Below are 72,089 nucleotides of genomic sequence, written 5' to 3'. Positions count from 1 at the left end.
GGTGTCTGATTAAATCACACAGACATTCGCATTGTCACCCACACCTCTACTGGATGATGTCCAAAGTTTAGGGCTGTAAGGCACGTGTGAAAACAGCTTCAAGTAGCTCATTAAATCCCCTTAACTCGATTTCTCACTGAGCTAAGTATTAAAAAAAACAGTCTCTGCAGCTTAACAGACATGGACCTGTTAAGCTGCAAACGCCTTACATTGCTTACTCATTCAACAAAAAAAGAGTGACACAAGCCACAGGAGTCCTTTTGCTTGCTTTCTATCAAATACAAGGCCAGCTCTGGTTTGACTTCACATCTCCTGAGAAAAAAATATGAATAAAGACTCTTTGGTGTACGTAGGAGTGATGTTCCTGTTTTTTTTAAGTGATGTTCTTCATTACTGAGTGTTGCTTGTTGACTCTCAGTACAACTGGAAGTCAACTGATTAAAAATTGATATCTAAAATAAAGAAACAGTATTTCATATAGCATTAAGAAATCCTAGGAAGACCCTGGGTAATACAGTTTAGTATCATTTGCTTTATTCTGTACTACCAACCGCAGACCTGTGGGGAATCTGGTGCAAACAGCACACACAGACTAGGGAGCGCTGTAAAGTTAAAATTAGTTTTCTAAACAATTTAGTAATATTAATTTAAGCTTTGAGGACCTGTAGATTAATAGAGGGGAAATCAAAATTTGGGTTTTGCTGCACACGGGCTCAGCTTTTAGCTATAGTCTTTCTAGTAGATCCATAGCACATGAAAAGCACCATTTACTGGCATAATAAGATATAACCTCAGTACAGGTATGTAAACGGTTTAATTCACAATTTGAAAGAAAAAAATTGGTGTTTTTTTTCCATAAAACTAAATATGCAACATTTTTAAGCCTAACATCTCTTGTTAGCATAGATTCAAATTGACCATGCCACAAATCTAAGACCCCATTAGAAGATATTGTTTAGTTTCTTTCAGCCGACTGTGTTTCTCCTCCATTTGTTGCCTGTGCAAGCCTCTAAGTACGTCCCTGCCTGTGTGCAGTTTGTTTATTAGTATGCCGGTTGTGCCTGGATTCAAATCCATATGGGAGCTGCCATTTCTGATCGTAGACATTTCACGCAGATATAGAGCAACGTTTCAACCTCTCCGGGTCCCTTGACAACAAACCACGGACAATCTTCATCCATCTTCCTTCCGTCTCAAACCAATCAAATTTGTGTGCCATGGGAGAGCAAAGAAGTCCCATGTACATTTCAACAAAATATCTCAGCCAATCTGCATTGCAAAACTTGGAGGAATGTGACATTTAGAATGAAAAATTGATTTTGCAAACAAGCCGTTCAGGAATAAATTGCTTTTAATCAAGATGTTGGCTTGACATTCCTGCAGTGCCGCTATCACATTTTAATATTTTTATTAATACATGGCATTGGAAATAATTAATTTTGTATTGTCCACAGAGACAGCCTCATTAAGTATTTCACTATTAGTATTCTATTGGCTCTGTTATGGTTTTTCAACTTTTTGTCAACTTTGGAACAATTTTATGATATCCTAAAATCTTAAAAGAGCCTCTGTCAACTTTAAATTGTATTTAATCAACAACGTCTTCCTTTTTTAGTTTTCTTTTGGTTCAGGTTTGAAACATTCTCTGAGTCACAGCAAAGTCGGCCTGACTGCATTTCAGATGCATTGTTTGATAGCCTGAAGCTTTGCTTTCTCAGTTGTTCTTGGAGAATTATGTGCAATATGTAGCAAACTGTAATGAACAGGTGATTTTTGTGCATTTGCTATAAATAGCCGGGACAAACATTTTTAATTGCAAGGCAATTGCACAAGTTACCTCACAAGAAGCAACTTGCCTCCAAAAATTGTGGTCTCATGTAAACCGACTACAGTCACTCTCCGAAAAAGTAGTCAAGGGTTGCAAATAACTGCTGCCTAATTTATAAACACAGACAAATTGCCAACATGTTACACTCAGAGTCAGTGCGATGATGACTCCAAGTCGTCTGTGATGTATTTGCAATAGGGGTCTCTACTGAACTGGTTGCCAGCTGTTTATATTCCTGCATAAAAGCAGGGTTGCTTAGCACCCATGTCATTCTGCTATAAATTGCCAGCCTGCAGCAATTACTTTGAATGTGGGCTTTGAGTGTGAGTGGTTAATGTGATTGCATGTAGACAACAACAGATTTGTCATTTTCACAGGTTTATCACAGTTAATCGCTGAATTATCACAAACTGATTGCATGCCAACTCGAGACTGATAGCAGACTGATTCAGTCTTATTGCCGTTTTGTCACCATCTTGACGAAGTTGCTTTGAAGATGGCAACTTACTCCAAGCAGTAGCAGAACTGGTCCCCATGTTCAAAGGAACACTTGTAATAATTTATCTCTTGCCACAGTCTCCAACCACTGTATTGTATTTTTTAATTTCCAAGATATTTTTCTTGCTAATTCTGAAAAACACAAGAACTGTTTTTTTTTGTAAAATGAATGCATTTTCCTTCGGTGTTTACCGTTAATCTAGAATGTTTGGTTATTATTGTATGTTTGTCTTGTGCTGTATAGTATAATCGTACCTTCTTGAAATCACACAGAGACAGCTTCGTGTCTACCAGGGAAGGCAAGTTTATTTGTATAGCACAATTCAACAACAAGGTGATTCAAAGTGCTTTACAGAGACATTAGAAACAAAAACAAATAAAAAGCATGATTTAAAATCGATTAAACAAACCTATATTTGAACTTTTTTAACAGTCTATTTAGACTGCTGCTTTGTTTCACTGTGGATCTGAATCAATGCACTCAGCAGACTTGCAGAGGAGGTACTTTGTTTTGTGATGCTTAAAAGTTTCCCAACTGACCTTAAAAAGCGTTTCAATACAGTAAACATTCATAGTTTTCAGACTGAATGTCTTTTGCATCCATTATTGTAGCAACCCGTGTTGCCACAATTCTCGGGCTTATAAACCTTGAGACCTTCACTCGAATTTAAAAGTTCTAGGAGTTCATATTTTTTAAAAACATTTCTTTCATCTGTGGTATCTCAGAGGTTCATACAGATCAATAAATTACATTTCTTCTTTTCCCTAACCTTTGCATGTATGCTGGTTGATGCCAAACCACATCTCACTCTTGGGTTTTATTATTTTTACATCTTACCTCCCGCTTTCAGGCTCGAAATAAATACAGACATTTTTTAATGCAATAACATGGTGTTCCTAAGTTTCCTTTGGTAGACATAGTTATGATTTTTATTTAGGATTAAATAACACTGATTACAGGGGCAATCGAACAACACAAAACTACATCTCTGTCATTCAGTTTTACCCACAAACCATCGCCCATCATGTCCTTTGGCTTTCTGGAAGTGAACACACACTAACACATGTGCGCACACACCACATGTGCCCCCTTACAGAGATGGATGGCATGCATTGCTGCCTCTCTTCTAGGCTAGCATCCAGGTGCATAACAGCTGTGGAAGCCATGGAGAGTGTGCTGGGAAAGGAGAGTTGGGGACTCAGTAGACCAGGGATGGGTGGATGGAAGTGGGGCCAGGGGATGTAAAGGGTGCTTATGGCTTCTTCCTGTCCATTGCAACAGAACTACTAATCTTCACTGTTGCTGTGGTGGTGAGCTCAATTTCATCACACCCTCTTGGTCACAGCTGCTTCTCCCTCCGAGCGTAAACTTTGCTCTGTTCTCTCTACTGTCTCCGCTGACGGACAAGAGTTGAAAGGAGAAAGCAGCATGGTGATTCGCACAAAAGAAAGACAACAAAAAAGAAGCGGTAAAGCTCAAAAGAAATGTGTTGCATAAGCAGTGCTTCATTTAGGCTTCAGAGAGATACATCGCAGGCACTCAAAGGCACGGTGGCTTACTGTTCAATCGGACCAACTGTCAGTCACTTTCACAACGCGGTAAAAGGCTCAGAAGTATGCAACCAATGTTTAACCACAAATTCTCAAGTCTCAAGCCTCAGAAAAAGGTTGATCGCACTTGTTCTAGCAGCAGGCACCTTTCACATAAATATACTGCCATCACCTTTAAATCACAGTAATGGATACGGCTCCCTACTGCTGTTCGCAATTAAGAAAAAGAAAGTTTAAATACGCTGAATAATGTCAAGAGTTGATGTAACTTGAATAATGTCAAGTTTCTTCAGCTTGAGGTCGCAGACAGCCACGATTGATTAGTTATTATGACATTTGTTGATTATTTTCTAGCCACTTAAAAAAAAATAGTGTTAACCATTTTTATTAATTTGAGGCATTTTAACAAATCTATATATATATATTTTTTTATCTCTTAGGAACAAAATTCTTTAAATGCCATGTCGATGTCGCTGGGAAAAACAATGTAAGCTATCTTATGGTTTATAATACATTTGATAGATTCAGCCGTTGGACAATTAAAAAAAACATCACAAGCAGTGATGAAACTAATAATTAGTAGGGCTACTCTTGTCATTGTCTGTGTATTTTCTTAGATATGCAGGAAACTCTGTCAAGGTCAGGACTCCACACAGAACAATTAATCACTGAGCCAACCTGGAGGATAAAACACGGTTTTCTAGCGCTCCATATGTTGCAGGGTTTATACAAGGCTTCACACTGTGTATATAGGTGAAGTCTGTGGAATTTTTGAATGGGGATGGATTCACTGAGCAGGAAACAGTGGGGTTCGAGATGACTGATGGGCTGTGATGTCCCACTGAGTGTCGCGGTGAACTTTCTGGATGTGATTTGGCTCAGTGGGCTTAGATTATAACCAAATGGGCTGAAGACAAGATACAACATAGCAGAAATGCTCCAGAGGTACCACAAGATTTGTTTTAACTTCCAGATGTGATTTTTTATTTATTTTTTTGCTGGTTCATGAAACAGTGAAATAAAGGGCATGCGCCCAAGACTACCCGAACTGAAAAAAACAACTTTAGATATCAGTATACATGTCTGATGCTGACACATCCACTAAGACCACACAAAGAAGCCTTTCCACACACACTTGGAACTGCATCATGTGTATGTGTGGGTACTGTATCCCAGCATGCTATCCATCATGCGGTAAAGCCACAGTAGGCAGTATACTGTGTGTTTGGCCTCGACTCCTCGTTCAGCCCTCATTAGCCATCAATCACCTCCTCTCTACTGGCTGCCTGCATGGGAAGAGACCTCCTGACTTCACATCCTAGCAAGATCTTCAGTTTGGCACTTAAAACACCCGCCCACACACACACAGCCACACGTGCAAACAGTAAAAACACATACTCGCTCATTCTCAAGAAGACAATGTCAAAGAGTTTCAGAGAAATGTTTGCTTACTGAGAGCAGGTGGAAGGTCTGCATGTTCCTAAAGTTAAATAGCTTGTTTGTCCTGTTTATCTTTTGGAAATGTCACGGAAAGTCCATGGATACTATAAAATCTGCAAAAGGTTAAGATCTTTCCTTTTAAAAATTATTTCAAGCTGATTTTGAACATGAAGCCAGTTTGACTACCAAGACCTCCTTTGACTGCCGCTTTATTTACAAAGCACCCCTATGGCTTCTACTTCCCACAGGAGGTGGAGCTTGTGTGGCTTGTTTGGGCTAAGCCCAGCTAGGTACAATGGGCAGGCTGCCATTTGCTCACCGTTAACCATGTCCTCCATAATCCAGGATCCAGCGTGGGTTTGATGTCCCTGTTCCCAGTGAATTTGCTTGGTTTCTAGAATTTTTCTTCTTTTGAAAATTGTAGTTTGTGGGAAACCTTTGGAATAAAAACCCTAATAATTAAATGATAAGGTTTTTCTTTTTGGTCTGAGGAGCAGTGAGCTCAAGATTGCTCTTGGGTTGGTTTTCAGCCAAGTGTGAAGTTTCGGGAATAAGAATTAGCAAACAAGTTCAAAGCTTTGACAAAGGGTGGCTTGCCCGCTGGATTAGAGATAAGTTAATGCTTCAATTAGAAAAGCTAGGTTGTTCTTGTTCACATGTGGAGGAAGAGTGAAGAAGAGATCTAGAGCATCTGGGTTTATTCTTGGAGATCAGGTAAAGAGCTTGGTTATTTGGATGGATCTCAAACTTGAGCCAAGGAAGAGCTCATTAAATTGGTTCAGGTATCTGACAGGGATGCTTGGTGGACACCAAATAGGTGATTCTCAGGGCATGTGGAGAATTTAGAACGGGAATCTTGGGTATCTTATTATCACCAGAGCCAGGTGAGATGTGAGGCCATCTCCTGTGTAGTCTGTTGTACAGGAATGTATGTCCAAATTTCATTTTTTACATATCTTAGATTCTCTATATTCCTTAGAAAAAACTTGTTTTTTTTAACTGACCAGAACTTTGTTTTCAGCATTTGTATAACTGAAAATGGGCTAAAAGCAGTTACTGTATGTTCACTGTATGATCTGTTCAAGCTGCCTACCTGTGCACTGAATCAGCATGTGTGCATGAACTGAATGTGCATCTACATCTGTGTGAAACAACTGTGTTTGTTTGAACCAGAACAACCACATGGTGGATTACAGGATGCTGTCACGGTTAAGGGTGAGATTGCAGGAGGTGGGATGGAGTGTAAAGAAATGAAAAGGAAAGAGTTTTTTTTTTCCATTGACTACTTGTGTTGAGTTTTCACTGTTCCCCGGGGACATAAGAGGCTTTGTGTATTTTTTCTACTTCACCTGCTGGGCAGTGTATGGAGGCCATTACTTAACATTGATAGCTGCAATAGCTTTTGTCCTCCACAGCTGAATACACTGTAGCGTTGAGGAGATGTAAGGCTGTGCGTTCCCTGCGCACAGCAAGATACAGAGTGTCTGTGGAACTGGTGTTTGATTTTGTCTTTTACTGCAAGGACTTTCTCCGTCCCATTCTGCTGGATCACCTAAACATAATGCAGGCTTTGCTTAACCAAAGTGGTTTGCAGCTCACAGTGCTCAACACAATACTCACAGGTTTGGAGTTATTTGCTTTCACTGAGTCATAAATCATTTTGAACTTTGCGATTTGGGCATTATTACCAAACCCTGCTGATAAAAGGAGAGCATTTCAGCGTCATATCCTTTACCCTTTAGACTTCCCCGCGCTTCCTCGTCCTCTCTCTGCGTCTCTGATTCCTCAACTCCTATCTCTTCCACCAGCTCTGCTCATCTATCTCTGGCCCCTGTCTCTTTTGCGATTTTTCTTTCCCTCTCCGCTGTTTTGCCTTGTGTGTGTGTTTGAGAGCGAGCGAGCGGCAGACAGACACAGAGAGAGACAGACAGAGAGAGGCCTGACACATGGGCCCAGTTCCTTAATAATGTCATTCGTTGTGAATGCTATTAGCAGATTACCCTTGGCCCAGGGCAGCCTAGCCATGTGCAGGAACTAGATAACCTTGTGTTCGGTAATTTAATATCAACACTTCCCCTCTTTTCTTACCACACTTTACAACACACAAATACCCTGCTTGTCCCCTCCGGTCCTATTTCTTGAGCAGAGAGGGAGGGAGGGAGGTGTGTGTGTGTCGGGGGAGGGGAGGGGGGAGATGGGGATTACACGATAGTGACTTCTTGAAGATTCCTTTCCTCCACTGAGAAGTGTGTCAAATCGCCCCTTGTGAGAAAATACATAAACAGGCTTATAGTGAAAATTCCATCAGATCTAATGCAGTGAATTTAGCTCAGTACAACATCAAAGGAGCCGCCCATTTTTTTTAAAGGCCTCAGATGGGGGTAATGTCACCCCCCCCCCCCCCCTCTTAATTTTTCTTCCTCCTGGTCTATCATAGATGTAATATTTACCACATATCAGGCCAATGTGAAAAGCACAGAGGAAATTTCCTGTCGCACAGTTTGATTTTGTGAGGAGTGGGTGAGTTCAGGGACGTACAGGAGGGGAGAGATCTACCACTTAAAGGAACGAGCCGTTCCAGAATCAAATCCCACGCTCCATCCCCCACGAGCTGATTCACAATCCTGCATTAGCGGCTATATCACACTTCGTCCTGCTGCTAGTCTTTCTTCCTCCGCCCGTGAGCCAAGCAGGGGCGAGAGGGCCAGGCGGCACAGCCCTATCACTCACCGGCACTCTCTCACACCAGCATTACCACGCCTTTATCTCATCTCCTGCAGCCCGCCACGGCCGGTCGCCTCCCGGTCCTCCAGGCTACTTTACTAATAACCTACTCCTTATCAGTCACTGTGCACCTCTGCCTGTGATCAAAGAGCCAATTAATGGAGCGGGGAAAGGTGAAGCATTCAAATAATGGAGACAGCTGTTTTTCTCTGTTTGAGAAAATCCATTTTGTATTGTTATCGGCTCCAAGCAGCTCCCCCCCCCAACTAGCGCTTAATTCAAGTTGCTGACTGCTTCTGCCTGGCTTGATAAGAGAGAGTGAGAAAAGACAGGGAAAGAGCCAGAGGAAGATGAGGGTGGGTGGTGGGTGGAAGAAGAAAAGAGCTCTGGTCACAATGAACTTTGTGTAGAAGAATGTGGCAGGAATATCACAGCAGTCCAACTCATCCCTGAGCTTTATCAACTCCAAAGTGGTTGAACACAGAGATAAGGATAGGGGACGAGGTCGTAAAAAAGGAAGAGCTTCCAGAGCTGACGAGCTGCTTTGTGGCTTCACTGTCATTTGTTTTGAATGGGACCTGATTCCAGCTCTTTGACATCCGGCAGTATCGTGCCGTGCGAAAACCCGAGGTTAGCTCAGGGTTAATTGCACTGGTGTTAGAGCAGCACATAACAAAATCTCCACCAAAGGCTCATACGGTAACTTTTTTGTTGTAATGTATATCCTTCTACTTTAGTTTTAACACTTCACTGAGCCCTGTCACTATGTTTGGTGACATTTTAATGCATAGCAGAGGGGACTGTTACACCAGCTGTTTGATTAGTCTTTCAAGAAGATGAGATGCTCTGTCTCCCACACTGGATAATCACTGCAGCTCGTTTCTTACACTGTATTAATAAGCACATAGATATACAGGTCACATATTAATGGGATGATAATCAATGCTTACAAGGCCACAAATTGGCTCCAGCTGGTTTTGATTACTGTTTGTCCTCTTTTAAACATCACAGCGAGCCCCAACACTTGGCCACCCGAGGCTGTGTGGCGCCCTGAAAATTAATCATTTCGTTTTCTTACCTACTTGTGCTCATTTGTCACTTGCAGCAGCTGCTCTTTGTTCTTCCAAGAGTCTGATGCAGGCGGAGATAATATGTTTAGTTTAGAGTCAGTAGAATTTTTACCACATGTCTTACTGTCTAAGGGCAGAGTTACTTATTGCACCTGTTTCTGACCAGTTCACATCAGCACCTCAGTCCTCCCATCCATTTTCTTAACTGCTTATTCAACGGGAGTAGCAAGGGAGCTGGAGCCTACGCTAGCAGACGCCAGTCCATCACAGGGCCGACACGGACAGCCCAGCAACCACTCATGTTCACATCCACACCTATGAGTCATCAGTTACCAGCTCCAATAAATCAAACTTGTTGCTTAAAAACACAAAATTGTTGAAGCTTTTTGTGTTTCATACTTGTTAAACAAAGCACAATATGATTTCTCACATCAGTCAGAGTCTGTCATTTAAGATAGGGCTAGAATTACTGCCTTGACTTTATTCTGTTTTGTGTCTTTTTAGACTTTATTCTAAAAATAAAAATACGTTTGTGGTTAAAGTGAGAATCCAAAGGTTTGCTTTTAACATTTTATTGCTTTTCTTGCTCTGGAGCTGAATTGGGAGGAACCCGTGCTGAAAGATATAACACACATTTCTGTTGGCAACAGTGTTAATAAATGAGAGAGGAAGAGTGGAGAAAAAGCAAAATCAGTACCCAGTTATGTTTACACATAACATTTGCCTTCATTAAAGCAAGAATGTTATATTTAAACTAGTGCATGTAGACTGATTTAAAGATTTATTACATTGCAAATGCTTAAGATGTTATTTTTTTTAGCCTGCAGCTTCTAATAACAAAACCTTTGGCTTTACATACTTATGAAACTAAATTATTGACTGCAGTTTCTACTTTTGCTTTTTGGCTAAGGCCAAGCAAACCAGGAGAACGATCTTACCAGGATGCCCTGAATCTGCAGGTCAGAATCTTCAGTGTCAGACCAACTGTAAATAAGGTCACAGCCCTATGTGGTGCTTTATAAAATAAATCACTGTGATGTCCTACAAAGTTCACTTTTTGAATATTAAAAGTTTTTCATTTGTATGATTTTTTTCCCATCATAATTGGCCTATAAATCTTTCAGTTATGGCCACATGAAATCACACTAACCGGCAATGGTCGCTGAAATAAGTTCCATCTTTTCTAGGAGAACCATGATCTTTTTTCAGGCCATTTTCCTTAGTTTACAAAAAAAAAAAAGATTCTGTTGGACCACAATTTATAAGAAATGTCTGATTTGCTGTATTTCTCTGTGTAGCATGTTTAGGCTGCGTGATGTCTTTTATTTTGAAAATTGGATAGGTTCTACTTTGCCCGACTTCCTGTTCTCCTCATTTGCACTGTGCAAATTGAGGTTGCGTGTGTAAAAATGAACACTGAAGCTATTTTAAGTGACCATTGACCTTATTTTGGATGCCTCAGAAATGCACTTGAGAGTATGTGGTGGCATTGTCTTGAGTGGGTGCAATCAGCAAAGGGCGCCGTTAAGTTGTGACTGTGGCGTCTAGTAAATAAAATGAACCAACGTGTGAAATATTATAATTGCAAGCTACCAAATAAAATATCATAACAAAAAATATTTACAGACTTATATCATGTCACAATTAAGTAGGAACAAGCTGTTGTTTTCTATGTACATTTTAAAGACACAGTAAAAGAAATGTGCCCCTTATTAACCACCGAAAAACCATCTGTGTGGAGAAATGAAGAAGTCACTTTTGGGGTTTCGCTACAGAGAACTTAGAAATAACTATTTTTCCACTTTGCACTCCTGGGATTTCCACTTTAAAAACGACAGCTGAACAAATTAAAAGTTAACAAAATAGCAAAATAGGTTTTAAACTGCAATTAATTGCTTATATTTTAATACAAGCCCTGACACTCAAATCTGTTCATGTTTCAGCTTGTCAGGCACTCAAAGATGCAAAACACGCAATAAACTAAGAAAACTCAAGACACAAGACGTGACTTGGGCAGACTGAATGGGTGAAGTACTGACAGAAGATATACACTGGCAGGTGTATTACTTCTAGACCTCCACTCCACATTTTAGCATCATGTAAAGCACACCTTGAGCTAAAGTTGGCTGTGTATGAACTTTAGACGCAATGTTATAATAGGACAGGAACGGCTGCCTTATAGTTCTAATATGACTCAAGATATGCTGAATATGACCTAACGGTATCCTTCTCATCCTTCTCATCCTTCTCATCTGTTGCAGCAGTGCAGCAGTGTCTTCCCGTAGAGCCAGTCGCCCTCCTAAAGACCCCAGCGTACTCGTGCACCGCTCGTATCATCACACAGCCATGTCCAAGCTTTTTTTTCACTAGTCTAATCTTTTCAGACGGGTGCAACATCTCCCTCTGTATAATCGGTGAATCTTTGAACTTCTGTACTCCGACATGATCCTACACTTCTGTCTTCAACCCTGCTGTGGCTAAAAACCCAGCTGGGTTACAAAATCAAGAAGTGCACGACCTGTGGAAACAGCAGTGGACAGGAATTTAATTTGTTGTATGGTGCTGTTTGTCAGGCACTACACAACAGGAACAATGGATCTAAATGTCTGCTTCTTTCAAATGTCAAAGGTCTACTTCTTACTCCAAGATAAGGTCATCATTATGGAGACCAGCTGTTTTAACAACAACAAAAAATGCTTGTTAAAGCTGGCTTTAAGGAGATGTCCACACAGGAAACGATTTTCTCTTTGTGATGCTGACAATCAGTCACTAATGGATACTCCAGGCTCTGATCGTCTAGGTAACCCTCTGATGGAGTTATCACCTTGCAATGTGTCAAGCAGTGGCATCCTTCACGCTCACTGGCAGCTGCTTCAGAGAAAAGTTTAACTTCGCACCGGCAGCTGTGATTTCACCCGTTAAAGTCGCCTAATGTCGTTGACTTTTTGTCTGTGGCCGCCACGCCACTGAAAATATTGCTTCCTGCGTGGACGCCCCTTTAGGCTTGCCGCTGTAATGAAATAACACAACTCTGAATTCTCTGGGCAGGAATTAACATATTTATTACACCGTAAAGAACAACAATACCAGAATTATACTGCAAAGTTTCACAGACTGACAGACCATAGTTTACAGCCCAAAAAAAGAAAAGAATTAAAATTAAGAAACAAAAAAAAGAAATAAAATCAACAAGAAACCACAGTTCTGACATAGTAGACTGGAAAGCTCTCTAGAGGACACTGACAGTAAGCGATGGAAAGACCGCTTAGCGTCAGCCTACCACTAACCTGTGGTTTTCATGTCTTAATTAAGTATTGCACAACAACTTCAAATTATTTGAGCTCTGTTTTTTTTTCACAATAAATTTTCTCAAGAGAACGGAAAAACCCTCCCACCCCTGAAGTTCAACTCCTTCCCCCCCAAATTAATGCTACGGCCTTGCTGTTTGCTGTCGGCCCCTCCATTTCCCTATTGTTTCATGTTAAGTAGGAAATTTAAATAACGTTTCCCCCCATTGTGAAAAACAGGCATGCCTAAACTCATAGCCTCAAATTTTTTTTTCTTTTCCAAGATTGACCTTTTGTATATTCCCCCAGCTGACAAATCGACAAGCACTTCCGCATGTCTTAACAACAGAGAAAAAAACAATATAAAAAGAGGAGAAAAGGCGGTGGGGAAACAGGGAAGAAAAAAGAGCAAGAGAAACATTTCTTATCTGTGACCTTAGCTTGTGCCGTCGAGATGGGAATCGACAACACTTTTCTTTAAAATTAGCACAATTTTCTCAAATCTGTTCAAACAATTCAAACTCTTGATGTACTCTAGAAATGCCACAGGCATAAAGGAACATAACAAAAGTTTTTTTTTCTGTTTTTTTTTCTCATTTCTATTTAGGTTTCATTTATTTATGAGGTCTGCATTGTTACCAAGTAGTGATATGGTTTTGCAGCTGTATGAGCTTCGACTTTGGGTTTTATATTTTCCTGTTCTCTTGTGCCCATTTGGTTTCGACTAGACCAGTATCAGCGCCGTGACTGATGCTCTTATCGTGCTGTAAGAGGTAGAGTGAGACTTGTTTGCCACCGAGGAATTTGTAGCAAAACACACATAGAGGAGGGAAGAAAGAAAGAAAAAAAATAACAATAACGCTTCTCAAAGCATCATTGAATGATCGTGTTTCCTAACTTTTTTTTCTCTTTTTTTTCTTTTTAAACCCAGATTTTGCCCTGAAAATTATGAACACATACATTATTTGTTGTATACCTTTAAATACACTAGTGTTAAAACAGCTTGGCTGTTTCTTCACAGCTTCTGAGAAGTCGCTAGTAGGGTGTCAGACACCTTTTTGGATTGTTTAACCCTTTAAAGTCAAGAATGCAAGTGTATGTTGTAGTTAGACAAGGAGGGAGAGATGAGGAAGTACAGAGGGAGCAAACTGCCCCGAAACCTTTGTGGGCCTCCACTTGTTCCTTGAGGTCAGAATTTGTAACGCGCTTCTGTGTAGCACCAAGGTGTTTGGGGTGAGTGTCGGGGTAAGTGCTCTCGTACTGCGATTGAGAGGTTTGTCTGATTTACGCTAAAGGTTTTCGACAAAATTGCGATGGATTAACCCAAATGATATAAATAAATAAATACAGTACAATGGCGTTGGTGTGAAAGCCCAGTCTCACATTTACCTCTGCGAATCAAAAACTTAACTGCTTAAAGCTGAAATGGGCACTGAATCTGACAGTTGTGTAATGAAAAAATGTGTAAAAAAAAGGAAAGAAATCTCGAGAATCGCTTCAAAAATGGTTTCAGAAGTTGCGTTTGTGTCACATTAGCTATTATTGCTGCAGTTAAAGTGTATCTCCGCTCTGCACGCTCATCGGGGTCAATTCACACCTTCTTATTCCACATGTGAGACGAGTGCTCGTGGTTTCCAGAATACGGTAAAGATAAATGAATCCTTTTTCTTTTTGTTCATGGAAATATGAACAAAAGCTGGAGAAACGAATGCCCGAATGTCTGAGTGGACAAACCTCTTTTCAAAAATCGTTTAAATCAGGATTTTGGTCCTTGGTGTCAGTCTTTGGCTGTTTTTGGTGTTTTTATGTTTAACTCTTGTGTTAATACTGCGTGTTACCTGGTGCTTTGCAGTGTTAAAGCTGTCAATCGGAGTCTACACCTCTGCATTTGGAAAGTTAGTTTGTTAGAATATTTTTTTTTTGTATTGTTTTTTAAAAATTATTATTATAATTTTTTTGGTTGTTTTTTCAGTTTTTTCTAAAAAATAACAAATATTTAACAAACGTTCAGTAATGTGCATGCACTGTTGTAACTATTTAAACAACAACAACGAAAAAAAAAAAAGACGTTATGGCTGCTCTTCTTAGCACGCAGAGTAAAAAAAAACAAAACTGAAAAAAAGAGAAAAAGAAAAACGGAATGGGTTTGGTGGTTTACGTTTTTCCATCTCCTCCCATCCAGAGAAAGTGAGAATAGAAGATGCTAATACTACATACAAAATGACTTGATGAGTTATGGCTCTATACCGACAACACAAGTATGCTGAAAAGAAGCATGCCGAGATAACCTCTGTGACAGTGCAAATACATTTATGTATGTCCCTTTTACAAAACATTTAGGTTAGCATTCCGCGCAACATGCTAGTTCTCAGAAAAGATCTGGGTCGGACTCAAGTAGCAGCTCTGAGATATAGCTTGTGTCTTTTCTTGAGGACGTAGGGAAGGAAAACTTATAGAACTACAAGGAATCTACCACTTATACACAGAATAGAAAAGAAGCAGCTTGGGGAAGAAAAAAAAGAAAAGATAACACTTCTTTTTTTTTTTTTTATCTCTTTTTGCACCAGCTAGAGAGAAAGAGTTATGAAGGACTTAGAGTTGTGACTGGTTGAAGTACTATGCATTGTCACAATTGTCCAACACATATACAATAAATAACCATTGGTGACACCACAGGACAGAAGTCTTAAACACCATGACATCTACAGAAAACGAGTAAGAATGTGAAGAAAGATGAAAAATGTTGTCAGAGTCGAGATAGGAGGGGAGGTTGTCTGGGGCGAGTCTATGTTTCCCGAGCCTGCTGTCGAGGTCATTTGACAGTCTTGCCAGTGGGTTGATGACTTCACTTCCTGTTTGAGAGCGTCTGTGACCCACCGAGCGATCGAGTTGTATTTGGTCCGTCCTCCAAGTGTGCAGTGGGCAAGGTTTTTGTATCTTATCCAAGAATTCTTCCTTTTACATCAGAGAAATGGATTTGTATTTCCCAGACCACTGACCTGGATATTATTACAAGTGAGAGGGAAATAACATCGGTTGAACAGCTGGAAATCTGCTGCACATCTGCCCGTTTCGTGGCGGTCTGTGGGCCGGAGATTCAGTCCATCCCCTCTCCCCTCTCCAGGCAGCGAACATGCTTATTCATCCTTCTGTGTGTCTTTCAGGATTTTTAAATCTAATATCTCTCTTATCCCAAAGTTTTCTCTGAGACAGTTACATTCCCCGTGATATGCTGTTTGATAAATGTCTGAGGTTGACTAGTCTCGTGTACAGGAAGGAAATAACCACTGACTCCAGGATGAAAAATAAAAACGTTTGAAAAGGGCAGGTCAGATATACTTGTCTTGAGTTCACGGCTATCTCTGATCAGTCTCTTCATATTTACAGGGGAAAATAAGATAAGCTACAATGACGACAACTTTAACAACAACAGGTACAAGGACAAACAGTCAACAAGAATAGCAAGTGTAACAGTAAAAGAATGTCAACTTTTAAATTCATTCATTCAAAACAAAGAATATCTTTGTGTTTCTTTAAAGTCATGGCAAGTCAATATGACCTGATTATGGACTTCCTCCTTCTATGACTACGCTGCAAGATAGCCAGAAGTATTGCCGTCTCATTCTAGTATCTAAGCATCTTTGCAGGGCAATGTAGACAGCCACGGTAGTTGTCGGGTTGTGGGCTGGCTGTTACATCTGGGAAGCCTTTGCCTCCTACCTCTGTGTGAGTTTCTTAGCGTGGTGTGCCATCAAGGGCAGAGGAGGACGGGGTGCTAGGGGTGGATGAGCGAGGGGTGGCAGCAGGGGGGGTAGCAGCCGGACTCCCGGTCCCGCTGCTTGGGGTGCAAGCGGAGGAGCTGATGGGAGCGGGGGTCTCTGAACCCGGAACCCCTCCCTGCTGCTGGCTGGCCTGCTGCTGCTGCTGAGCCTGCAGGGTCTGACCGCACACATGGTGATGCTTCTCCCAGTCTTTATGCTGGCAGAAGGAGCCGCAGTAGCGTGCCGTGTTGCAGCCGCTGCATGTCTCACTGGCCTTGCGTCCGCAGTTCCAGCAGCTCTGACGGACAGAAAGAGACAAAGTCAAATAACCCCAAAAAGTAGCAGTCAGACAAAAACCAATTTGTAATGGTTTAATGCTCTTTTCACATGAAAATCTAATCACACATTGTGACCAAAAGTAAAGAAAATTCCACATTAAACTGGGAACTAGCAAATACAACGTGAAGATTAGCAGCAGAAAGTGGTACACCACACAGGATACCATGAAACAAGCCTCTACTTCTATGCTTGGCACTTAAGCCTGACCCAAACCACAGACAGATAAAAAAAAATCTCTTGTTACACTTAGGGCCACTTATATATCTTGGAAACCGCAAGGAGAGCATGTCAGGGCGCCTGCATAGCCAGAGGAAAGAGGAGAACAAAGTTATAAACAACCTCTGAAAGTTCTCCTCTGGGGCGCTTCTCTGTTACAAACATCGCTCCTGCAATTAATGTCAGATGAACGGCAGAGTTCCCTCTCAGTTAAATGATTAAACTTTCAGGTCTCTAATGGAGATTACCAAATGCTTTTACTTATTTCCTCTCAGCTCAAATGGTAACACCCTTCCAAGCACTGTAAAGTAGCTACTCGGGGGTAATAGGTGCTTCATTATCCTTGCCTTACTTCATTTTGCTCTTCCATATGCACTAACACATAAGGGGTGGATAATCAGGTTTTACAAAAATGTGCACTATGTAATATTTTTTCTAAAATAGTAATAAAAAAACCAGAGCATCTGTATAATCCACCACAGCTTGCATCAAAAGCCAGACACAAAAAGCTGATAATGACACTGATGATGAAAGACTGAGAATGTGTACATTCGCTTCTACCTCGCTGGAATCCTCCTGCTGGTTGATAATGGAGAGCGCCTCTTCGGCTGCCTGGCGCTTGGCTTCGGCCACTGTTCGCTCCATCTTGGCCCGCTCGCTGCTGATCATTTCGTGAGCCTTGCGCTCGGCCTCTGACACGGCTTTCTGCAGCTCTGACATGGCCTGCCGCTTCACCTCATTCACAGCCTCTTCTGGAAAGAGTGTGGAGACAGAGGAAGTCAAGCCTCCCGTACCTGCAATGTAGCGCGTGCATTTTTCACTGGACTGTATTTTCAGTATGAGTACACCATCGTTTTTTAAACAGGAATAACATACTCGCTGCTGCTGATTCCAAATTGCTATATGCCATTCTAAACAACCCTTTAGCATATTCACGGTCTCATTGTGCTTGTTTGTGTCTCTATCAGGTTTTCGTTCTGCTCTCCAGTCGTTCATCCCGTCTACTTCAGGAGAGAGCAGTGCTGAGTCTGAAGTTGCGTGGATGAGCAGTTTTCATATTCTGGCTAGAAGCTTTTTTTTTCCTGTTATGCTTTCAGTCAGATGCTCAGCTTCTGAGGCAGCAAGACAGGCAACTGCAAGAGACCCATAAGGGCTGACTCCACAGCAATATCTCAAAATGTGGCAACAGCAGAGACTGCAACTCACTCCCACTTTAACAACCAATGGGAGTCTGCAAAACATCTCAGTAGAAAACCTCTCTTGCGCTCTCTCCTAGCTAAAGCGCGTTCAATGAGCTGCAGGCTGAGCTCGTCTTGATGTGTGTTTAAGTCCGCAGCGCGTGCTAAACTCAACTGCACACAAATGTTTTCGCTACTCAGCTCTCCTGCTGTCTGTATTTATTTATGGGAGAATCAAACCAAGCAACAAATTACAACAACAAAAAAAAAAATTTCTCCTGCTACAGATGAATTCAATTACTCCATCAGTCCAAACATGCATGTTTTAAATGCACACTATATCTAAACTTGCTTCACTGTTTTAACACATCTAGAAGATGCAAACTAGAAAACAAAATCTGCAATGGATTATTTCACACGGCAAAGAAAACTACTTTAACTATTCATGTTTATTTTATATTTCAAGGCCAACTTTCAGCTTAGAATATTTAACATTATTATTTTATCATTTATTTAATATCTGACGAGATTTACGAGCACATCAAGTCTAAATGTTGTAGGCTGACAGGATAACGGGGACACTCGTCAGCTGATTTAATGAAACTATTACGATTTAGTTCAAACACTGATTAATTTCTTTTTAAGAACCTTTTAAATGTCTAAATAGGCATATTTACATCAGTGTGTGACATATTAATGTAAAGTTCAATGTTCCTGGAAGATCTTGATCTTATATATTATAATTTGGAAAAGAATATCCCGAGGATATTCTCACGAGAACACGAGTTGATTAATCGCAGGTAATCACTCACAAAACGTGCTTTTCAGCCGGAGCAATATGTTATTTTATCCTTGTTTTGAGGAATGAATAACCTTCCGCGTGGGTGTTAAGCGGTGGAATTCCTACAGAACGTCAAAGCAAAAGGAGGGCTTTTTTGTTTGCTCCCATCAAGCCTGTAACTTGACTAATTGTGTATGCAAATCAGGCAATTTATATTTAAATTATGCATTTCCATTGTGATCCCAGAGGCCCATGTGGTGAGGGGAAGTGGGAAACCGGTAGGACACCGTGCAAGGTGCTTGAATATTTATCACCAACTGTAAACATTTTGCCCATTTCAAACAGATGTATTCGCCGCTGCACTCCATTGTGTTAAAAATCCTATTTTGCAATCCTCCCCGGGTCACATTTAAATCAGTCTCTCCTAAACCAGAATATGAATGAAATGGATAACAGAAAATACTGAGGATAAGGCAAATAGAGTGAAAAGTAAGAGGCCCCTTTTATCCGACAGACAAAAGATAAAATACAGCTTTATGCCTGACAAATATGCTTCGCTTTCTTAGTACATATTACACCGGCGTTAAAAATGTAAAATCTGTTTTCGATATCAGACCGACTGCATGCTTTTATAAAGACAGAAACATTTTCTCTCCACTGTGATTGAGGCGAATTTTTAAACCAGGGTGCTTTTGTCTTTAACCTACTATGCTGCTTGAAGTCATGGAAATTGCCCCGGTGCCTTGTGATATATGCCTTGTGCATGGAATTGTGATTACACACCAAATGCCTTAGATGGAAGATCGATCAAAGCTGGTGAGGGGAAAGAGAGTACTGGAGAGGAGGCAGAGTCCCGATGGTGATACTCAATTCAATTTAAATGCATATTACTTGTTCTGAGTATCTCACACATCATGCTTGGTCAAGCAAGGGGACAATTTCTTTTCTCCAGGGGGTTTAAAAGGCAGATATACTGTATCACTGGTGGAGAATACAAAACCTCAAAGAGTGAACCCTCAGGTTTTCAGAGTGATAACAGTGACACAATGCTGTTTGTATAAGCTATAAAAAATGAATGCAAGTGCTGATTTTACTCGGGTTATTAAAACATTAAGGAGTTTCTAAACTGTTAAGTAGAATAGCTGCAGTGTCTCTCATTAAGGGGATAAAAAAACTGCCAAAAGCAAATTGAAACCAAATCTTGCCACTTTTGACAGGAGACCACTGGGCCAGCTGTAAAAGCTCCTTATGTCCCTTATTTGACTGCAATAAAATCCTTGTAAGGCCTGACATCATATTGTGAGTGTGCAGTGCGTAGTGATGAAACTTCCTACAGAATCAGATATAGATAACCTGACTTTAATGCTAGCAAGGTTTTGTGTTGCAGACAATAGACTACACTGGGATGAAAAGGGGAGAGAGCAGGTTTAAAGGAGCCTTTCTCGTTCATCTACCTAAACATGGCCTCGAGTCCATAAAGGATAAAGCCTTCAGACAGATTAGGGGAAAAATAGAGGAACTGTGTTTACGTGCACTGATCAGAGACATGGGAGTGCTGCTCACCAGCTTTTTTCCAGATCTCTTCAGGGACGTAGCCAGAGACAGGCCGGTGCAGGAGCTCCCGGTGAATTTCTGGAAAGACACAAACATACAGACGTGGTAACCAGAGATCCATCAATGGCATAGTACACAAAACTGTGAAATATGTAACATTTTGGCTTTTTTTTATGTTCCAAAGGACTTTTTGAGACCAGTGCAATGAAACTGACTTATTATCAGCCAGTGTACACATATTTAATGTAAAAATAGGGGGCCTAGATTTGAACTCTGGGGGACTCCACACTCAATATTATTAATTCATAAAATACAACAAAGATCTTACAGCTAATAATAATTAATTTTGGACTCATTTCAGATTTGAGCTTCTTTAATAGTGGTTTAAAAACTTCCGAGCCTTAAGCCTCGGCTATATTCCATTGCAGACAGGGACATCTGGAGACCCAACAGTCACTTCTGTTTTACTTCTTTGAAGTCTCCTGGCTGGGCACATGCCTAGTTGGCACATTGTCATATAAATTCTCCACAGATAAGTCTGTGTGGTCACAAAAACCCTGCACAAACCCTCTCAGAAGGTTGCAGAGTATAATCCTTGCTTTAAGAGACCTAACAGACTGCAAGGTAATGCACATCAGCTGACACCTTTAGAGTCTGTATTTAATATAGATACCTTTAAAGAACAATTAAAGTTGCACAGATTACACCGAAAAACTGAAAATCAGTAGTCTTAAAAGATGAACAACAAGCTTAAAACCGGCAGACATGCATATTAATTATAATTTAACAATAATACTTCTAGCATGTAAGTGGATCCATACCTGAAGTTGTGTTTTCTTGTGCTGCAGGGCTCTGCTGCCTTGACTGCCCACTAACAGCGCCTTTCTTCTGCTCCTCGGCATCGCTGTATCGTCGGATCCAGTAGTTGAGCTCTTCACGGTCAGCCTCCTGGCACCGCCGCAGTACCGTCAGTGAGCGCCTTGTTTTTTCCACCATGTCCATGATACAGTTGAGCAGCTGGAGGTGACAGGGAGCAGACACAGCGCTGAGTTTACACATAGACAGGATGAATGGGCTGATTTGAATTCAAAGAAGGTGTCTTTGTCAAGGGTAGGGTTCGTCACATACATGTAATTTCAAACATCATTTTGACTGAGCTCATAAAGAAACTTAAAAGCATCCAAACTTTAAGAAAGACTCGCCACAAGATCTGCTAGATAACAATTTCATACGAACTGATACTCAGAAAACTTACAAAGACAAAACTGTAGAGTATAGTAATAAAATTGTTATTACTTTTCTTACATGGTCAAGGTGCTTCCACTCCTCAGCCCATTCTCTGTCTGTCAGCCTGTGGTCAATCACTTCCTCCTGCCTGGTGCCTGCATGCATACCTGCAAGGATGAAAGATAGACAAATAGATGGACAGATAAACAAACAGCAACTCAGCATGACACAATCAATTACTCCATCAAGCCCTTGCTCCCCTTTTCATTTGAATTCAGTTTGGCACTCTTTCTCTATTCATTTCTTTTCCCTGCTCCCACACTCCCCCTTTTCTCTGCTATCTCCATATCGCTCTCCCACCCCGAGGGCAGGACTCAGATGACTGAGCTTCTCCTCCAGTAAACATCCATCACAAGGTGAGACATGCTAAATGTGTCTCCTATTTTTAAAATAGAGCCCAAGTCATTATCACAGCTTCATCAAGGCCAGCTTTATGCAAAAAGAAAAAAGGATCTAATATGATGATCTCACATCTAAATGTGCGTCTGCGGAGTGTTAATGTATCTCACTTTTTATGACGTCTGTGGCTTCTGAGTCTCACTGATTATAATGATAATCTGATTGATTATTTTAATAGTTATTCATCTCAGTGGACTATAAAGATATGAGAAACCGGTGAAATGTATGTAAAGTGATCTTGTGCTCTGAGATATACAGTCGTGTACACAAATGTAATCCTCAGTATCCTCACCAATGGGCCTTGCTCTCTCCCGGATCTCTCGGTGATTAGACGCTGGGTGTCTGTAGGTGTCGCGGTAGTGATGGGCAATGGCCATGTCGTCTAGCCTGTAGTGCTGTGGAGGGAGTGGGCCTGGGTGAGGCAGACCATTGGGTTGGTAGGAGAGTCCATTGGATGGGCTGAAACGCTGGGCAGGACTTATAGTGCAGGGCCGTTTGCTGGGGTGAACGTCCGGATGCAGAGCGCTGTCTCGTTCAAAGCCGTTCTCTTTGGTTCTGAGTGGAGACGCAGACAAATGAGTAATGTGGCTGTCGTTGTTGCTTAGACTCTTTCAAACAGTGACGTGGGATAATTTCCTTATTTAATAAGGTCATAATTTTTTTCTTAGTTTCTTTTTTTTTTTAGTACCGGCAACATTTTTCACTCGTTTTAATATTTTAGACAGAATACAGGGCCAAAGCTGGCATAAATCTTTGCCATTATTACCAAGCTCGAACAATTTCTAGTGACAGCTCTGCAGATAACAAAAGGCTTCCTGAGGTGCATTGGATTGGGAAAAAAGGAAATAAAAGAGAGGAGAGCGGACGACACAGGAACAAATCAGTGTGATATTTACATCACACCTATTTTGTAAAAATAAGTGATACAAAATGTGTTTGTTACAGTTATTTCATACAAGAGCCAGACCTGAAGCATATCAGTACAACAACTGGTCCGCCCCCTTGTGCTGTTGGAAATATTTGAGTCCAACCTACCAGACAAAGCACTTGCAATGAAAGGCTACTTTTCCTGGATTCCTTTTGGAATTTTTTTATTGAAAACATGTCTATTCACAGACACACACACACACACACACAAATAAGCCTGAATGTGTGTGCTCGCATGCTTGCATACATACTCACACAAGTAGTTTTCAGGGGATCAGGTGGATTTTTGTTAGCCTGCTTCCAAAGATTAATGTGGCCAGGTGTGTTATTGTGTGAGCACGCTCTCACACGTGTGCTCTGTATGCCTTTGTGTGTGTGTTCTCACTTTTGTCACTTCACAGTTACAACTTGCCAACCTCCCCCGCTATCTGCAGTCCACCAGTTTCCTCTCTCTCTCTCTCTGTCTGCCTCTCTCCTCTCCGTTCCCATCTCCCTCTCTCTCCGATGAACAGATTGAACTTCTTAATGAGCTGTTTTTATGGGCTCCTAATGCTCATCCACAGCTCTCCATATGCTCTTTCCCTTGCATTCGTCCATCTCTCCGTCTCCCTCGACTCATCCATCCACCCCCCACCCCCCCCCACTCTTTTCTGCCCAGCCTTGCTACTGCAACAATATTTATATCTACAGGCACTAAAGTATACGCCTGTGAACACATTTACAGTCACCTGTGCAATACCCCGGTGTGCACGCCCTGTTAAACGATACACACGTGGTAATTTGCGCGCTTATTTTTGAATACAGTTAAAAATTTCTTTACGGTGATGCGATTAAAAGGCACCAATTTATATTTTTAATATGTTTATTTAACTTTAAATTTGAAACAATGCAGGAATATTATTTGCTGACTAGATTTCTTTTGGAAGGAAGAAATAGCCTGTTGTGTATGATTATGCTGTATGCCACAGATGGAATTAATATTCTGGAAATGCACTAAAATGTAATGTGCATGGAGGCATTGCTATTAGAGTACGATCATCAGTAATACTGTACTCTCAGACGATATTTAAATATTGGCTTTTTGAGCATACACAGTATCTAAGGCTATACTCTAATTTTCCTGGTCTGTTTTCTGCAGGCGATGGTATTAATCAGAATGCATTGATAGTGCATTGTTGTCTGTAATTAAGAATTCTCATTCAAATTCCAATATTCTGACACAGGCTCCAATAAGTGGGAATGCAGAGCAGGGTAAGCAGAAACCAGAGGTGCTTAGCCAGCCATATTGGTGCTGGAGCCTCATCTGTATGTGTTATCAGCCCATCTCCCTAGGCACACACACGCTCACGCAGAGACACACACACACACACACATACACCACACACACGTACACACAAAGCACGCTCACACGTTCACGCTGGATCCAGAATCGTGCACAAACACAGACACACGCATTCACACAAAGACTGCGTTTTCACACTGAATACAGATGCCTACTCCCCCCCCACCTTCCGCATATTCCCTCTCACATTTATACGCGCACCTTTTCTACTAAGCTCACTCCCCTATGCACCAGACGCCCTGCAAATGTGCAGGTATTACAGAAAAAGTCTGCATATCCGAGTGTTTGGGGAAAAGAGAGGTGAGAATTATTAATATCACATTCAGCATTTTTGTCCCTCAGCAAATATAAAATGTACACTTCCGTCTCCCCTGCCTGTATTAAAAATTCTGACCCCTGGGGACTTTATTTCACAAAACAATACATACATTGTAGTCTGCAGCTCCCACAACAGATCAGATATGTTCACAAACTCCAGTGCAAAAAAACAGTTCTGTATGGGTCTGTGCATGTCTAATAGACTTTGCTGCAGGCTTGTTAGCCTCTGTTATTCTGATTAGAGAAGAGTGTAAAGCCAAACTCTAGATTTATAGTCTGATCTTATGGTTTGTTCATATCGCAGCTCTATCACCTCAAATTTGTTTTACTGGGGCAGCAAATGAGCTACATTCTTGAACATGCACTTACACACACCATTGGTCTGGATAGATTTTTTTCTGTGCCAGACAGAGAGGAAGATAGCTTTTTCCCCCTTTTTTTTACGGCGCTGTGTGTTTCTGGATGGAACGTCTCAGTGCTTGTCCATTAGAGCAAGGAACATTGAGTCATTACCAAAGTCCGTGACAGCAAACGGATGTAATGATTTGGCTGGGGTGGGGGGAGTTGAAGTGATGTGGAGACTCGTACAAACACAGGCACACACTTTGTACTTACACACCCGAGCAAGCGTGGAAATAACTATAAGTTTGGAATCAAAAACACGCAAATCGGAGGGCTTCATACACATTCAGTGACACATCTATTCATGCTTTTCATTACGACACAGCTGTCTTCCGTCTTTTTTCCCTGCGCATGTGTGCCTGGGTGTAGCCAGGTCTACTTTTCCCATCTCATGTTCTCCTCAGTTCTGGCCCATTAAGAGCAGAAGCCAGGAGCTGAGCTGTCCAACGGAGCACATCATGAGGCCCGGTGGCGCACTGGCAGACGCTTCCCGTACATACATTTGCACATGACACTATTGCCTTGCGTTGGCTCAGCTTGTGTCTGTGGAGTAATGCAGGGGCTCATGGGGATGCAGGCATCCTCAAAGGGATTTATGCATGAGCTCAAACAATAGAGGGCAAAAAAAAGTTTCATCCCAGGAGCTGGTAAATGTATAAGCTCTACCCACAAATTCCAGCTATCCTCTAAGAATTCCAACCCAAATCAAGATTTATTAAACACTTAAAATGATGAAATAGTAATATTTGAGAGTGATGTTCTGGTTTTATGAGTCACCCACCTGTCTGGTGTCCTCCTTTTGCCGTTCTCATTCACATCCAGCAAGAGCTCTGAGGAGTCTACTGGGGAGGTGGTGCTGGTGTCCAGGAGTAGCTGCTCATGCTGGGCCAGGTACTGAGCCGGGTTCTGCTTGGCCAGCCTGGCACAGTGCAGCAGCTCCCTCTGAAGGAGCGGCAGGTTGGCCTGCGGGAGGAAACAACACTTGATTATTACAGGAAATTCACAAGAATGCTGATGACTGTTTCCTGAGAGCTCAAAGGAGGTGCAAGAATGTGAGCAGTGCGTGCCTTTCAGCCTCACAACATATATAAAGACTATTACATTTTCAGGTAAGTCTCCTTTGGTGAACAATCATTCAGACTGTGAGCTGGTTACTGTTTACTAAAACTTCTTATCTCTGAAACACAATATTGAAACTTTGGAGGTGCAAAAAGAGATAAAAATGTACTAAAAGTAATAAAAGTGGCACTTATGACTTACAGCAACACTATGCTCTGAGTTCTTTACGTTGTAACAAAGGTAAATGTAATCATATTAATGCGCAGGAAATGTAGACAACACACAGTCCTACCACCCGACATGTTACCATCCCACACAAAGAACTGAATCACACATAAAAGCCAATGTCTTATAAGATTTTTATTCCAAATACCACTTTATTGTAAGAAGAGATCCATTTCTCCCATACCATCTCACCCCTCTTTGCTCATTATTCCTGAACCACCGCAGCTTTCTGAGACCCAGAGTGCATTAGCGGCCGTAAAGTCTCTCTGTGGCATAAAATTTTAAAAAACACAGCAGCTATTTTCAAACTCTTTGGCATACTGTAACAAGGGGGTCTACTTTCTTGTGTGGAGTTACGGGGCCATGCAGGTATGCGAACATCGACTTCAAAGACATCTGATGGCGTGCATTATGAGGCAAGAAGATGAAAGTGTTGCGTCAAGCAGGCTTAGAATGAGAGTGGGGGCTATTTTGGCGAGGCACATCACAAGAGCCTTTGGAGAGGCCATCTTTGCAAGTTTTAGGTCCGTTAATCTTTGCTTTGTCCTCACTATCATAATCTCTCTCGCAAGTCTCCTGCTTCTTTTGTGGTTCCTTTCCTTTTTGTTTTTTTTTGTTGTAATCTTCCTCACAGTCTTCACTCCTTTGTTCTTCTGTTTCCTGCAGCTGCACACAGAAGTAACACTACCTGAACTGGGCCATGTTTTGTTTAGTAGTATTAACGTTGTAATCACATGAAAATCTCTCTCTAGTAATTGGCTGCAGTAAGAGAAATGCCAGCCGCTGGCCTTCGCTTTACCTGCCCGAGTTAATGGTCCGTTAATAGTTTATGATCATAATTACCCTCTGGAAAAAGGAAAAAAAAAGAGAGAGAGCATAAAATAAATTGCTTTGACCCTGGTGAACTCATCTTATATTAATTAGAGGTCATCCTAATTGCCAGAGGAGATGTGGGATACATTAACAAAAAGACTGAGTCAAGAAATACAGACCACTGAAGAGACTGGATCATTTTTCATATGATAAAGTGCGGCGATTTGCTTCCGCATACTTATGTTAACCAACATCTGCACTTGTACCAAAAAAAAAAAGGGGGAAAAAGGCACATTTCAAGTAATGTTCAGCAGCCACAGCTAAATTCTACTTGGGGTGATTTATTGTTCAAATACTGCTTTTGTCATTTTGTCAAACGGTGCCAAAAAACAATTCAGAATATGCCACATTTAGGATGTGCTGCACTTCATCAACTTTCTGTTCTCTCTGTATAATTTGCAGTTATAAGAGAAAGGTGACTTCGTTTTTTGCATGTCTATTTTGCCCTATTTCAATTATTTCCTATCGCAACAGACTCTCTCCTTCTCCTTCGCTCTCATACACACACACACACAGCTGTATGTGTTTATTCCCCCGTCTCGCAGCACTACTCACACTTGAATCTGACGCAAGAAAAACTAAAACTAACAAAGAGCGAACTTTAAAAAATGGCACAACTTTAAGTGGAAGGCTGAGACGCATTCATATCTTTTAAGAATCGTGTGGCCCGCATCTCGCCAGCACATCACGTCACAGCCATTGTGTGGTTTATGATTGCCTCCTTCCAGTAAAGAATCCCAACCAATTTGCGGTTTAGCATTAAGAGAAAAGGAAAAAAGAGTTGAGTGAATTCGAGAGGGGGTGGGTAGTTGGTGGGATTGACTCGGTATAACATTAGCGTAATGAAAAACCTTGAGCCCTGACATGCATTGTTGCAGCTGTGCTTCGACGCACCTATAAAAGCTCCCCCACACCTCCAGTTGCTCTCTGCTACCATATGGTAGCTGGCATTAAAGGCCCCGCAGTGGGAAGACACTAAAATTAGACTGGGGAGAAAGAGAGGGGCTGAGAAGGAGCGATGGAGGAAAAAAAAAAGAGAGTTGCATCTTTGATTCCGCAGCCATCCCAGTGATACAATAACCATCTGGCGAGGAGAGGAAAAGGGAAGGAGGGACTGGAGGATGGATGGATGGAGAACAGTAGATAAACAGAGAAACGAAAGGGATAAGGACAGAAGGAGGCAGAGGGAGAAAAAAAATCTTTCACAAGAAGTGAAAGAAAATGAAGAAAACTTAAGGGCAAGGGAGTGATGTAGGAAAGAGAGGGGGTGGATACAAAGCTCCTGTTTGTATCGTTAACAAAGAGTAATGGCAGTTCTAGTGGGACCAATTTCTGCTGCCCATAACCACGCTGGCCCTTGGTGGATAACATAAACTTGTGAATGTCAGTTGACACATGCACACATCTGCAAATGCAGATGTGAGTGCACCATGTAAAGTGAGAGGATATTGTGTTGGGAAAAGATGCCGCCTGTGTTTTCAAAAGTAACATTTACCCATCTGTCACTCAGAATCTCTATTAATTCAAGTTTTTTTTTTCTTTTTTTAGATAATTCTAACCTTTATAAGGCAGAATCTGTAGAGAAATTACCAGATTTTTGGTACTGCAACCTATGGTCTGATGATGATTTAGTTTTTTATTTGCTTTTTAAAAAAAAAAACTGAATAGAAAAACCTGATTTGCATTCATAAACAATCCCCAGACGGGAAGTTTTGATCCGGATATCCGCTGGCTACATTGGAAGCACTGAAATATTCACCATTGTCCCCAGAGATTAGTCATGAGACAATAGCGGATGGGTTCCCAGATTGCTCAGTTACAAATAGCAGAGAGTCCATAAAAAGTGAAGAAAGACTGATGCAAATCAAGAAGAAGACTGGAGAAGAAAACAGGAAAAAAATGGAGCTTTTTACCTTTACAGAGGTGTGCAAAAGAACAAAAAATGAGTGATGCGTTAAATATTACACCCGTCGCTGCTCTCCATCTTTCAGTAGCTCACTGATATTGATCTCCACTTCACCTGGACCCATTACATGGTCTAACCTTCTGCTGCTCAGTATAAACCTCAGTCTCATTTGTCATCCGTGACTATCATAACAAATCACGCTACTGCCCCCAGTCTCAGCCCCTAGTTTAGCCTTCAGAATATGCACCAAAAAGCACTACATGCACCTATCTTACACAAACCACACATTAAATAAACATTATTCCCTTTGTGGATACAAATAGAAATAATTTCATCTCCTTCACTTTTATCTTCCACAGTGTGATAGATATGAGAGATATGCTGTTGTGACTGAGGGAAGGGCACAGATGCTTAAGAAAGTGTTCTTTCCTCTAGTAGCATACCATGTTAATGGTTGAAATGCAGCTTAGTGGGAATAAGGGAAATAATGACAAAAACAAGCCAAAGACCAATATGAAGATAAGGAGGACATAAACAGATAAGTTGTCCTTGGGGATAAAACCACAGTCATTCTGTTTCAGTATATTCACTGTGTTTATTTTTAAAAAACAACAAATTCTTTCCATCCAAACACTCTTATAAGAAAAAATTCTGCCTTGTGTCAGCGTTTTGCACTATATAGACAGACTGAGCAAAAGAAGAGAAGAAAACCCTGAAAGCTTCTCGTCAACAGCAGAGAAAGTGAGTAAGAAGCAAGAAATAAACAAGTGAGGGATGGATGAAAGACGGGATAAAAGTGCAAAAAAGAAGAGAGACTCAAAAAAGAAAGAAAAGAAAAAAAAGAGCAACAACAGGGATAAATATCGTGAACATAAGTATGCACATCTGGAATCTGTGCCGGCTAAATGCTTTCCAGATTTCATTGATCAAACAAACAGGCGAGCAACCTTCTTGTTGTAAATGTGTACTGAAATGCCTCTACCTTCAGAAAGGGTATGACAAAAGGTCGCAGAGGGAAGTTGGTGGCTTCTTGCAGCTTGGAGTGAAATTCTTCGATGGTCAGAGTGGAATTCTGGAGAAGAGAGAGACACGAAAAACAAACACATGAATCCATGTGGAAGGCATTAAGTGATAATATTACTTATTGGAAGCTAAGCTATATCCTGGCCTGGACTGAGCATTTTGGGTTTTGTAATAGGAAGCATATGGGCAGGCCACAGCGAAAAAGAGCCACAGAAAACAAAGGCACACATCTCCTTCCATCAGAAACAAACGCACATACAGGAGTCACATCACCCAAACACATCCTGCACGAAGGACAAATGTGTCTGATTAAAAAGGCTTTTGTACGAACGCTGATGGAGTTTATCATACGTGAGATACAGGCTCATTTAAAAACAGTTATCTCTGTATTTATTTAATCATTTAAGTATAGTTGCTTGTGGCTTTCCACTCTATTTTCACATTACCACATGTCTGCTCGTGAATTATAATCAGAAGCTGAAACACAATGAGGATTTTCTATATCTGGAAGACATCGGAGACATGGATAATAATCCACTGCATTTAATAATTTATGCTAATCAAACTAATCATGGGGTATTCACACAACTTGTATATGTGTGCATGGCAAGCATTCTTTTCCGGATCAATGCAGTGCACGACTCTATCACACTGGTGCTGTAATGCTCCTCATTTATGTACAACTCTCTCTTTTTTTTTTTTACTGATCACAGAGCAGAATAACCAAAATACATTTCAGCAGCAGGAGATTGTGAAGAAAAACACAGTGTGTGCATGTGTGTGCACTTTTATTGAGCATGTGTTTTTTTTCTTCCTGTAATAGTGCAAATGTGGAGTTGGTTTAAGTGTCTGAAGCAGTGGGGGGGGTCGGTCAAAAAGTGGGTTACGCATTGCAACTTGTCAACTTCGGCACCCAAATAAAGTCTAGTTGCTGAAAACTACATCAGTGTCTGACAAGACAGTGTCACTATTTTTAATTTTCAGCATGAGGTATTCCCAGAATACAAAGGGAGAGGTAAAAAAAAAAAGCAGAGATGGAAAAAGTTGTGCTTGCACATGGCAGAGGAATCTTCAATAAAAAAAACCAAAAAATAAATGGGGGGGGAGAGAGAGAAAAATCAAGCAACACAGAGAACATAAAAAAAAGCTGCAGATATTATTTTTCCTCCCAACACTCTCAGCGTTATTTCCCAGACCTGAATTTTGTTACATTCAGTCTTACATCTGTTCGCCCAGATTGCGTAGGGGCTGTTCTTGACAGCTAGTGAAACCTCCCGAGTCTCCCTCTCTCCCTCTCCCAAGCACACAACCAGCTAATTAATGGTGTCACTCTTTTCAGCGAGGCAGGGGGAGGGACAGAGAGACAGTGAGCGGGAGAGGAAGACTTGGGGGGGGGGGGGTGTATGGCGGGGAGGTATGCAAACCAAAAGGACACAGGAGAGGCATGTGCGTATGCAGACGGTGAGAAAAATAAACATAGTGAAGCCAAAAGGAGGTTATGCTCTATGTGGCTAATTAAAAAAATTCCTCCCTCCTTCTCCTCCGCCTCCTCCTCTTTTCTGCACAACATTCAATCATTATTTCTGTATTCCCCTGCTCATTAAGCTCAAAATTTCTCAGATGACATAGACGTGTGGTAAATCTCCAGATTTGCACATTGTATTTTACACCAAATCCTTTCCCTGATATATCCTTAGCATAACCGTGTCAACTAAACTGGGAAACACATCTGTCTTATCAAATGTACTCGATGTATATTTTGTAGAAATGCCAATATTAACATTCGTGGTACCAATGTGAATTTCCAGTAAAGAATGTGCTGTATTTAAAACCTTCATATTTTTCAATCTTTTCCTACATTTTTCTCATAATTGACGAACTCAGACAAATTCTGATTTACATGTTGAATATCAAATGCTGTTTTATTCCCTCTATTTGCTGGATCTTAATTAGGGTTAGAAGTGTGATTAGCAGTAATGCTTTAATTTGAGCATCCTCTTAAAGCCACAGTCATCACTTGATTGCAATTACATCTATTCATTAGCTACATAAATAACAGTTTTAATATGCAACTGGGTGAGTTATGTTAGGTTGTCAGACACCTGCACACCCTTAGTGACAACATTAGTTTGATGCTGGAATGGGAAGTCTAATCCATATCGCCATCGTTTCCATGTTGTTACATTTCAGTTGAAATCACAGCAGTGTAGTTAAATTCATTGTAGATCAGCTGTATAAAGATGGATGCTGCCAGCCTCATGTCACTGCTGTATTTTCTCTGTTTGCCAGGCATTGTGTGATCCTCAAGAATGAGTTTTAACGTTACCGATCAATGTCAGTTTTGAAGGCAGAAACTCTACAAAGGTTTTGAGCCAACGCTCGTCTGCTGGAGATATTTTTTTAAGGCCTGCCACTTCTTCTTTTGTTCTTTTACTTGTCCAAAATCTTCCAAGACACACTAATATGCCTCTGAGAGTCATCTTGTTGGTGAAAACATGCTATTTAAACCTGTCAAACTGTGTTATCATTGGCCTCAGAGATTCAAGATTTTCTTGAAAGGATGCTAGTAACAAAGTGCCTAAAGATATAATTTAAAATGTGTTCTTCACTAAGTTGTTTATGTTTATGTTTGATTGAATGACTTACTACTGCCCAAGACCACTTTAAAAAATTACAAGAAAGTCTGACTTCTTGGAATCAAAATATAAGGAAATAAAGATTCACTCAAGATTGTTGCACAATACTGTATTTACACATATTAACACATTTTTTTTAACAGCACCAAGCAGTTACTTCCTCTCTAAGAACACTGTTCCAGCTCACAGACTCCAAAGGTTCTTACCACTAATCCCAGCACCAACGTGCGGACTCTTTCGCCAATTTCAGGTGAGATGTCGTTCCCAAACTGCTGCAGAGTAGTGAGGAAGCGCTTGAGCTTGCTGAGCTGTCGGGCACCACAGGCTGGAGGCAGCTGTTGGTTGGCCAGAGACGATGAGGAGGATGAGCTAGGACCATTGCTGTAACCATTTGGAGGAGATGGAGCGCCGTTGAGCGCCGTTGGGGAGTGGCTACTGCCGTTGGTTACTGTGTGAGATAAGGACATAGAGAATAATGTCAGCAGCAGACAGGAAAGCACGGCATTTGCTAATTGCATTTTCTTGACGTCATTTCTTATTATTTTTGTAAATTTTATTTCTGATAAAATCACATTACTGTTAAAGTAACTCTGGATTTCCTCCCGCTACGTACAAATCATGGAGGAAACAACAGCTTTGTGGAGACCAGTGATTTCAAACGATGTGCATTCCCCTAAAATCATCCGCTAGCGTCCGCATTTGTTTCCAATTAGTGCGCCTCCTTTGAACCTTCACGGCATCCTCCCATAAAAACATATTTCTGTATTTGGAGACACGTTGCCTCTCTCTACCTCCGTCTCCCTTTTCTGTTCTTCCCGAAGCTCTAAACATGCCGGTGACAGTGAGACCCCCCCCTGTGCTCCACAGCGCGGAAGCTATATGTGTCTGTGTGTGTGTTGGGGGAGTTGCTGTACAAAGAGATACAAGGCAGCATAAAGCTCTCTCTCTAATGAGATTAGGTTGTGACTAGCGATCCACTCACTCCCCCTCTGGCCGCCGTCCAAACCCACCACTGTAAAGAGAGGAAAGAGACGAGATGCTCAAACTGCATCTGGTAACAATTACGTCGGATGGAAATCAAAGCATACTGCTTTGTTAAAACCTTTGGCATGTGTAATGAGAGAGTTGGGCCTTTCCTCCCTCATTGCACGGAAGCCCCAATGTTAATTGTGGTGTGTGAGCGTTTGCAGCAGAGAGAGAGAGCGAAACAGACAGACAGATGCAAAGGGAGAGAGAGAAAGTAAATAACATAAATGAAAAAAAGGGGGTATGTGATTAAAAATGAACAAAATAATTCAGCCGTTGCAAAGTACCAGCAGTACCAATGCAGACTCAAGTGCTCTGAGCACACAGGGCCTCTGATTCTTTGATTCTAGTGCTCTTCATGCAAGTGGTTAAGTATGCTCTTCTGAGTGAATACTAGGGTGTAATTTGCTCGTCACAAGCTATGTGCGTGTCATGGCATTGCTCCAACAGTTTGTAAGCATGGGTGTTAATGAACTTGTTGGGAAAGAATTGAAAAGGCTCAATGCAACTTGATAAGAGGGTCTCACGAGTCCCACACGTCGACCTTGATAACTCGCATACTGGAACTGCGTTGTTCTGTATGAGCTTCTGCAAATCTACTGTCAATCACCATTTTTAGAGTGCAATTTTTACATGATTGTTATACCCCCAACCATACACCCAGCCGGGACATGACTGAGCTGTGACATTAGTGTAAAATATTAACTGTGTTAAGATTATTTGTTTTGTTTTTTTCTTTGTGATCTTTGAGCAATGCTGGGAACATTTATAGGAAGGTAATTTTCTGACCTCCTTCCTACTCATCAGCAGGCTGTTGCTGGTTGGCCATTAATAACAAAAGTAGTCACATTATTTCTCTCAATGTAACACTGGACCATATTTGCAGCATGGTCACGGTTTGCAATAAAAGTAGGTTTTCTTATATCGCTGGACGTCTCCATCAGCAATAAACACGTCCTCTTTGCTTACTCACGTGTAGTTGGTGTGTAGGAGCTGTTACGGGGTGCTCCTTGTGTACTGGGTGGGGGTGGCATGGTAGGGGGGGTCAACCTGGACTGTGTCTTGACGTCCGCAGGTGAGTCGGGCATGATGGAGCGCTTCCCAGTGCGATCTGAGCAAAGACAAAGAAGACAGAAAATATTAAAGCAAAATACCTTGAAGGAGAAAAGAGCAGCATTTTTGTCGCCTCGCATTCTGTGCCAGGTGGGATACAGTGCGGATACATGCGGCAAAAGTGGCTTCCTCAGTAGGGTATCTGGGTTCTCTCTCAAAGATAGGATGACGAGTTCAGTTGTTTGGGAGAGGCTCAGAGTAGAACTGCTACTCTGACACATTGAAGAGAGTCACTTGACGTGGCTTGAGCATGTAACTAGGATGCCTCCTGAGCACCTCCTAAATTTGCTTTTCCTGATGTGTGCTATTGAGCAGTCCCTGGGGCAGATCAAGGACACACTGGAGAGATTAAATCTTTCAGCTGGCTTGTGAACGACTTGGTGTCCAACCTCTTCAATCCATGAACAGCTGGTGAAGATGGCAGGAGGGATGGAGATCTGTGTGCCTCTGCTTTGGCTGCTTCTCCCCGTGACAGAAGATAGATAAAAGGTATTTATATATAAATGATATAAAGAGAAGAGCCAAAAAAGCCACCAACTTTTCTTTGGCCAAGCCCATTTAATACATTTTTGAGGGCGCCATTAATGCCGAACAGGTTTTTGAAGCAATTTATGCTGCCATCCAGATGGCACTGATGTGATGACATGTCAGGAAGACGATGATAAACCAGATTCTAGCTTTATTACAACAGCATTGGTTTGCCTTGCAGTTCAGTTGTGTCACCAGATAAAACGATTTGGCGCAATATGGAAAAATACAACAAATTAGCTCTCAAACTTACAAGCAGATGAAATCGTACACCAAGCGAGTGTACACTCCAAACTATGGCAGTTCCCGATCGCTTATCGTGTTGTTAAAAGAAGAGGTGATGCAACACGGTGGTAAACAGGAGCCCATCATTTTTTTTAATATGCATCTGAGATCAAATATAAAATGAGCATTTATTTTTCCAAATCTTCACAGTTAGAACATATGCTCTTGATAAGCTGTTGCTATTCACAATAAGAAAAAAAGAGCTGAATTATTCTCGTTGATTAATGGAAATCGTGCAAATGTATGCCTACAAAAACGACACAAATGCACGTACAGTACAAAGGGCAGCAGAATTTATTTTGATGACAAAATGTTTGTGAGGAGCCCCAGAGAGACTCGATGTGGAAAGAGATGGCTCCCCTCATCTTACGCATTTGGCACACAGTGTCTGACTTTGAAATGAGAAATGAGAGTGAGCAAGCAGAGACTCACAGACACACAGACAGACACCTGAGAGAGAAGCATAAATCTGCAGTGAGTCCGGGTCTCATTCCACCACCATCTGTGCCATCCTGCAGCCCACACCCCTTCCCCGTCCCAGCTAATGACTGCAGTGCTCATTACACTCAAACTAATACACATACTCACTCTCACACTGCCTTAATGCCTGAATCTCTGGATAGTATATTCGCATCTGTTTGAGACAGCATCACAGCAGACAACCAGATAGCCTATAAACTAATTAGACATTAAATAAAACAGTCAAACAAAACACTAAAGACAACAGTTTTTTTTTAAGCAAAACATTTTCCCGGACATGACCATTTTCAGTTAATAAATTTGCTTTGTGCTCACCAGTTAAATGACCATATAAAATGTGCAAGACAAGATATACAACTTCCCTCTGCAACAGCAGTAACAAGCCTATCACAAAGTGAACAGACTCTTATCAAATGTACCTGTGGCACAGTGTGAAAAGGAGGAAGGAGGAGCTGCAAGAGAAAGTAAAGTATTATCTATGACATCGGGAACTTTGCTGTAACCAGTGTGAATAGATCTGATTTGACTCCAAAATGCATCACAGTGTGGTAAAAGTGCAAAGATATTGTGCATGTTTCCCCCCCGGGTGTTTCCCATCATTCATTTGACCAAAATCCCAAAATGTGTTTGTGAGTACGTTTTTAATGCGTATGTTGTTACATCATCTTATATTTTCACTTCTGTTCCTCTGGAAATTTTTAAAGCATTTGTGCATTCAACTAAGTAAAGCATATACTACATACCCCACAGAACACAAATAGTAAATGTTGGCCTTGGTGCTTTCTGATTGCTTGGATCCACAGTGCCATAATGTTACGTTTAGGTAAAAAGAAGGAGAAATACTGACGTGGGAGAGACAGAGGAGCCTAAGCCTGTTAGCCAGGCCCGAATCTCAAAAGCACTGCAGCCAAAGTGCACTGTGACGAAGTATGTGTGAAGTATTTTAGTCACGCCAGCTTGACTTTAGAAGGCAGGCGAGTGAGAGATGGAGATGTCACCAAAATTCTAAAAAGTGCTCCAAATCTCTGCCTGCGATTGAACGTTTAGGGCTTCTTTATTTATTCAACATGTTTGGAAAGTAAGCCGAAGGAATTTCAGGTAGCTCGATAAAAGAATCAATGCTGTAACAAGACATACAACATGTCGGCGTGAATCATCATGACCAGCAGCCTGCTCAAGAACAACGATTAGCTTCTCCAGGCTTTCACATACAAAGAAACAAAGGTTTATTTTAATTTAATTAAGCTGTAGCTGCTAGGGTAATTGTGTGTCATCACAAAGAAATAATTATAAGTCATTTTTGCCCAAGATATTCAAAACTGTAAAGGATTTTCCAGTAATCCCTAAGATTCTTACACTCAGATGATCAAAAAAGAGGAAAGGAGGGATAAAGAAAGCACTCCTGCCTTCTAACTGGCCTATCATTGTCAACTGAAAAGTACCTGGAAGGATTGAATACATTTGTCTCACACCACACTGGCACATATTAGAGACCGTGTGACTCTTATGGATGCAGGAAGGCAACTAAAAGCCAGATGACCTTGAGCCTAAAATGCTTTTTGGGTCACATTCAGTTACACCATCAATGCAGAACACAGAGATGTAAGATTACTACTGACTTAGCTTTAACTTGGTGATGGAGAGCTTGATTGGAATTTAGAGGAAAAGGTTGCACATTGCACAGCAGAGCACTATGACTGGATACAAAGTGCATATTAGTGGGAAAAATTTGATTAGCTAAGCAGAGAACAGAGGAAGGGAGGTTAAAGAAAAGTCAATATGAAAAGAAAAGTATAGCGAGCAGAGAGACTATTGAACCCTTTCTACTTACTGTCCTTTACATTGACTCTCCTGCTTCCACTCTCTTTCTACCTCTTTCCTTGCGCACCCACACAAACAACCTTTCTCTACATTCTGCCATCCTGCCCAGACTGTGAAAGCTTTACTGCTCCAATTTCACCATAATATGAAAAAATCTGGACTATTTATTTTATAAACTCAAAACATAGCTAGTGGAAACGTATAGTCTTACCTCTGGCTGCCAGCTATCATATCCTCTATACTTTCCTAAAATATGATCTACGAAAATACAAGGTCATTAAAAAAGATGGCTCGGTGACAGGACCCAAGGTAATTCATCATTTTCCAGTCAAACAAAAAGGCCCTGCATGTATATACTTAACAAGCATAAATTAAATAAAGCCACTATATCACACATGGTTGTGCTTATTCTGTTTCAATGGCTCGTGCTTTCCAAAGGTCTGTATGGTGCTTTTTTTTCTATAATTGTGTGATAATTTCTGGCTCAGTTCACTTCATCTAAAAGTTCTGTATAGAAGGGCTGCAAATCAGGAAACTTTGTGATTAGTTAGGAAAATGGATACACAAAATGGCTCGCATCAGCACAACGCTATCTGAAATAGACTTTTATTAAAGCCCTATTAAACAAAATCCATATTATAATATTATGATATAACGGGATGCAGTTTTTCCACCAAGTAGAACAACTAGAATTGGAGCATTTTTACAGCTGCAGCACCATGATTTAAAAAAAGATACAATTTTCAACATTACAAGCCTAAAACATGTCCATTTGATGCACAATATGTAATACGTAACTTCAAATCCACGTGGACTCCTGCATGGAACTGTGGGCCCTGCGGTGGTATGAAAAGATGAGTTTGGTTACAGGCTTGTAATTGGAGAATAACACCTGGGTCAGTGTCGTGATTGGATGGTAGTCGTCAGCTAGAGATGAGGGAAACAAACCCTGAAAGCATTCAAAACTCATCTGCTGTCCCTCAGGTAAAGAAGATGAAGGATGAAGAATGAATTAGTGTGAAACCTTTGCGCACACACACACACACACACACACACACACACACACACACACACATGCGTACACACACATGTATCCAGGCAATAACAGTTTCTTGCACACACAAACCCCCACACAAAGTTACAGGTATGTGACTTACAAACATCATCGTCTGTCTCTGGTTTGATTGCACAGTACATAACCAGAATAACATCAATGGCTTCATACAAACCAACAAAGGCGGCATCCAGCTATTCACTCTACAATTGCTATGCCCCTTGAATCAATGGCAATTCTCCCTACACAAGGTAATTTACCCAGTTTTGGGAAAAAAATACAGATACATCTTAAAACTCTAGCACGTTCCTGAAAACAAGTCAAAGCAAACCCTACACCTGTGTGCTATCCATTTTCATGAGCCAATATGTCACGTATACTTTTAAATTTAAAAAAATATGTATCAGCGCTGAAGGACAATCAGACAGGCTCATTTTATTACATAGCTGAACGATAGGAAGTACTCCCTCCCACATGCATAATTCAATCCAAAAAGCACCCTTAAACAACCTTGAAAAAGTTGGGCTTCTCAAGTGTAATACACCATGTTAGAAGTTAATGGACAGGCACATGCATTCTCCATTTATTAGGCCTGTTAGTGAACCGCCGGTTACATCATGTAGGGATAGCATCAGATCTGTGGCCAGACGACGGTACTCCAGGAGTGGACAGGTATTGATGTGCGGAGCTTTAATGGAAAGGGGGGTGATGAGTGCTTTGACTTTGGCTAACTCACTTTACGGCTTCTCAGAAGTGCTGTTGTCTAGGAATTAATGGATTGAAGAGGATGAGAACAGTTGTTGAAGAGGCACCAATTAGCTATGAAGGCACACAAGAGTCTCTCCAATGTGTGCTGTTTCACTAGCACACTTTATGCATGCCGAGGTGCTGAGCTTATTGATCACGCTAGATGACAGTGATTAATGTCTCGCACAACAGCCACTTCCTGCGCAGTTTTATCTAAAGCACCCTAAAGGAGCTCTTAGCGGAAATATTTGGAATATAGGCGGCCTGAATAAAAGAAAGTTAAAAACCGATGGGAACGTGCGCACAAATGCATATTTCTACCGTGGTATTATATTGAAAGTGTCGAAGGTTGTTTCACTGATATCTGACTGAATTAGGATTTTGCATAAGGAGTAGCCTTATATTTGCACGGTCTGCTGTGTAGTGAGTCAGCTTGGAGTGTAAGCCACCATTATTCTGCTGGTAGCTCTTTATATCTAAGCACTGCTTACTTGGATTGTCGTTCATTGTCATAAAGGCACACAAAAATTTGAAAAAACAACAACTGCAGACTAAGACAACAGTGACTGAATATGCTGTGTTCTTCAAATCATGCCAAACATCCCTCCCGTTAAAATAACAAAGCAAAGCTCGATCTGCTCTGGTTTGTAACTTTAATCAAACCTAGAAATGAGGCAGAGCCCTGGACAACTACCTGCCACTCACAGGGATGTCTTCACACTTACATCACCCGTTCGCATCGTCCGTGATTACGTGATCCTCAGTGTTTGCAAAAATCGCTCCCTCTTTCTCGCTTTTTTTTTTCTTCCTTTCTTCGTCTTTCTCTCCCTCTCGCCCGTACCCTCTTACAGCCGAGCTCAAAGAAAGGAGATTTTATCCCCCCGCTGACTTGTGATACATGCCTTTTCTAAGGTTACACGCAAGTTACATCACTCGCTTAAAACAAGATTGTTGCAATGAACGATATCTAGGAGGAACGTGGTCCCTGAGAAACAGTTCAATATGTTACAGGGAGGACTTTGCTAACCCATAACTCAAGGCAAAAAAAACAATGTGATATCAAAACCTCGCACATTTCATCATCGCACGCAAAACTGGAAGGTCATTTCGTATTCAAATCACCTTGCGAAATGAGAGCAACATTGCCTAACCTTGATATTTTAGATTATTCATCGAGGCCACAATGACTTCAAAGTCTATCATCGGGCGATAGAGTCAAACAATCTCCATTACACACTTCATAAGCTAGAATTGCCTCCGTGTGTACGTGTGGTTCTGCGAATGTGTATGTGTGCGCGCCGAGAGTACCAGTGGAGACCCAGAAAATGATGTGATAACAGCGGCAGTAATATGCCACTCGAGACTACTTCACACAGGCAAATCCCATTCTTCAAAACGACAATGGATTTCAATCATGCTGGGTGAATTTTCGAGAGTTGGCGGCTGTGGCATAAACAATTTACCGTGCGCTGGCGCCTGCGTGAGCGCACAATTGTATTAGTCAGACATACTGTAAGATACCATCATTACATGGAAAAGTGCATGCACACTGGCCCACGTGTGCCTTGAACACACCGGCAACCCTGTAATCTTGATGTGTAATACCCTCACTGGGCACACCGATGTGTAGGTGCTGAAGTGAAAACCGCGAGGCACCAAAGCCACAGGACGCCTGTGGCTTGAGCACTGGTCTCCACAACGTGCCCACGGCTGTGCACGATAGAGCCCCCAAGGTGGGTTATTCCAGCACATAGCGCACATTGATGTGTGAAGAGAGGGAGCATGGCGGATAGGTAATTGTGTAGTAATGAAAGAGATTAAACGATACTGAGATGGTGTGATAGTGGTGTGCGGTGATTGCTCTGTGTGCTGGGTACAGATGTGGGGAGTGGGGACCAAAGAGCGGTAAAAGAGAGAGAGAGAATGAAAGGGCAGATGTGTTAAAGAACAGCGCTGGGCGACAGGTAGGATGATTGAGATTCAGACAGAGTACGCAGAGAAACAAGAGGAATCTTATCTGTATGCAAGTGGAATATCACGCAGACACAGACACACACACATGCACACACACATACATGCACGCACAGCCAGATGGAGCAATATGCAGAGCATGTCCCATCAAAGTCCACCCGCTTGTCAAGAAGATGTATGGATGCAACGCCCTACCACAAGCCCACAAAAACACAAATACATACACAGACACACAGCTGCAGGGATGCATGTACACACTGATAGCAAAACAACACAATTCTCAGTCCTTCTCACACACACACACACACACGCACACACACATCTGATCTCCATTGTCTTATTTATTTTCCTCCACAGCAGATGCAGTGGATGCAAATGCAGAGGAAAGCAGTACCACCATCAGCGCATCAGTTTTGACTTTATTTTCACCACCTTGTTCTCGCTCCTCGCCTCCTTTTTTCCCCCTCTTTCATTCGTTACCTTCGTGCTTTTCTCCCCCCACTTTTCTTCCTGTCTTCAGTCAATCCCTTTGCAAACACTCACTGGTGATCACATATTGTTCCTGAAAGTTCACTGTTGGTTTTTGCTTAACGCTTAATATCAGCAAAGTTGTCTTAAATTATGCATGTCCAGTGCACACAATGTAGTTTCTGCTTGTTAAAGTCAGCAAACTGTCAATAGCAATTATGTGTTTAATTGCTTTAAACGATTGCTTTACGTGTTCGTTTAACATTTACCGCAAATGAAGAAGGTGATGTTGGTTTCCCTCGTGTTAAACATCCATCATTTATATTTCGGTGTAATCAGAGATGTGGTTGAGACATGGACTGATAGTTGAGTCATTTAACACAGCGAAGAAAAAAAAAAAGAACTAATAACTTCCAATGTTGTCCTGACCGGCCAGCTGGTGAAGTAGTTTAAGAGTCCATCATCTTACTATTGATGTATGTTACACCTGGGTGTTTGCTTCACTGAAATATGGCTCACTGGTGATTCTGGAAGTTTGGGGGTTAAAGGTTGTGTTTACTTGCAATAGATTTGAATGATGAGAATAGGGGACCTGAACTGAATCCTATTTATCATTCCCACCCTTTGTGATTATATTAATGATCAGTTTCTTGTGTGCTTGTGCTGCCTGGAGGGGTTGGTTTGGATATCATTTTATAGATACCGATGCCATATCGATTAGATTATTGCTTGATCAGGTATTATCAATTTCTGGTTAACTTTCTATGTGAAGGAAGTACATTGACAACATTTGTACAGCTGTCTAAAAAAAGAAAAACACTGTTTAAAGGAAAAGATAATCTTCCCAGGAAATTGAACAATATGGATTCCCATCCCTAATCTTTCCCCGTTGATGAGTGTAACAGTGAAAATGTGGTACAATACAGCACTAAAACTTTGCAAACAGACTGGCTCTGGATCAATGCTGACAGTCTTTTTCATCTCCCACCATATCTTTATTTTTCTCTCAGTGCAACATACGGAGATTTCTCAACTGCACACAGAGGTCTGAGCACCATCTGTTCCACCACACAAACTTTAACACACACATATACGTGCATATATGCATACAAAAACACGTCGATCTTTCAGACCTACGCTCACGTTTGCACACATACACACACAGCGGTCAATAAAACATATGTGGTGCATAGCATCAGAAGCTCTTTTTTTTTTCTTTCTTTAAGTCAGATTTATAGTAATGTCTGTTTTACCCATCTGTTGAAAAGAAAAAGTCTCACTTGCACAGAGAGGGGAAGCAAGTGTTAAGGAACAATAAAAATGATTCACAGTGCCCGTTATGCATCCTCTCAAATCGAAAGTACTCCTGCCACATCTTGTTGCCAGGCAAAGCTGAACTACGAGCTCTTTTAAAAGTAAAGATGAGCAATGGATGTGTGTGACAGAAGACTAGGGTCGACGAGAGGTAAAAGTAAAGACAACACGAGCTGCAGAGTGACAAACAGCGAGTTCGGGAGATTTACCGCCATTATGAGCAGAGTTTACCATTATTAAAGTGCTGGTGGAAATAGAAATGTTAATTCCATCTGACATTTTTCCACAGTGGGGCCAAACAGGGCTCAACATATTTAGAATACTCCATCAAAGACATCGTTTATTTATATAAAGCTGGCTTGTCATTTTCATTAACAACATGATGTCTAAATAATGATATAAATGGTGTGTTTTGGGGGGAAAAAATAGAATGATGTAAATCAGATGTAAGCCTCGGTGAGCCATGTTTGGTCACTTGATGGAAGCCAGCCTATTGGAAACTGCTTTCTGTATACAGTTTGGTTCATTTCTGATGCCATGCTGACACAGAGCAAAGTGAGCCCAAATGGGTCTGGGCGTTTTCCCAGGCAAGACTCTTCGCCAGCAAAGGACTCACACAAAACTCTCAGCACACATCCTAATGCCGATGACACATGGCTTTATTTTCTAAAGCTTCCCACACAGCCAGTCTGTAACCTCTTTAGTCTACAGTGTAGAGCAGCGAAATTGCTTTTTGAACCTCGATATAGGTTGTGCGTTTTGACATGCATATATGTCAGCGCTACAATAACCGCTATGAACAGGCTGCACATTTATACACAAACCCCTTATGAGAACTGTTCAGGTCTGTAGCTCAAGTACAGCTTAAAATCACTCATATAGCCACTCCATCTCTAAACACAAGCACACTAATTCACAATGATACAGGCTCGCACGCATTATTTCCATTTTATGTTCGCTCAATTGGAGATAATACATCTGAATTTCAGGAGCTGAACCACACCTCAGACACTATAAATAACGCATATTTGCTTTTGTTTCCATGAGCCACTCTTGCGCCCCTTTTTCCTCTGCTTGCCAACCTCCTTTAAAGGTATCAAGGTGAATGAGGCCTTTCCCGTATCAAACCCTCTGGCCTCTGGCTTCATTATAAATATATGTGGAGTTCCTCGCTACCAATGTGAAGGAATCATGATGATGTTTTAGGTTGATGCACAGAGAGAGAGGTTCAAAGCTGGTCACTGCATGGCCTGGGCCAGAGGGTACTGACATCTCACAGTTTGACTGCTGCCATGACCTACGTCTGCTAACCAGCAAACCAACCAACAGTTGCGGTGTTACGTTTGTTTGTATGATGTGTGTCCCAGCTGTTATCGTGACTGCAACAAGAAGGAAGTAGCAATACTGGAGCACAGCTGGGCACTGCAGCCCACGATTCAGTTGGTATTATCATCACACAGTCTACATCTAACTTGATGTCCTACCCAGATTTATTAGATCCACAGTGCGGATTTCAATAAAATATATAAGATTGCTGAAAGCTTACAGTGTGTTGGAGCCGTAAGCCAGATGGAACCCAATTTGTATCTGTGTGCGTGTCCATGCTGAAAGGAATATTATATAATATATTCCAGGCCTCAGCAGCAAGATCAATTTTCAACAGACAGTAAAGGCCGTCGTGTTTTACATGACAGTTATCTCTTACCACGTGGAGAGAGACGGAGACACCCAGTTAGAGGAAGGATGGATAAAGGGGGCGCATGAGTGGAGTGATATACAATGGAGGCTAAGTGAGAGTACAGTTATTTAGTGTGACATGTAGGAAAACAGACATGGATGAAAGGGTGAGGGTTGAAAACAGATGTGGGAAACAGATCAAGAAAGAGCTGAGAAAAGAGAGGTAAGGATGCTGAAGGGAGAGCCTGTAAACAAGAGATAACATTTAGGGCATATGAGAGACAGATGGGAAATCAAATACAGGAGGCAGAGGACAAGAACAGAAAAAAGAGGGCATAGGCTAACAGTAAGAGAGTGGGGGTTCCTGGGGGAGAGGGAACAAGCTTGTCTGCCTGGTGTTTTCAAAATATCACATGACGGCTGCCATGTGTTGGAAATTACTGCCGGTTAACTATCTTCCCCAAAACCACTCTGAAAAAATATGTCTGCAATTTATGAAATGTGTTCCAGGGCTGTGCTAAATAGAACCAGATTTGCAAAACAGAGGGAAAAAAACCTTTAGCCCTTACCACCTCTTCTCTGAAAACCACTACTCCTTTGCCTTCTTACTCTCCTTCCCCTTCTACCCCCACTGCTGCCTCCTCTGCCCTGCGGGGGAAGATGTTTAAAAACAGGGTCTTAGTCACATCTGGTGAGCAGGGAGCGGTGGTTGGTGAGACCTTGGATCGGGGCATTTCTAAGCTTACATCGCATGTGTGTGTGTGTACCTGTGTTCTTGTGGGTGACACAGTGACTGTGGTTTGCTAATGGCTCTTAGTGGCTGTGAGTAAAGTATGGCTGGAGGCGAAGGTGGCAGAGGGATGGCCTCTGCTTGCGCGCAAACACACACATGCCCAGTGTCACCACAGCCCATTTTAGGTCAGCGATGTGTCTTTGTCTCCTTTCATCTAACTGTTACATCCTTTCTACTGGGCTCTTTCACTTTTCACTGTCTCGCATCCCTGTCAGCACGCAGCCATCTGAGTCCACTGACAGGCAAGAAGAAAGGAGCTAAACATGACCCACAATACCATTGAAGCATCATTGACAGGACTGTACAGTTCCAGTGTCTACAATCTGCATTTTATTTAAATAATCATGTGTTAATGTGAGATCTTAATCTTTAGTTCAGTAAAAAATAATCATAAACTGGCCATAAATTTTAGGTTTGATACTTTATTTTTAATTTTCCATATACAAATGTGAGATATTATTTGTGACAGTCCATTAGTTTTCTAGCATTTCTGGGTATTAGCATCACATGTTGTCGTCTTTGTTCAGCAGGAGGCGCCTCAGATCGCTATCCTCGCCACATCCACCCCCCGTGTCCATCAAACAGCCTCAGTTTTTCAACCAGCACATCTCTGAACTCTGTCCCCACACCCACGACTGATACTACTAATAGCATCATCAAGACAGTCCCATTGTTTTGCTTTTCTGTGGCATCAACACAAACACACACACGCACACAACACACACACACACACACACACACACACACACACACACACACACACACACACACACACACACACACATGCATAGACTCAGACACAGCCTAACCGCTCTCCAGTGCTACAGATGGATGCCACCACTCTCTCTGGAGCGTTGCCAGCGCCAGCTAGTGAACAGCTTGCCTGGCACAGTGCTCCACAGTGTGTGTGTGTGTATGTGTGTGTGACAGTGTCTGTGTGTGTATGCCTGCAGAAACAGTAGCGAAATAGCCTAGCACAGATGGGTGGCCAAATTCCCCACCCCTCCCGCATACACACAAGAATACAAACACATGCGCACTGTGACACGCGCACACACATATGCTCCAGAATAGAGACACACATGCAGACGCAAGCACACACACACACACACGCACGTGCCTTGGTTCTGCTTTAAGTGTTGTCGACCTGGCGCACACTTGCCGCTCGCACAGCTGCTTCCTCGTTCACACACACACACGCGCACACACACAGAGTGCACACAGCAGAGGATCACAGTTACACACGCTTGCATACATCTGTACTTACTTTACACGTCCTGTTCATGGCATGCGAAATATAAAATCCACCATCACTCCCGCATCACCCAAGCCCACACACATAGACAGATAAATGTATTCAAACGCATCTGCAACACAGACACACACACGAGCATTCGCACTAACATGGTCTTTTATGTTGGTAGCTATTCAGTGTTGTATGTTTCTGCGTGTTTTCTTCATGCGCACAGCGAAAACATCAAGGCGTTCAGCTGGAAAGCCTCCAGTACTGGAAACCTGCCAGCAGAGGCCTATAGATCAGCATGATCATAGCAGTGTGTTAAGACACATCGCTGTTTAGTCAGGGCACAATGAAGTTAAGACATGCAATGAATGAAAGCTCTGCCTGCCACAGCTGACTTTACTAGAATGCTGCAGCGTGCAACTGAAACCATTTAAAATGCCTAAATTGTGACGTGAACTCTTGTGACAGTTTCTCTGATATTGCCTCATGTCTTGACTTTATGTTTCTCCATTGGCTGCAGCTTCTGTTGTAACATACTCATGAAATGCTGTTCCTGAATGGCGGATTCTAAAAAAAACAGGAGGTTTTACATTTGTTTAGGGTCAAAGGAACGCTCTCTTGGGATCCAACAAAGCCAGAGAAACTTTACCAATGGAAAAAAGTCAGTAGTTAGACAGCCTGCCAGTCAATGAGCTTAGGCGGCTGGCAGCAGGTACTCTCGCCCCCGGTACATAGGGGAAAGCATGGTGGCGGGCAGTGCCAACTGTGCACTAGGTGGGCGTGCCAGCTCCGCCAGCCTTGCAGTGTCTGTTTGCCAGTGCCATCTGGGAAGAACAGCTCTGCGCACATACAGTACCTCTCCTCAGCTCAGAGGGCACAGACACGCACAGACACACACACATGCATGGATGCACACAAGAAAGCAAGGGCAGACATGCACTCCACATTTATGTAGCATCCACAAATATGCATGGTATGAACAGCGCACACACATATGAAGGTACACACACGCACACAAACAGGCACAGCCGGCCGCTGACAGCTCACCATCTGTGCGCTGCCTCTGACTTCTCCCTCTGCTTCTTTCTCTGCCCTTGTTTTTGCTTTCATAAACGCGCGGTCCCTTTCCTCCTTTCCACACTTTCTCTCATCGTTCCGCGTCTTATCAGATGAGTTCTTCAGGCCAGAGATCCCTACGTTATGTCATTGCTACCTGTGCACTGACACTTGACATGTATTTTCTTTGGATTTCTCCCCACGTATAGGATTAGGAAGTGTCATTATTTGGCAGGTTGTTTTCAGGTTGAACTGAGCAAGACAGCGAGTCTACCGAGTCTCTCTGTTTTTTACTTGAGTTGGGCAGTCTGGGCCAATCAGATATATAGACGAGGAGCAAAAAGATATCCCTAAGTGATTCACTAATACTGAAAAAAGTGTAAATGCAGTAAAATCAGGATTAGTCTTTCACTGAGGACACAAACCATCTCTCAGTACACCACATAAGTCATGTAAAATCAAAGAAAGATACTAAAAAAAGTGAGAACAAGAGAAAGAAAATATCAATCTCAGTCTGTTACATAGTGTTCCTCTTCAGAGGAGAGTGAATGAATACGAGAGCAAAAGAGTGAAAACCAATGTAGAGAAAGAAATGAAATGACAAGAGCAGTTTAAATTGATAAGAGTAAAAGGGAGAGGAGAGGAAATAAAGAGGAGGAGGAGAACAGAAGTAGGAAGGTAATATGAGCACAGGACTGTGGAATTCACTTCAAAGAGAAGCTAAAGCAGGTCACTGTCTTTACCAGAGTTTTCCTTGGGTGAACCTCTCTCATATGTTTCTCATTTAAAGCCTCTGAACCACTGTTTGAAAATGAAGGCCAAAGAAAGACACAAGTGCTCTACATGCATGTCCTTTTTTTTGTGCCGGAGTATATTCACAAGGGATTTAGACAATTAGCTCATTTGTTGAAAAATAGCTGTAATTTTCCAGATGCCGTTCCATTCATCTTAACATTTCTACATCGCAGTTTAACAGCTTCACATTTGGAATACCACCAAGCTATTCCTTTCCTCCTCTGCAGCACAACAGCTGTAATATTTTCAGTCACAAATCTACCCTCTCTTTCTATTGCATGTTCCATTTATTTCTTTCCCTCTCACTGGTCACCACTACCTGCAGTAACTGATTGTTTCTCCCACCATCTATCCTTTCCCACCTCCCTTTCTCCCCATTCTTTCCCTCCCCCCACCCTTTGGCAACTGCATAACATCATCAGAAAGATCTATGACCGAACACTATTGCACTCCTATTATTCTTTCTCTCTGCAGCCTCTTTCTCCTTCAGTTGCAATCCCTCCTCCTTGTGCTTCCTACTCCCTGCCCTCTCTTTACAACTTCCAAACATTTTCACCCTCTTACTCCTCTATCTGCTCGCCTCGCTGTCCTTCTTTCCGTCCAACTCCTCCAAAAGCGCCACATGCACTGGAAGAAGTAGCCTCATTACAAACAAGGAAAATCCATTTGGAGCAGGCTTCTCCGACCCCCTCTGAAATCTCTTGAGTAAAAATGGCCCACATCTCTGCTCTTGCCTCCTCTCCATCTTGGATTCCCCCTCTTTCTCTCTAATTATTTATCCCTGTTTCTCTGCCTTTTCTGTTTCCTAAGCAACTCACTCTCTCGCCACTATGGTCCCTGTGTTCTCACACAACCAAGTAAGGTGTCGACATTGCAATACAGAGTAGAATTTAAATACCAATTCATGCGTATAAGTGTAAAATAGATGAAAAATTAGATGAAGATACAGCCAGCTACAGTGGGTCAGCAAAGGAGTCCATGTTAACAGTTTTGATGATTATAAGGCTATCTATCTATCTATCTATCTATCTATCTATCTATCTATCTATCTATCTATCTATCTATCTATCTATCTATCTATCTATCTATCTATCTATCTATCTATCTATAAAGGACAAACAAAGTTTAAAATGTGTCCAATGACTCAACTCATGAGTTGCCTTCATGACCCAAGAGTCATCACAGAATACACGAGCTATGTCAAAAACAGCTGTCGGAGCTCCCGACGACGCTCGTGCTTACGGCTGAATCATAACCAGGTGTTAGAGCCCTGTTGTTAGGATGAACAGCGGACACTGGATTCATGAAATCTGAGAAGAGACATCAAGCTTTGTAGTGTGCAGAATTCTTCTGAATTCAAACAAAATAAAGCAACCAACTCACCACAGTACACAGAACACACCTGCAGCCAAATGACAGCTGAGATTTGCTATTAACTGCAATTAAGAATCACATAAGTTTTTTTTCCATCTCGTGTCAGCGCTGTCAGTTAAATAAGACTCATCCCACCTATAAAACTGAAACTCTATCTTATCCCCTTTACTTTTAATTTTATCACTTTGAATTATTGCTTTTGGCAACTGAAGTTATCAGAATTTTCAAAAATTTAAAACTGATAAAGTTTTCAGCTCACGAGAATAGAAACAAACAGTTAGTAGTCTTTCCATGGTGCAAAGGGAAGCTGCATATCTGGAGGCTCACTTGAAGATATAGTTTTTAATACAAAGAAATGATTTCAGCAGCTTTAATAGTGAATGTTCAGCCCTTCATTAAGCTTCATTTGTCTGATCCTTAAGGCAGGCAATTAAATGGTGCTACTGGGTTTAAATTGGGCAGCAATGTCATACTAAAAATCTAAAGAAATAAAAAACACCTCCTTGTGCACTGTGTGTGTTAGTATGTATATCTCATGTGCCTACAGGAAACATTAATCACTTTTTGTTTAGTGACCTGAAACTTATTGTGTGGGCCCCTTCAGTTAAACTAATCGATTCTCAGCAGTGGTTTAGCAGTAAGAAAATGAATCACTGCAGCACTTCCTGTCATTTTCTCCAGACTACTCCTGAAATCTTCTCTCCGCATCCTTCTTCTTCAGCTGGCTCTCATTTCTCTCCCCTCTCTCACTCTGTCTTTAAGAGCCTTTCCTTTCTTTTTACCCCTCATTCCTCCCTCCAGTGCTCTTTCTCCCTCTCTCGCTCGCTCCTTCTGCTCTGCCATCATCGCAACATCTGATTAACATATGTCTGGGCTTTCACTCCCTGTCAGCTTGCAGGCATCTGCACACATGCGAACTAACAGAGGCGCTCGCATTCACGCAGCCTCGTAAACCGTGTCTCAGGTTCAAGAGTGTAAAGGACAAAAATGGCAGCAGATTTTCACGATCCTCCTTTTAGCTACATTTATGTCCCACGCCGCCTGAGCGTGAACGTGTGCGTGCCCACAACAGGGAGGATCAGAGACAAAGCGCCTTAATGTTAATGCAAGATAACAAGCACTAATGTTCCCTCAGTGAGCTGCTAAAAATGCCAGTAAGGGAGGAGAGAAAAAGAATTATATTAGGACAGAGACAAAGACGAGATGAAAGAGAGAAGATGTGAGTATGGGAGCGTATAAACAAAAGCAATAGCTGCTCCAGCTCTCCGGAGACACGTGGCCCCTAAAAGCACTAGCAAACCCAGTCTCTCTCTCTAAGCTCAAGTTTCATTTCGGAGACAGGAATTGATAGAATGCATTTGAGTTTATTCAATACACCGTTGGGAGCTTAACTTCATATCCCACTTCCAGTTACTGCAATCAGAGAACTCGTACTGATTAGCTTCGGCAGTAGTAACAGGAAGACATCTCATCCTAACTATCACCAGCCCATACCAGTCAGGCTACATGATCAGATTTTTTACCTGATGAGGTTTTACCGGCTTAAAGCATCAATGAAATCATCTCATATGTGTTGCAGGATGCTAAAGCCTCTTTTCAAATCATCTGTTCTCCTCTGTCCAAAACTGCCTGGAATCAGGCCCACTTTCACGGTCTCATCTGCAACAAAAGCAGGTAACAACAGCAGCCGACGTAGGCAACCAAACAACTACTTTGTCGAGAGGCTTGCCAAAACGCATAATCCAGCTGACTGCAACAAAAGCTTTGCAAAACCCTGCAGACAGACACTGATGGTTGTTTGCATTGGTCTATGTTTGTAATACCCATAATCTGACCAGTTTGTTATAATGGCATCCCCTGCCATTTGAACACTTTTGTAAAAAAAAAAAAAATATACAAATAAAATAAAGACACACATACATCAGTGGCACCAGCACCGCAAACTGGGATACAAACCGTGCTGAGTTAAATTACTTCCTCTGTGTGTGAGTGTGTCTGTGAATGAGCATCAGGGGCTTATTTCATTCAAGAATTAAACAAGTCAATACTGTGGCTTTAAGTAAGATTGCATATACTGTACTGTATAGCCTTCTTTCTGTGTCCTCCTGCAACCTCCTGACACCTCCCCCACGCAGGCTAATAAGGACTCATTCTCTATATATAGGTTAATATATGTGCTTAAATTCAAAACAGGCAAATAAAAGGCTTTCTTAATACGAGCGCATTAACGCACTGAATAGTCACACAATACTGATGAGGAGAAACCGTTTTGCTAAGGAGATTTCAATGGAGCGTCAAAGCTGTTTTGTGTGGGGTGGAGCCATCCTGTGTATATCATTTTGTGGGTGAAGGGTGTGTGTATGTGTGTGCGATGAGGGGTTCTATTGGAAGGAACTGAAGTGACTTTTTTTGTGGAAGACTTGGTAAACTCAATGGGGCTTTGGAGGGCCAACTCAATGATAAGTCAATGAGGTGCACTTGAATGGCGGAGTTGATGGAGTGAGACACACAGAAAATAATCTCTTTCTCTCACAGACACATACAAAGCAAAGTCCCACGGGACAGCTTCTGGCCACTCAGCGTCTGCATGTTTAATGGCACAGGGTGATATGTGCGTGAGAGAACAGAGTTAGCTAGTCGCAGAGAGCAATGCATGGTTATGTTTGTACACCATCAGCAATAAGATAGACAGTTCTGCCTCCATTCTGCTACACCCTTTTCTGTCTTCCCTGCACACTAACCCCTGCTTGTGTGCTGTCTCCATGTGAGAAGTGCCTGTGTGTGTGTGTGTCTGCACAGGCTACAGAATACACAGAACCTCACACAGTTTACACCCCAGTGGAGACTATTAGTGATCCTCTACCAGACACAGAGGGAACACATAGTCTGAGAGAGACACAGGCAAAGAGTCAAAAGTGTAGAGGAGAGAAGGGGAGAGAGAGGGTGGGGTGGCTGCGGGGGGAGAATCAAGAGGAGAAGGATGAGAGAAAGAGACAGTGACAGACTGGCACACTGATACGCAGACACACACAGATGGGAAGATAAATGAACAGATATTCTGGCAGTGCTACATAATACAGAAAGAAAGGGAAAGGGAACATCAGGGCAAACGTCAGTTCTCTTCCTCTCGCAAACCGACCAAAGATGGCCTCAGCTTTAGTGCAATCTGATGTAACTCGCCAGAAACTGTTTCAATGCTGCACATCAAACATAGTCATACCACAGTCATCAGACTGAAGAGAGAGGATATGTGAAATCTCTCCAAAATGTGTCACACTTTAAGGTGAACACTTAGTGTTATCTAACAAACTCGAGTGTATATCTTTAATTAAGCGTATATCGGCATACACGCGTCACCCCATTTGAGAGGAGAAGAGAAAAGAAGGAATAAAGAGACGCCTGAAGAAAAACAAAGGTCGAATGACGAGGTGGAAGCCAGAAAAATTGATGTAGAGGATGCAGGAGGAGGTGGTTAAAAGAGACACGAAGGCGGAGAAAAGGAAAGAAGGCGACCAGCTTGTATAGAGGTGCAGTTGGCCACAACAGGCGCTCCACTGGGCTGCACTCAACTGCTCTCTGCCTCCTGGACACACATTACCTCTGAGAATATTTGATGTGTGCGTCCGCGTGCACGCGCGAGCACGACGGCTGCATCTGAGCAGCAACTCTGGAGGAAGGGAGGTTACATATGGGCTTGGCCTTTGTGTGCCTGTGTGTTGATGGAAGTGAGAAAAAGGCAAGCGAACTGCAAAAAGAGAGCGAGTGAAAGTGAGTGTAGTCGAAAAGGTGCAATCAGCAGAGGGGCGGAAAAAAAAAAGCGAGCAAGAGGCTCCCTGTGTGTGCGGCAGGTCCCCAGCCATCTGGACACTCCCCCCCCCCCCCCCCCAACCCACCCTGCCCTCCACACCCACCATTCTCCTCCACCCTCCTTTTCCTCCCCTCTCCTCTGCCGACTGGTGTGCTATTCATGGCGGACCCATTTCACCTTTCAGTGTGTTACGCCCGCTCACCACAATACATGCTAATGAGGTAGAACAAATGACTTTTTTTCAGTGGGTGCATGCATGTGTGCGGCCCTGTGTGTGTGTGTGTGTGTGTGGGTGGGTGGGTGGATGGGTTGCTGAATTCTTCCAATCTCGACTGCTCGTTTCCAAACCACTTGCTTAACTGTCGAAAGAGTTGTTAATGGTTGTGCACAAACCAATTTTGTTTTCTCACCTGAAGGCACAAAATAGCTCCAGATTACTGACACCTGATCTGATGTTGCTTTGCACCGATGCTTGATTTCTAGAGGCAAACATAGGCTCAGGAATCCGCAGTCTTAATGCATTTACCACTGTGTCTCAAGGACCTATAGCAAACAAACCATATAAACACAATGGCATTTAATTCCAGCTAGGGTAACCTCCACCAGTCCTATATATCCTCACACCCAGCCACCTTCTATTTATCCTCCACTGAGTGACTTGGCCCAGTTCCAATCTGATCTGCTCGGCGATGATAAAGTGGAGAGGAGACAGAGGAGGGGAGAGAGCGCACATTTACAGTTCTCTGTAGCACGGATGACAGGAGATGAATGGAGCACTTGATTTGTCGCAACAGAACACAAGACACCACAACTGACATCGGCAAGAGGAGTGGTGACAGGGAGAAAAAATAAGAAACAAGCAGGCAAGAAAAGGGAGTGCCAGGGTGCTGAAAGATTGAGGAGCAATACAGAAGACGGGAAGGGAAGAGAAGAGGAGAGGAAAGTGAAAAAGGGGACGCTTGAAAAGAATAGATGATAGCGAGAAAACAAGGGGAAAGAAAAATGCATAGCAATACAGACAGAATGACAAACAGTTTGTCAAAACCGAGCCTCCTTCGAGTCTTTCTTCAGCAAGAGCTGCTTTTCATTCGCCCTGCATCACTAGGTGGCGCTAACGATACATCTGTACACCTGCCAACCCTCTCCTCCCCCTCTTCCTCCCCCTTTACGTCTTTCCATAGTGAATCATTGTGACAGCCCGGCTTGGCAGTCATAATTAACCGAGTGCACTAGCTAGTGTAGCACTCCATGCAACACACCACAGTGAGCCAAGCACAGAGAGGACTGCTCATAGTGAGAGCTGCCACCAGGCATGATGGTCATGTTTGTGTGTGCACGCCTCTGTGTGTGTGTGTGATTAATAGTGTGTGTAGTGACAGTGTGCAGTCAACTAAGCCACATACACAGGTGGGGAAAGGAGAAGGACTTTTTGAGGCTTCTTTGAGGATCACTGCCTCTGGTGAGGTCAGACATTGCTGATTAAATCAGCGTCGGGCCAAAGGTAACAAATTATCCTTTAAAATACAACTCTCTGTGTCTGTTATTGTTGCAAGGAATTCAAAATTTTTAAGGCATCGGTTTAGAGGTTTGCTGATTTAATTATGCAAAACAAACAAAATAAATCATAAAGAAATATTTCAAAGGTGGTGTCTTTTTAAAAACAACAAAAATATCTGCCAGCGCGAGATTTATATATCATCGCTGCCTATTTGTGTCTCTCCCACTAAATCCTGCTCAAGAGGAAAACCATCCATTTTGGGGGCTGCATTTTGCACATGTAAAACACAGATTTGTCCTGCAACAGCTGTGGAACAAATTGTGTTATTAAGTCATTTTAACACCCAAGGCATCCAATTAAGCTACCCAATTCCCCTTATCAAAGCCACAGTTCCCCCAAAACGAGGAAAACAACTTGCATGGATGTGACTGTTTCTACAAAAATAGCCCTAAAATCAGCTTCATAGCCGTTATGTGGGACTAATGGAAATGGTGCCACAGTTCCTTTAACTAGTACAGAAACAGGAACCAGGCCATTCCTGGCTCCCCTCCCGGCCTCTGGGGCCCAGGGCCCAGCCCAGCTCGCCACACAATGGGCCAGCAGAATGAGAGGAACCTCCGGCCATCCAGAGATAGCCCTGCTGGTCAGGAACCAGAAGAAACCTGGGAGGGAGAAGAGGAGGTGGTTTTGTGTGTGTGTGTGTGTGTGTGTGTGTGTGTGTGTGTGTGTGTGTGTGTGTGTGTGTAAGCCTTAAGGATGCAAACCCAAGCAGCAAGGGAAAGGGTGGGGATGGTTGGTTGGGGTCAGGATGTGTGTAAAGGGGACAATGTTTGTGTCTGTGTGAAAGAAAGTAGAGCTGTTCAGATAAATGCCTTGCTCCCATACAAAAATAACACAAACGCGCGCACACACACACACACACACACACACACACACACTGCTACTCTTCTCTCTAAGGAAGTTAAAGCTTGTTTACAGGTAATTAATGCTGGGACAGCAACAGTGGGATGCAAGGTGCATGGGGGAGTGGTTGATATAAGAGGGGAGCAGGATTGGAGAATGGCGATGGGATCAGTGGCTTTTGGACCTGGCACCCACTCTGGCAAGTGAAGTGTCCTATCTGGCTTTCTTAAACTGCCTGGAGCCCCAAACAGTGAGTCAGTCCAGAGGAGCATTGGTCTCTGAACCTAATGATGGGAATCAACCCTGGGGACAAACTGGAAGAAGTAAATTACATAAGAGTGAGAAGCAGGTCGTGATGTGAACCTGCTCCCAGTTCTGTTTTGGGAGGGGGGCTAGAGGTGGTGGGGTGGGGGTGCTCTTCAATAAAACACAGACACATGCACATGGCGCCCACTGTTTCCATGACAACAAGTGGAGCAGATATGCTCTCTCAACTGTCAAAGGACACGCGCACACACATACATACACGTGCGGTGAAAAGAAAAAGAAAGATTGTACTAAAGTGTTTTTTTAGCATTTCATAGGTGGCTGTCATCGCCGGAGTGACAGAAGAAAGAAGACTGAAGAATAAAGAGACAATGGCAGGAACCAAAAAGGAAACAGAGAAAAAAGAAACAGGCCAGGAATGCAGGATAGATACAGCTGCTGCTGAACTTAAAAAAAATATGCTGAATATATTTTTGCACAGAAAGCCGACTTTGGCTTTGGAAGTCGTGCTTAGGAGGGGCTGCTTTATTGCCAATAATGATTACAGACACCAAAAGCAATTTTGCTAAAGCTGAATTGAAAAAAGAAAATTGAAAAGTAGTATGAAATCTTTTTTTTTTTTTTTCCTTTGCAACTTGTGAACTAGAGTCACTGGGCTTGGCTGGCAAAATAAAACACGGTGTCCTTGCTGCTTCCTCTAGCACAAGTGTGCCATAACTTCTGTTCTCAGACACTAGAGAGAGATAGAGACAAAGACAGACTGTCCTAAATCTAAACCTCTCAGCGTCATCTGAATTGATGGTTTTTAGGGGGTAGAGGGATGTCGGCGTCACACGGCGTTACACGAATGTATAACCTAAACATATTTCTGCTTCTAAATCCGTCTGTGCCGCGCATGCATTACCCGTGTGATATGTGGTGAAAGGAAATAGATCGCTTCTGTTTCAGGTCTGCGTGTCACGTATACACCAGTGTATCCTTTCATGGGGAAATTAATACCATATCAATTTTCCTTTAGTACAGGGGCTATTTTATGGTATTGGTGGATTCATGAATTTTCTTACACTGTCATATTCATATTCCAGATTCTGATTTAATTTGCCGCGTGGGAATGAAAGCACACATTTAAAATGAGACGAAGCAATAAATTCAAAATTGCTTTCCTCACGAAGCGTACACGCACACACACACACGCAGACACACACACACACAAGAGCAGTTTTGTCTTTGTTCTTGTTATATATAAAAAAACACGCACACACAACCAACTATTCTTTATCGTGAAATAAAGCAGTCTCAGCTAAGTACTCTTAGCTGCAGGGAATGTCACATTTTACAAGCTTCCATCCACATCCACATACCATGCAGTATTTTCGCCTAACCTCACAATCCCCCCTTGTACTATAATTCTCAATTACAGTAGGGCAGATATATATATGTGTGTAGTATATACTGGTGCTCACATGCAGTTGTGGTAAATGCTTGCTGTGTGAACTCCTTGACAGGGGCTGGTTAAATATAGCTTGAATGATTTCATGTGTTATTTTTCCCCAAATGCAGTTTAGCATTACTGGCTGTCTAAAAGAGGAAGAAGAAAAAAACGAGACAGCAGCTCAAGGTCTAAAAACAGAAGCTTGTATCCGAGCTAAGCAATTTGAAACTCATAAATGATATTTAACATTGTATATGAGTCATTTCTCTCTGTCCTTTGTCTGTCACTGCCTCCGTCTCTCACGGTTGCTTGACTCTGTGGCTTCTGGCTTTGGCCCTTTAGCAGTTTAAAGTAACTCACAGCTATGTCCTACTAGCTCTTCTCTGTTTCCCACTTTCTGTTTTCAGACTCTTGTTCTCGAGCTGGCACAGGCAAACAGGGTGACATCAGGTCTGCAAACACAAAAACCTCACTCTCCCCATCTAATAATGTGTTCTTTAAAAATCTAAAACACAGCTATTCTATCCCTGACGCCTCAAATCCGATGAAACGTGCCCTAAACAAATGCATTTAGTCTACAATAATTAGCCAAGCCCCTGTGTTTTGAATATTTCATCTCAAATAATTATTTCTTGAATATATCTGTCTCTATTTTAGACAAAAGAGAGCAAAATAGTAGATATTTTTATTCTTGAAAAGACACTTCCACTGTCTGCACCTTACATCCTCACATGATGGATATCTAATTTTTCTCCTACCGCCTCTCCCCATTTCACCTTGCTGCACTTGTCACCGTTCACCTTTCTCGCACCCCAGTATCTGCTTCTGCTCCCCACCCTTTTTGTAATCACACTCTAATCCTTTGCAATCAATTCCCCATGAAAATACTACCCGACCCAAATAACACACACATACAGGCAAACACACACACACAAACACACACACACTCAGTGCGCCAAGCAAACAGATGCCTGCAAGACACAAAAGCAACCAAAACCAGGATCAAAAATCATTTCAACACACTATTATTATGTTTTGTTACACGTTGGTTGGATCAGACAGACTGTGAACATCTTCGTTCATTCGAATCAAAACCACTTAAATTAACACCATATCAAGTATCAAATACAGAACAGATCGTCAAAGACAGAAAGCAACGAAATAAGTGTTAAGGAGTTGCACTGAATTATTAAAACATGTTGGCTACATTTAGGTAGAAATGTAATCCTTTTTTTATGATGGGATCAGGATGAACGTACATGCGTGCTGCATGTGTCCCTTACCCTTGATCAGCTGGTGACTTGGGCTTGTCATTGCCCTGCCAGGCAAAAGCCCGGGGCGGTGCACGACTAATGCATTAGCGTCTTTAGCAGTTCGGGGCATCTGTCATGTGTGTGTACATGCTTTTGTGTCGCTGCATCATGTAGCCTGGGGCAAAGTGGCAAATACAAAGAGTCGTGTTTTATCTAAATATAGAAACAGATGCAGATTGTCTCCGGTTCTGCTGCGCGTAGTTTTTAACTCCCCTACTTGGTTGCTTGTCTTCATTGTCTACACTCTTTTGTTACATATGGCTGGCAATAACCAAAGCTCTACTTTCTTAACAGTTTGAGACGCCTTTCATTTTGACGAAGTGGTAAAAATGTTGCATGCTGTGGTCTTAAAATGCATTTGATGCCGTATTTTAGTATAAATGTTCACTTCATGAAATTTTATGAGACGGTGTTGTGTTACAAGAACAACACTGATTTAATAGAACATAATTGGCAGTAACAATGAGCTCAGCATGCTTTTGTTAAGTGACTAAATGACGAGAAATAGGACAAGGGTATGTGGTGGGAAAGGATGGTGCGTGTATGTTGTGTTCATTCTGACGAGGAATGGCAGCGAAAGAATGTGTTTGTGTGTGTGTGCGTGTCTGGCTGCCTGTTAATATGGCATGCCACATAACGCTAAAAATATCACTCATCACATCAAACGCACACCAAGAAACTTGTAGACCACCTAACAAACACAAAGAGAGCTCTGCATGCCTTCACTTTAGATTGACAACCCTGCCATATGGTGCTGAGCTTTGTCTTTGTTTGCATATTCAGCCACTCACTGTCTGAGTTTATGAGAGCCCAATTTAGCAAGCGCACACCTGTGTATTTTTAATTTTTTTTTTTACATATGTGTAGTTCAGTCCTATGTGTGAGATAGCTACATTAGCAAACATAAAGTTGCAGCTGCACTCCAGTACATGATCCCTGCACAGCTGTGAATTATTATGTGGACAATTTAATGCTGCCAAAGAGGAAACAGGAAATTAAGATCGTACTTTTGTTGCACTGCTAAAGTGTCTGGCAAAATGTTTGTGTGCATCCATGCTCAAATAAAATTCCTACAAAGTGAAACGATGCAGTGCATCTCTGATGCTATCACCCTGAGTAGCAGCTTTATGCTCGTCACTCATAAATGCGTAGAAGAGGTGCAGATGGAGACCCAGGGGTGCAACCCAAATGCTTAAGGGGAAGGGGCTTTCCACTCACTAAAGCATCCTCAAACTAACATCTAGGCAGTAATTTGTCCTCCCTCAGGGGAGGCATAAAAAAACCCAGAGCCTCGAATTCTTTGCAGCTATGGAAAAAGTGAAGAGCGAACAAAAAAAAAAAAAAAAAAAGCTAAAATACTTTATCTCCGCCTCTAACTGAAAGTTATTACATTTTCTGAATGGTATGACTTTCTAATGGTTAGCATATGTGAATATGTGTGCACAGAGAGAGAGAGAGCAGTAGTTGAGGTTAAGTTAATAGCACAAGCAGAGGGGGAACTGGGAACCCTTGGCTTATAAAGGATACTTGTTTCCCTGCCTCACCGAAAACCAGATGTTGATAAAGAGACATAGGGGGAGGAGAGAAGACAGATGGGCAAAAAATTACCAACACTTGAGCCAAACATCTTGAAACATCTGCAAAAAAAAAAAAAAAAAAAAAAAAGGTACCTTACAAAAGGAGATGGATTTATGCTCTCTCTCTATCTTGGATTTTCATTGCTCCGTGAGAGCCTTTCTCCCTCCTGTGCTGTGCTGCTCTCAGTGTTACCAGGGCTAAAAAGTTTTGCCGCAATCTGGAGCTGTTTAAGTCTTGGAAAAAAAAAGAAGAAGCTTGGATTCTTCCACAAATGGCTCTATCATGTAGAGAAGGCAAACACGTCTGCACACTGTTGGAGCCATAAAACTTCAGAGAGTGCCGCGGGATGGGGTCCACAATCATGCAGACTAACTCGATATGAAACACTATAAATGTCAAGGTACATTGCAATATAGACGCATGTGTGTACATCCCTGCACATGTGAGGCCCAAAAACATATCATTCATATCCCATTTCTAAAAGCGGAGTTCGGTTACCATGGAGACCCATCGTCTATTGCTAGTATGAAATGCGCAGCTGAGGATGGCACGTCCATATGGTTAGAGTACGACAGAGGGGAGGAACAGATGCCTTGATTAAAGGGCTGTCAATCGCAAATCCATAAGAGCAGCTGGGGTCATGGATGTATATCAGATGACACTACAGACAGCGAGCAAGCCAGACAAAAAGATATATGTTTTTATACTGTAGGCAGATATAAAAACACACACACACATTCACATGGACACTTGTGAGGAGAAGGAGCTCTACAGATCTCTATCTGTTCATCGATACACAGCTACAGCCTCACAACTAATCTCCCAGTCTGACTGAACTGCGAGAGCTTTCTCCATTTTCAGAGGCATTTTATCCTTTTTGAGAGAAACAGCAGTGAGGTCGAAGCCTGTAAGTGTAATTCTCAATTTTTGGGTGGATACAACTGCCATTAAATATACTTTTCTTTTTTTAAAGATAAAACCGACTGTGGTTTTGTTCTGTTTCTGTTCAAACAAACACTTAGCACGGCAGCTAGCAATGAAGCAATGATTCGGGCCATTTAAGGTTAGACTGCAGTGAGCGGTCATGTATAGGGACTGAAATTTTATGGACAGGATGGACGGGACGCACTAGAAGTTAAACAAAATGGGGCTTTTTACTTGGCCCCATTTGGAGAAAATGGACCAGCTCCTTCCATTTTTTTATGTTACCCCCACTGTCCCTTCTGCCACTCTCCCTCTTTCTCTTTGAACCAATTTCTAAAATGGCCCTCCCTTGAAATAATTGACACTCTGCGTTTATCATTTGAGGCACCTGCTGTTGGTTTGACAACAAGACAATCAGATGGAGCGACCGGCCGTCGTCCCATTGTCCCATCTCCCTGTTTGTCTGTGACACTAACTGACAACAGCTGGAAGCCCTCTCTTCCTACAATACCCATCATGCAAGTCAAATTCAAGCACAAAAGAAAAGGGCCTCATTATTTGGCTGTAGTGGTGTGATTTTAACCAGCAAGGGGAGGAAACAATGATTTAGTTGTGTCTGCCCATGGGACATAAAAGGCTGGCAGCGACTGGACGTCCAAAAAAACAGCCGTGCACGTGATTGCTCTGCCGGTGCCGATTCTATTTCATTATGAATATTAAAGAAACACAGTTTAGATTGGTGCTAGCTGTTTGCACCTCCGCTTGTATACAAATACCAGAGTAGACCACCGCAATATATAACGCGCACACTCCTGTCTGCTAACATGCATTTTTGAACACACAGCCTCCCACATCCCCATCTCTTCTTCTCTCTTCTACTCTCTAGATGTAATTGACTGAGCACGTCAATACTCGGAGGGAAAAAAACAGAGGGTCCACTGTCTGCATCTATTGATCTACACTTCTCTCTTTCTCTCTCTCTCCCTGTCTGCTGATCTTAATTACACTTCTTTTTACCAAGCCAGGGCTCCAATCTAGCGGCTGCCCTTTTCATAAAATGTACTGTCCAAATCCATACATCAAAATTAATGAGAGTGAACCGAGCTGTAAATCAAATATCCAAGCTGATAAGCCGAGGTGGTGATCGTAAATTACATAAGTCCTTTTTCGTAAAACAAAAAACGAAAAGGAAAAAAGCGAGAATTATTCTCACGGGTTCATTTAGGTCAGCGTTAACAATGTGAAGTTTTTACAGAGGAAGCAACCTCAGTCTAGGTGATAAAAACCGCTAAAGCGCGACAGGGGTGAGATGATGTTTCTCACTCTCTTTGTTATCTACTTCCTCTTTCTTTGTGTCTCTCTTTGTCAATTTGTCTGATTTTCTGCCTGCCTGTTTGTTTGTTTTAAGCGCTGTCTGTCTGGGCCCACTCCACCGCCTCTCTCTCTCTTTTCTCTAATACACACACACACACACACACACACATACACAAAAAAACGACTTTTATGGTCAGGTTTTATGGACTGGTAGCAAAGCAAACTGGTCCATTCTTCAGCAATTGTCCTCTCGTGAACTGGGGAGAAAAAAGGCTCCTAATCGCACAGCTTCACAGCTCATACTTCCCATCAATCAAACCTCTCTGTGTGTCCTCGGGATTTGTGCGAGCGTTTGTGTGTGTGTGTGTGTGTGTGTCTGTTTGTGCTTGTAGACATTCCCACCGTATAACATCTCAAACCTCTGCTGAATCACAAAGAAAAGCTTAGAGATGGCAGTTCAGACTCTAACATACAGTACACTCTGTTCCTTTTCAGATGAATCTTTACAGAAGACATAAACCACCCCCAGCCCACCAGGTCCTCTGTTTAATCTTTAAATGTAAATTGGGCGACAGGTGAATATTGAGAAGGTGAGAGATAAAGGGTAACATCTTCACTTGGCCACTTTATCGCTGCTCCACATCACTAAGAAGCGCCTATTCAATATCATTACCTTTAGCAGAGTGTAGGGGGAAACACAGTCGTGGGTATGTCCTTTTGTATTCATTGGACATACTGTATAGACACCTGCACACACACACACACACTCACACGCACACACACAATCACATCCAGTTGCTTATCTTTTGAAATAAGAAAAGGGGCTTGTCAGGATGGCACATTGTATGTATGTGTGTTGAGTAAGTGTGTGTGTGTGACTAAGAGAGAGAGAGAGAGAGAGAGAGAAGGGAAGGCAATGTGCATTAGGGCGATTACAATATCAGCCGACTCCAGATGGAGGCAGGAAAATAAACAGTGGAAGAGAAAGAGAGAGAGAGAGCGAGGGAGAGAGAGCGAGAGCAAGGGGACAGACATCATGACAAGAAGCCTAAGAGAGAGGTTCTATATGTGTGCATTTGTTTGTGTGGAGGTCTGTCTGTGAGCGATACAGTTAGAGAAAGTAGAGTTAATTAGCAACTCAATCCGCATCTGTATACAGAGGACTGAGGAAGCGCTCTGCATGTGTGACAGTGTGTGGGTTTATATTGTCCTGGACGTGTCTATTTTGAGTGTGTACTTTAAGCCCCAGAAACCTGAGTGCAATAGATACAGCTAACCGTTTACCCTAAACATATGAAAAAACTACATCTCCCATGACACGGCTGCTTTTAGATTTGCTCTGGAACCAATCTATTATCAGTTCTGGCTAAGTGGAAAATTAAGTTAAAATAATAATAAAAAAATGCTAGAAAGGTAAAAATCCTCCATGAAAAATTATGAACTGTGAGGCCCTTCCCTGTCGGCCTCTTCTTCACTTGACCTATAAGTCTTATGTTATCCAGAGTAAAAACACGAACAAGGCCAATAAAATCAGTTTGTGGCGCTCACCGTTCACTTTGACATTAAATCAGACCCTGTAAAGGCCATCTCACAGCTACAATAAAACAAAGACCTCTTGCTTCTGTAAGCACAAGAGAGTGTGGACACACAAGCGCCGCGTATACAATGCAAACGGACACACACACAAACACACCTACCTGCAAGTCCTTTTTATACCACCGCTGCTCTTTCATGGGCGATGAAATTCAATAAGCAGTGAGGAGAACTGCCCTCTCACTGATAACCATCAATGGGGTTATCGATCTCCAAAAGCGTTCATGCGTATGTGCATGCCCATGCACGTGCACGCACACTATAATTCACTCTGGGACTTGATAACAGACAGCTCTGAATAATCAGAAGAGATCTATACATCTTAAAGGAGTGCATGCAACACTGATTTTAGTATCCGGTTCGGCAGCTGATAGTTGCCCCCTGACTGCATTGCTTCAGTTCCAATCTGTATCCAAGTCTTTATACACATTTCTGCAGTAACAGCAGCTGAGGTAAATGTGCACCAAAACCCAGTGAAAAGAATGAAGAATACTGTAAAGTTTTCATGTTGTTCGTGGAGTTAGATAAGAACAGACCTTCTAGATTGACACAGCAGTTATGTGAAAATCCCAAGTAGTAGTAGCGCCAGGAAAGCCCACTTATTCTAAGCACTGAATTATACAATAAACAAACAACCAAAAATCTTTGAGAGCATACATAATTTAGAGCATATACTGTAGGCTGTATACAAACGAGGGAGCTTGTGTTAAGTTCTGTATACTAGAATCTGGCTCTGATAGAGCCAATTGAGAATGCCGAAAAAATTACAGGTGATCCGGGTTGCGCTGCTTTTGAAGTGGATTGTATTAAACTAGAGACAGTCAGCATATGAACTGTGTTGAGTCATCATCACTTATTCACCGTATAGCAAACCTGGACTGCATCCAAACGTCTGTGTGACACACTTAAAAGAAGTGCTTTGTAACTACATCGCAGCACTGGAGTCTCAGTGTAACTCTGTGCGAGACAGGAAAAAAAAATCTCTCTCTCTCTCTTTTTAAAAGCAGTAATTCATTGTTTGTTGCTGTGATTTAAATATGCAGTAGAAATTGCTAGGAAGCTATTACCAGTGCTTAACATGAAAAAACAGGGGAAACAGTGAAACCAAAGAGTGTGTGTGTGTACGATATCTATGCCACATTGTGAAAGTGTGCATGTGACACACACAGCCTTTCTCAGCATCACTTGTTCAATCTGCCAACCAGAGGTACGTCTACGTGTGATTCTCTGGCTGCGTGTGAAGGCGAGAATAAAATGGCTGCCATCATTTTTTGCAAGGCCGTCCATGTGTGTGAGCAGCGGTCTGATGCATTTGACCCTATAGCCTAAGAGCTGGGAGGAGGAGAAGGAGGAGGAGGAAGGAAGGAAGGAGGAGGAGGGAGAACAGGTGTGAGGCAGGCTGGTGGCTGGGCAGATGGCCCCTGGAAGTGCAATGCTGGGGAGCATGGACCGCAGAGACTTAGCAGCTATCGTTAATACAAGCCTGTTTATACAGTGCACACACATGCAGCACGCACTCACACATGTCCAATCACGTGCGCGCACACACAAACGCAGAGATAACCTGCAAACAGCACTTATCATTTACTCTCCCCTCATCAGCAGCTTTGTTTACCTTTCATTTACCCCCCCCCCCCCCCCCCCCCCCCTTTATCTCTGTAAACACACACACTCCAGGTAATGGTCTTTTCAGTCAAGTCACTACTTTAATGGAAGTCCCAGTGTTAAAAGGATGGGAAACAAACAACTGATGGCATAATAAATGACAGCCAGAACAACCACATCACCTGGCATCGCCACTGCAGTAAATTATTAGACTAAACAAGGATTTAAAAGAAAGAAAGACAGAATGAAAAATAATCCTGAATCTTCATTTCAATGACTTAAAAGACTCACAGACACAGGATACACCTGCATCATGATATCCCAATAAAATATCTCTTCGAGAGGAGCATTTTTAAACTGCTGCCATACTTTGTTTTCTTGTTGATCAGTATATATCAGTGCCTCTTGCTCATTCTGTACCCGGTCGCCCTTATTTAGCTCATCTAAAGCCACCTCTGCTCTGTTTCATGCCTTTGACAGGACTTAACAAGCGCTCTCTTGGACGTCTACAAATGTGTACGATGCTGTGTGGGGAGCATTTGGTATGCCTAAAAAATGTCCAAAGCCCTATGGTTTTCCAGAAGATATTTTCCTCTCTCTCTAATCTGAGCCGTGAGAACAGTCGGGCATCGACAGCATGTTGTGCCATAGCAGCCTCCCTCCCTAACCCGCATGTCTGTTCTTTTCCCAGTCGGGGGAAAAGATTCCCACTGGAGTAAATATAGCCCAAAGCCTTTAATTTCAACCCTATGCCACTCCATTAAAAGAAAGGGGGGGGAAAAGGAATCCGTTTTCCGTTTTTGGAGATTTTCGGTTATGTGATGATGACAAAGTCGCAGCGGGTGGAGAAGGAAACTTCACATGGGTTTGAGAAGATGCGTTTGAGAGTTGTGTCAGCGCTCCGGATGATGTTTCCTTTTTTCCCCTTTTTTTTTTTGTACTTCAAATTCAAAGTCTGAAATGCAAAGTCTCTAGAAATGCTTTCTAGGACTCCCAGGCAAAGATTAGAAGAAGCAGCTCTACACTGAACAGAACTGAGAGGCTCAGGCTGAGTTCAAAATCCTCACGCAAAAGTAAAACAAAACACCCCCCCCCCCCCACCCAAAAAAAACCCCCATAAAGTAGTCAGTAGTAGGATTATTATTGACTACTTGCAAGAAATAATTGTAATATTTGTCTCCGTTTCTGCAGTGAGAATAATAAAAATTGTGACTTCTTATTTTTTAAACTCCCAAGACGTTGTGTAATGTCTTTCGAAGATCACCACTTAATGTGAAGATTGCTCCACCTGAAACGAAGGTGATGACGAGACTTGGTCCGTAAACTTAAGTTGCCTGTTGCCCCAGAACAGCTGCGCATCTTGGGCACAAGCTCTTGAACTGGGAGCTGTTTTTTATTAAGACAGCAGCATGCTGGTTAAACAAACTAGAAAGCCAACTGTCTTCATTAATTACATTTCTAGATAATTAGCAGGCAATAGACGGAGTATTTTCACTTTCTCTAATTTTTTGAGCGATAAATGTAATGTGAGACACATCAGCGCTGATTGCTCGGTCTTTTTCTCCCATTAGAATGAAACACGATTATGCACAAAACAAACGCACCGTTTCTATGTGAAACAGATCTGCACATAATCTCGGACAATAAAAACATATTTCTCTAACAGAAAAGAAATGCACTCCCTGGCGATTATGTATTTATTGTATTATAATTTTTAGGGGGGTTTGGACTGCAGTGCAGTCTGCTTAATTTACATTAATATATAAATATATATCAAAGTAGAAATAAAACAAAATCTCAGTTAGGTGTGTTGAGTATTTTGTGATATATTTCGTAATTCGGGCGCACACGTGTGCATACGAAGTCACAAAACACTCCAATAAGGCGTGAATTGGGAAATATTAACATTATTATTAATAGAGAGAACACTTACACTGAAAAGAGGCAGAAATTCCCACCATGCGGCACGTCGATGTGAGAGGGCTAAATAATTTCCAGTCCTTTTGACTCCGCGCAAGGTCCCCTCGATGATCCGCCTGTATCGGGAAGACGAAAACTACAGTCCAGCCAGCTTTCAGGGGCTCTGGTGGTATACTCCCAGCAGCTCAGAAATGTGGTTCAAACTCCGACAAAAGAAAGAAAAAGGGCACCTCTCGGCTTGCAATAAGTGATCAGTCACTGGGGATATGCAGTGTGGGAGAATCGGGAATCTTGTAAAAAGCGCAGAGGCAAAGGAGGAGAGATGAGAAACAGATGCAGAGGGAGGATGCTGTACTGCGCAGGGGCACCCTGTCTGAGTTCTTCTTCTTCTTCTTTTTTTAAACCCGTCTTCTTACTTTCCTCCGAAATCCCTTAAGCGTCAGTTTCGATTCCGGGAAAAAAATCAGTTTTTATATGTGAGAAAAAAATCATCCACACACCCTCGGACTCGGGCTCCTTGTGTTCTGCTTCTCCGTTGGCGTGGGGAAGAGGAGTAGCGACACTCTGCCTCCAGTCGGCGGTGCGCAGCAGAGCCAGGTGGCGATGGGCGGGACTGAAGCGCTGCTGAGGAGGGGAGCAGGAGGTGGGGGCGACTGGGCAGCAGCCAGCATCTGTGTGCCCTAAACAGGTTGGAAACGCAGTTTCCGGTCAGAAGTGTTTTCTTTAGTGTCTGTGGCATTAAAGGATTTTCACTTGAAGCGAGGTAGCCCTTAAAACCCTGTTCTAAAGTCCTTTAGTCATTACTGGATAGGTAGGTGATTTTCCAAGTCTGCCGTAATTTACATGTCAGTACATGTATATTCAACAGCATCATTAGCCATTGCAGTCACGATTAGCTTTCATAGTTCAGTTAAAGGGTAAGTCGGTCCAGTGTAGGCTACTCTTTTAAAAATATATCCCTGAGGCGTCATCCAAGTGCTTAAAATTCCGAGTTTTTGTTAGGATACCATGCTGAAAATACTTCGAATTTGTATTTTCAATTTGCATGTAAAATGTAACCCAAGTGAAAATGTCAGAATCTCAAACGCAAAAAACCAAAAATCTTGTTATATTCACGTGGAAAATGTTCTGTAATGCTACTAAATAGTTCCACAGGTCTGACAGGGAAAAGGATTTTTTACTTAAACAGTGACAGAAACGTCCACATTAAAACTCTAGGTATGTTTTGACCAATGAGGAGAGCTCTCATGAATTTATGCACAAAGTAAATACCACATTTTTCTGCATTGTTTTTGCTTGTTGGAGGTTTGGCAGGTGCTGCTTTAACTGAGTCATCACTGAGCCCTCTTCTGCTGAAAGGGCACACAGCGAGGTATCAAAATTCAATTAACAGTAGGGGATAGAAACATGCATTCATTCTTCTTATCTTCTAAATAAATGATCTAGTTTTTTGTTTTTTAGTCTGGGGAGCCCTTTGACCACTGAACCACTTACACACACAGTTGAGTGTCATGGACCGAATCCAGCCAGCTGGGTGCTCGAGGACCTGGTTTACTATTGTGTGGATGTCTGAAGCCAAAAAAAAAAAAAAAAAAAAAGTAGAGCTGTGTGAGCCATGTCTCCACTTTAGGTACACACTCTCTCTCTCTCTCTCTTTCTGTCTCTCTTTCACACACACACACACACACACACACACACACACACACACACACACACACACACACACACACTGCACCTCCATCTTTCTCTCAGCTGAAAAAGGCACAAGCTGGCTGGCCTGCAGTAACCTAAGGCAAACACTTTCCCGGGACCATCTGGAAATCATCTCACCCGCAGAGCCAGCGAAAGTACAGAGCAGAAGCTACGTTTACAACTCGGTGATAACAACCGGGCGACTTGAACTGCACGGTTGAACAAGTCATGCACCATTGCCTGTTCACAACATCTCATAAAGCATTCTGTTGTAATCATTTCCATTGTGTTTTATTCTATCCTGCAGTTTTTGTACACTTAATTGGAGGACAGTGTGCTATGACGTGACAGTGTAATGTTGTGTTGTGTCACATTCTGATTTAGGTTGAAATCATGGGCCAGAAGTTACACTTGAATAACAAAATCTCATACTGTGTGTTTTTAATGGCAAACATCTGGATTTTGGAGCATCATCATAACTTACTACATTTGTCAGTTGTGTGCTGAATGTAAAGCATTTAGCGAATTGTTAATGTGAAGCTCGTGAATTCCTCAATGCAATCACCGTGTGGGAAAAATGATGCCATTAATGGCAATCGTTTGCAATAGTTTTTTCTTTGAGTTTTTCTCTTTCTCACTTTTTTTCTCTCTTCTTACTCTCATCTCTCACTTCTCATCTGCACCGTCTCAAGAGTGGGTTGTGTTCTCAAAGGCAATATCGACAGATAGTGTCACTAGCACTCGTGCTGTACTTACATTTTTGCATCTAGGTCCATTTGCAAGCTTCTGACAAAGGCAATGGGCCAAGACGAGTGATAGGATGTGCGAATAGATATGCTGAAGGTGAGGAATGGAAAGGTAAGGAAGTGATATTGAATGATAATGAGACAGGAAAAGAAAATGAGACGTGAGTCACGATTAAATGACGGAAGGAGGTTCTGTTGTGAGCGCATAGCTGAATAAGATACACCAAATGTCAGAATAGGTGCAGAAGAAAGGTGCCCACTCGAGGTGAGCAACCTAATGTGGTCAGAAAAAGTGGCAGAGCTGTGAGGATGCTGTCACTCCTCGCCTATTTGTGTTCTCTAGTTTGCTCCCAGAGAGCAAGTTCTCTCATGACAATCACAGTGAAACATCTTGACAGCCGGAGGCACAAGGATAGGCGTTGAGGAAACCTGCAAGGGAAAAGAGAATAGGGCAATGATCCGTGTATGCGTGTGTGTGTGTGTCCTGTGATAATGGTGTGCGAGAGCAGGAAACACACAGTGCCTGTTTTTGCTGCAGGGGTTCCTGGAAGTCAGCCGCCCAACGTGATCGGCAACATACATAAACACACATGCACGCACACACATACACACACAGGATACCTCGCCTTTGAAAGGGAAAAACATGCTGCGTCTGATACATGTGGACACAGACAAGCAGACTTCCTGCATTTTCCCACCTACTGGGCGGCCACCTGTAACACAGTCACACACACACACACACAAACTCTTACAAACAAACACACTCACACACATATAGGTGGGGACAAAGACAGAATGAAGCAGATATAAGCTGAGAGTTGACAGTAAACAAGTGCTATTCAAATCCCATTTATTAACTGGCATTTGATCAACAACGCCTGAAACCAAGCAGGCCACCGTCAACATCATTAACATAGCTGCTGACAAAGGCAAGAGGATAAAAGGAAGACAACCAATTAAAAGAAAGTAGCTGACTTATTTAGACTTATTTGGATCATTAAGATAAACAGGGTGAGGGCCTTTTATACCATAAGGTTATATAATGGGATTGCTTGTTAAGGATGTGCTTAAATTATGTGAAAAGCAAGAATTCTCCTGAGAACATGGCTTTGCTTAATAAACACACA

General features: G+C 42.2%; 1 protein-coding gene across 5 annotated transcripts; it reads right to left on the bottom strand.

Moving 5' to 3' along the window:
- Positions 1-12,147: 12,147 nt before the first annotated feature.
- runx1t1 (RUNX1 partner transcriptional co-repressor 1) lies at positions 12,148-69,139 on the bottom strand. Of its 5 annotated transcripts, none has more exons than XM_040020607.1 (11): positions 68,538-69,139; positions 34,624-34,761; positions 32,831-33,072; positions 29,948-30,037; positions 25,684-25,865; positions 22,206-22,468; positions 21,524-21,621; positions 21,049-21,244; positions 20,237-20,305; positions 17,276-17,508; positions 12,148-16,457 (listed from the first exon to the last, which is right to left on the bottom strand). In XM_040020607.1, exons 1-11 carry the CDS (start codon positions 68,563-68,565, stop codon positions 16,134-16,136), a joined length of 1,863 nt encoding a protein of 620 aa, XP_039876541.1. In that variant the 5' UTR covers positions 68,566-69,139; the 3' UTR covers positions 12,148-16,133. The 5 variants fall into 5 exon arrangements, with proteins under 5 accessions (XP_039876541.1, XP_039876542.1, XP_039876543.1 ...); XM_040020608.1 differs by having other exon boundaries at positions 21,533-21,621; XM_040020609.1 differs by having other exon boundaries at positions 17,276-17,466; positions 68,538-69,138.
- Positions 69,140-72,089: the final 2,950 nt, after the last annotated feature.

Source organism: Simochromis diagramma, unplaced genomic scaffold, assembly GCF_900408965.1.
Source record: "Simochromis diagramma unplaced genomic scaffold, fSimDia1.1 OVJJ01000753.1, whole genome shotgun sequence".
In the NCBI taxonomy this organism is placed as follows: Eukaryota; Metazoa; Chordata; class Actinopteri; order Cichliformes; family Cichlidae; genus Simochromis; species Simochromis diagramma.
The sequence above is the reverse complement of the archived record's forward strand: the minus strand, read 5'-3'. Positions and strand labels throughout refer to the sequence as shown.

Coding starts and splice junctions, on each gene's coding strand:
- runx1t1 (XM_040020607.1), bottom strand. CDS start 68,565: ATGGTGGGAATTTCTGCCTCTTTTCAGT. Junction 25,866..29,947: donor TTGTCATACCCTTTCTGAAG/GTAGAGGCATTT, acceptor TTCCTCCCGCAG/GCCAACCTGCCGCTCCTTCA. Junction 20,306..21,048: donor ACAAGAAAACACAACTTCAG/GTATGGATCCAC, acceptor GTGTCTTTCCAG/AAATTCACCGGGAGCTCCTG.